The 60,948-nt window shown below is 37.7% G+C and overlaps 5 protein-coding genes and 1 pseudogene across 6 annotated transcripts; 4 read left to right on the forward strand and 2 right to left on the reverse strand.

The window, feature by feature from the left end:
* Nucleotides 1–3,671: 3,671 nt before the first annotated feature.
* On the forward strand, nt 3,672–5,852 carry LOC143553351 (FBD-associated F-box protein At5g60610-like). The gene is made up of 2 exons (XM_077043374.1): nt 3,672–4,613; nt 5,630–5,852. Exons 1-2 carry the CDS (start codon nt 3,672–3,674, stop codon nt 5,834–5,836), a joined length of 1,149 nt encoding a protein of 382 aa, XP_076899489.1. The 3' UTR covers nt 5,837–5,852.
* A 521-nt stretch (nt 5,853–6,373) lies between these two features.
* Nucleotides 6,374–8,740, reverse strand: LOC143553352 (UDP-glycosyltransferase 92A1-like). Its single transcript, XM_077043375.1, has 2 exons — nt 8,186–8,740; nt 6,374–7,556 (listed from the first exon to the last, which is right to left on the reverse strand). Exons 1-2 carry the CDS (start codon nt 8,540–8,542, stop codon nt 6,405–6,407), a joined length of 1,509 nt encoding a protein of 502 aa, XP_076899490.1. The 5' UTR covers nt 8,543–8,740; the 3' UTR covers nt 6,374–6,404.
* A 24,507-nt stretch (nt 8,741–33,247) lies between these two features.
* LOC143553373 (zinc finger protein ZAT5-like) lies at nt 33,248–34,428 on the forward strand. The gene is made up of 2 exons (XM_077043386.1): nt 33,248–33,666; nt 33,733–34,428. The coding sequence occupies exons 1-2, from the start codon at nt 33,403–33,405 to the stop codon at nt 34,426–34,428; spliced, it is 960 nt and encodes a 319-aa protein (XP_076899501.1). The 5' UTR covers nt 33,248–33,402.
* Nucleotides 34,429–36,296: 1,868 nt separating this feature from the next.
* On the reverse strand, nt 36,297–39,266 carry LOC143553374 (monocopper oxidase-like protein SKS1; annotated as a pseudogene). The gene is made up of 8 exons (XR_013138826.1): nt 38,844–39,266; nt 38,648–38,757; nt 38,136–38,406; nt 37,953–38,064; nt 37,492–37,852; nt 37,054–37,422; nt 36,487–36,743; nt 36,297–36,385 (listed from the first exon to the last, which is right to left on the reverse strand). The product of XR_013138826.1 is annotated as a monocopper oxidase-like protein SKS1 (transcript).
* Nucleotides 39,267–42,389: 3,123 nt separating this feature from the next.
* Nucleotides 42,390–44,252, forward strand: LOC143553353 (uncharacterized). Its single transcript, XM_077043376.1, has one exon. It carries the CDS (start codon nt 42,394–42,396, stop codon nt 44,233–44,235), a length of 1,842 nt encoding a protein of 613 aa, XP_076899491.1. The 5' UTR covers nt 42,390–42,393; the 3' UTR covers nt 44,236–44,252.
* Nucleotides 44,253–55,788: 11,536 nt separating this feature from the next.
* LOC143553355 (NAC domain containing protein 50-like) lies at nt 55,789–58,863 on the forward strand. Its single transcript, XM_077043377.1, has 4 exons — nt 55,789–55,968; nt 57,332–57,609; nt 57,778–57,966; nt 58,319–58,863. Exons 1-4 carry the CDS (start codon nt 55,800–55,802, stop codon nt 58,823–58,825), a joined length of 1,143 nt encoding a protein of 380 aa, XP_076899492.1. The 5' UTR covers nt 55,789–55,799; the 3' UTR covers nt 58,826–58,863.
* The last annotated feature ends 2,085 nt before the right edge of the window (nt 58,864–60,948 follow it).

A 60,948-nucleotide genomic window follows, 5' to 3' on the forward strand; every position in this document is an offset into this window, starting at 1 on the left:
TGAGAAGTATGAGAAGGATTTGTAGACATAAAAAAAACCTCCAAAAAATAATAAAAAATTAATAAAAAAAATCATAACTTAAATTTTAATACAAAAACGAAAAATGTAAAAACACAAAAATGTTTTTTGCACCGTCTTCCTCGTTCTAAAAAAAAGTTAAGTTAAAAAATTGTGTCTTTTTGTTTATCATTGTGCTTTGTGTTTATTTTCGTCATTGATTGTGTTTTTTTTTTCTGGACATTGTGTCTTTTTTTTTATATTGTGTTATATTACTCAACATTGTGACATATTTTGTCTAGCATTGTGTTGTATTTTGCGATTTATTGTGTTTTTTTATCATTGTGTTGTTTGTTCATTTTCGGCATTGTGTCTTTTCGTCGTTTTCTTTGGGGGGGGGAGACGGGAATGAAGGGGGAAACATTTTGGTTTTTTTTTTCGTTTTTTATTTATATATTGAGTTATGATTTTTTATTATTTTTTAAAAAAATTTGAAGAGTTTTCTATATAACTATAAATCATTCTCATACTTTTCATTTTTGCTTCCCTCTACATTTTAACTTTACCCTATTATTTTTAACTAAAATTTTAACTTTTAGAATTCACTATAGAGTATAGAGTGAAGCCCTTGTTGACCAAAATTTGTCTTATACCAAAACTTGATTTTGTTTTTTCAACGGAGAAATGATACAATATGTTATGGTTAATATATATGATAAATGATTGTTAAATATGAGTTGGATAACGCCTTAAAACGAAAATTTGAGAGTAAATTGCATTTTTAATCATTTAGGTACTAGAGTAAATTACACTCGCACGAACCATTTTTTATGTTTAGAGTTTGTCACATTTTTCATGCTTTCCACTCTAATATTTTGATCCAACCAAATTAACCACGCACTGCAAAACACATTTTTATAGCAAGGTTTCTAGTTAGGGAGAGGGTGCATGCGGGTACCCTCAATCGAGTATGGTACCCTAACGGGGGTACACCACCGTCGTTAATTTAAGGGTACATAGAGAGAGAATGAAATGCGTTACTACTATGAGAGAGACTTTAGGAAGTTGAGAGGGGCGTTGTTCATTGTTTAAGTGCATCTAGGGGTAGTGAATGATGATGTTGACTTGGCATCATGTGATTGGTGGGTATTGTGGTAGTTTAATGAAGCGTCCCTCTCACCCTTGGTAATAGTAGGAAATAACTCATACTTATTCATACTTGGTTATGAAATTGTTTAAGCTATGTGTTGTGGGATAACTAGCAAGAGCTGGTTATTGTGTCACGTCAATGCCACGTAGGCAGTGGAATTTTAACTTAACTAATGTGTTGCGGGTTAAATTGGTTTAACTAACATTTAAAATAATTGAAAAAAAAAACTAAAAAGTAAATAAATGTCTGTGTGTTTGGATATGATTGGTGAGTTTGTAGTGAACCCCGTCCATCAAGAGGGGGTGACATCATATTGGCATAGCGTTCGAGGGGACAAAAGGGCTAAGCGCCATCATGATTACTATGTTGTGGTGTGGCGGCATTATCACTTGATGACTAGACCTCACAACACTTTTTATTTTCTTCCACAACGAAGAGCCTTATGTTTAAGCTAAACATACCCCTATCTCTTACCTGTCATACTTCATTCATTGAAAAAATTACATTAAATAATAAAAAAATGTGGTGATTTTTCATTATCGCAATTTAAGCACTCCTCCGTCAACTTGATGCGAGCCATGGTAGCTACAAATTACTGTCGCTTTTCGCATTTTTATGACCTTTTGTATGATAATTCAACTCATGTTACAATTCAAAAATATTTATTTAAATAAATAATAATGTTTTTAAAGAGATCAGTTTAAAAAAAAGAATAAAAAAGCATTTTCTATTTTTTTAGTGTGTAAAAAGTGACCTAAATATAAAACTGAAAAGCAATAATTACATAGAAGTAGAAGGCAAACATGCAACAAGATGCGTCGCTACCTCCTTTATGAATTGCAAAACTCGTTCTTTCAAAAACTACGTTGGTTGATCATTGAATCATGGCATTACTATGCATGACCCGCTGAACTCGGCTAGGTATCTCCAAAGCTTCAGGCGTGAGGAAACCAAAAGTGACAAAAGCAAAAGGTAAAAATACATGTTGGTTGTCAAGACACGCATCCTCATATTTAGTAACCTTGCATGAAACAATTTTTGAAACAGCTTAACTACTTATTAAACACTTAAACCACTATTTACTAAGGCCACTTGAGGGGAAACCCCTAATATTCTGTTAGATCCATACACGCATGTTTTCCTCTTATCCATAATAGCAAAATGCCATCCGATCTAAAAAACTCTTTAGTTAATAAATAAAAACATTTTTTATGTTAATAAATTGTCTTATTTACAAAATAAATTAAAACGTATATATAAAAAAAATAAAAACTTTTTTATTTAACATAGAAAGATAATACATTAAGCAAAACAAAGTTAAGAGGTTGTGTGGCATGTAAAAGAAAGAGATTAAAATTAAAGAAAAGAATATTTGAAAGTTCTTGGAAAAATCTTAGAAATACTCTTTCTCCATGATCAAAACAAACTTTGACCACCCAATGGAAAAACCAATTTATTCTTTCCATAATATGTGATAGCTAAACTATCATGAATACTTCGTTAATAGCTAGTAACTAACTTATTCTTTCCATGCTTAATATGTGATAGCTAAACTATCATGAATACTTCGTTAATAGTCAGTAGTGATGAGTTTGGTATCATACCGATACAGATACCGAATTTCTCAATCTCGTTTCCTAAAAACGTGATATCGGTAAAAAAATGTCCGGTTCTATACCGGAATTGTTGGAAAAAGTTCAGTAAATACCGATATCGAATCAAATCGTACCTATCACAAAACATCAATAGTTGGTATGTATCACGGTACCATTTTCTTATCACTACTCATTTAGGACAAAAATAACGTACTTTCGGCAACTATTTTGAGCATGAAACAAACTTTTGTATTTATATTTGTTTGAAACTTTAAATAATTACATATTGTTTTAGAAAAACTAATTATATGCTAAATGAAAACTAAAAAGATTAATAAATATTTTTAAACAAATGTTAATGTGGACATTGCCTGAAGTGAGCGTCCGGGTGGAATCGGACCAAATCTGATTTGAAGTTGTAAAAAACCTGGTGGTAATTTCTCGTACTCCGCGGTGGGTTCAAGACATAGATATCAAGGAGGCCGTTTTTTAAAACTTTTCGCATCAACATTGACCCCATGAAAAAAAATCATATCGAAACATTTATTAAAATAAACTTGTAGTAGCACGTCGATTTTGAATAAAGTTTATATGAAATTGTAAATAAAATAGTCTTAACAATTATAAAAAAACTAAACTTGACCAAAAAATTATAAAACACTTATAAAAATTATAAGCAAAAAACATTAAGAAAGAAAGCTGACTTAAAAATACTAAGGCTTAAATGACTTGTACATTAACGCTTAACCGAGTTGTAAACTACCATTAATGTCTTGTAGATCACTATTAACTAACAACCACACTTATTTACTATTTTTTAAAATAGATTTTTGTAAAAAAATAGAAATATATAACACCGACCGATATATATTACCAGCGGTCTGTATATATCACAATTCTTTAACCCTTATTATTATTATTATTATTATATGAAGCGAATTGCTAGAAGAAGCTATGGTTATGGCTACAGCTACGGCTATGGCGGTCATCAGCAAGAAGACAGACTCACTCCATTGTCAGATGATCTATTAATCAGCATACTGTCACGTGTTGATACTAAGCTAGCAGTTCAGTCTTCTGTCTTGTCCAAACGATGGGTTAATATATGGAGATTGCTGCCTGTTATTAACATCAATTGTGATGATGAAGAGTCACATAACAATCTTAATCATAATATTGATGGTTTCGGTTCGGATGATTTTTTCATCCGTAAGGTTTTTACTCTGCGTGACCGATCAATTAAGATTGATCGGTTGAATATTGCTGTGAAAGATTACAAGATAATGAGTAAGGTGTTCCGCGAGGCGGTATCGCTCGGTGTGGGCGAATTGAGTATTGATACTTCGGAGAATGTTGGGAGATATTATTCTATTTCGGGTGTTAATGTTAATTCGAGTGATTTCGTTGCGTGTTTGTCGTTGAAAGGGATGATGGAATTCGGTTATTTTCCGAGGTTTGACGGGTTGGTGAGTTTGCGCCTTGATCGGGTTAAGCTCGTTGAGAGCGAGCCGTTTTCGTGTTTTCCGAATTTGGGGGAATTGGTTTTGGTGAATTGTAAAATGGGGAGTGGTTTGGATGGTCTTGAAATGGCAGCTCCGGGGCTGTGGAGACTGACGATTTCGTCGTGTTTTCATACGCCGGTTGCGTATGAGAGATTTGTGCTTTTGACTCCGAACCTTAAGGTGCTTGAGCTTGAGGGGCTAACTCCGATGGTGTTCGAGCCGTTTGATGATCTGGCTGTTCTGCACACGGTGCATATCGATACTTTGTATTCGAGTATTGACTTTGAGCAGCAGAAGCTTAATTTGATCAGTGTTTTTGCGGGTCTAAAACGCGCTCAGCATGTTCATTTGTCCCCGTCAACTGTTGAGGTACTTCTTCAATCATAGTTTGTGTTTTCTTGAATTTTATAAATTGTTGCACATTAACGACCCGACATGAGTTGTTCTTACCGGTATGTTTTAGTCGGTAAAACTAAAACTACATTTGGGTAGGGGAGTTCACAATCCGGATTTTTGGATCTAAACTGTTAGCAACGGTCTTTTCACTGTAAACCAAACTGTTGAAACTTAAAACCAAACCAAACCGTTTTGTTTCACAGTTTGGACTTATTGGGTTGTTATAATAATAAAAAAAAAGCATAAAATAAGATCAAATAAAGAAGTGATACAGTTCTGACACTTCAAACTTAAAATACTGACAATTTCTATTGTTTTGTTAAGCAAAATCCAATCATGTAACAGTCGAATTTAAAAATTTAAATATGTGAGCTCGAAATCCTGGAGTCCGGTTCAGTGTTCTCTGGCTGGTTACGAGTATAAATAGTAAACCGAACTTTTCAAGATGGTTTTGAAAACTCATAAACTGACCACAAAACCAAAATGATGGCCAGTTTAAGTGGTTTCACGATTTAAAACTGAACTATGGGAATACTGAAACCCTGGGCCGGTGATCATGCATGGGATTACCTTTGAAGCTTGTCACGAGTATGGGATTTGGTGGTATACCCGCTTACCCAATAACATATACCGGACATGATTTTATTTTTCTTTATTTGTTTATTTTATCTCAAGTATATAAGGTACATAATATACCCAATTATGTTCCTATGGTCCTACCAACCCAATTAATTTAAGTGTGTGTGTATAAGCTCGATTTATTTGAAGTATATAATATACCCAATAGCATACCGAAAACCTGTGGATTATGCTCGATGCCCATTGGGTTTTGGGCGGGGTATGCGACAAGCTTTTTAACCGGGTAAACATCATGTGACATTGATGTGTAAAGGTAAATATTTGGGTGATTTGATCAGATTATTCTATTTTTAATTTAATCTCTTTTTATTTTCTTATGTTCCTTTTTATCCTTGTAATTTGGCTCAAAGCTTCTCGCCGAATGTGAAAGTATGCTTGTTGAAGAACAATGCCCATTCGAAGATCTGAAGGTTCTGAACCTCATTCCACCACCCAACAAGCCTACACCCCAACTCGATTCCTTTGTAGCGGCCTATTTGCTCAAGGATTATCCCAAAGCCATTGTGAAGTCATTTCCTAGGTTCGTTGGTACGGCCTGTAGGCCGACCGACCCATGATTTGAAGGACTCTATAATGTTTTCAGTTGATAATTGATAGGAGTATAAGACTCGTTTAAAGACGTTTTCGTTGATGTCACTTTCTTTTATCATATATTTTCTTCTGACTTTCATCATATATGTTTGTTTGAGAAAGTTACAATTTTAACGGTAGGCTGCTAAAAAGGTTCATTTTTCCTATGATTTGCTGCAATTGTTTTTACTTGGCTCGTTTTGCGTTGTTTTCTCTTTCTTGATTATGATTTTTAAGGATTTTAGGTTCTTGATTAGTTTTGGCGCCGTTAGAACTTATGAGGATGTGACAGATGCTAGCCTGATAAGTCGTTACAAAAGATTAAATGTCGATATTTATGTGTATACCGAGTAAGTGATAAGTTTCAACTTTCAAGCAACGAGAACTACAAATATCATTAAGAAGATAATAATATATACTTATCATTTCAACTTATATGTTAATACCAGTACTTGTAATAAGTTTATGTTACCAGCTTTGTTCATATGATAAAATTACTTTTTTTTTTTGCAATCTTTCTTCATTTCATAATTTATCATAAAACAATCATTAAAATCAAGAATTAACCATGTTCAAAAAACCATCCATTGCTCTATAAGAAGAACCCTTGTAATCTTCAACACTCGCCCTAATCAGTTCTCCGAATTTGCTTGCTTTTTTCCTCATATCTTTGCCTATTCCTCCTTCGGTTTTATCCAACACCACATTGATCACCTTACTCACTTCCTCTTCCGTGATCCTACTATGCACCCCTCTCGCCAATACCACACAAACACCCATCTCCTCCACCAACATCTTCGCATTATACCCTTGCTCTGCCGCTATCGGCCACCCAATAATAGGAACACCTTGGCTCAAACTTTCCATCACAGAATTCCACCCACAATGACTCAAAAACGCACCAATTGACCGATGACATAGTATCTCTAGCTGAGGCGCCCAGTTATGAATCACCAATCCTTGTTTTCGAGTTCTATCCCTGAAACCAGTAGGTAACCATTCGGGTCGAAAATCACCTTTCACGTCAAACCCCACCGGTGGCCTAATCACCCAAATAAAAGGCTTTTTGCTCTCTTCCAACCCTTTCGCCAATTCCATCATTTGACTTTCGCTAATTGTGTTCATAGACCCAAATGAAATATAAAGCACCGAGCCTATAGACTGTGAGTCTAGCCATTCAATACATTCTTCTGGTTGGATACCGGGTTGTTTTCCAGATCTTTGACCAATAATACGCGACCCCGCATCCAAATCCAAACCCGAATCCTTCTTCAACATTTTAGACGGGATAAGTGGCCCAATACACCACACGGGGAGTTTCACATAATTTCGCAAAACCTCCAACCCAAACGACTCTATCTCCTCAACCGTGTTACACAACCAACCGTTAGAACAAAGAGACAACGATATTTGCACTTGAAAGAATCTTGACCACTCGTCCGTACCATCAGCAGCTCGAAGAAACTGATGAAGCTGTTTGATCGAAAATCGACAAGATTCAGGAAACGCTGGTACCGAAAACTCATCGTGGGTCCCACCACTAACTAAATCCCTATGAGGAAGATTCATCCAAATGGAACAATATGCGGCAGTACCATACGCGCCGCCAGTGCTAAATGTGTAATTCCCAATGCCATAATCTTTCGCCACGCCATTAGCCCACCCCATAAACACATCCGATATTATACATGCCCATGTGCCTTTGTCCTAACAGTATCAAAGTATTAAAAACGCCGTTAAAAAAATAAAATATTCAGTCAAATCCCGTGGGTATGGGTGGCAAATGTGACCCATTGGGTTGAATGAGTTGCAATAAAATGTATATAAATGAGTCAAACTAAAAAAAGAAAGAGGATTGAAACGCGTCAAAACGGGTTGGCATTTCTTGAGGTTTTTTTATTTTATGTAACGAAACGTAAGAAACTTTTTAGTTTTTTTTTTACTTTTTTTTAGTTTTTTATTTATATTTCAAGTTATGATTTTTTAATTATTTTTTTTGAGTTTTTTAATGAGCGTTTTTTGAAATCTTAGCCCATCTCAAAAACCCCTCATTAAAAAAAATCAAAAAAAAAATTAATTAAAAAATCATAACTCGAAATATAAATAAAAAACTAAAAAGGTAAAAAAACTAAAAAGTTTCCGCAGTTTTTCTCGTTTCAATTAAAAAAAACTCGAGAAATGTCAACCCATTTTGACACGTTCCATTTTTTTTTCTAGTTTAACCCATTCTGACTAATTATATACATTTTATTATAAACATTCAACCCAATGGGTCATATTTGCCACCCCAACCCGTAAGCGACAAAAAATAAAAAAATGCCGTTAAAAGAACGTACCAACGGGTTTCCTTTAAAAACGACGACGTCTAGGAACCGACGAAATGGGGTTTCAAGGGCAGCAGAGGCGTGAAACAGTTTAATAATTTGTGTAAAGGGTAAGTTATCGGTGTTTTCGGAGTCGGGAGGCAGGCCATGGTCAGAGCTATTGAAGTAGAGTGGTTGAAGGTGGATTTGAGGGTGGTTATTAGTTGAACTAAGGTACTTAATGTTTAAAGGACTGTTAGCTATGGTTATAGTGAAGTTGGGATTGTGGTTAAGGATCTTGTGGGCTAATTCTAGGAAGGGTATTAGATGACCTTGACCCATGAATGGGAGCATGATTATGTGTTTAGTTAGAGGAGATTGTTGTTCCATGGTGATTGGTGGACTAAGGTTTTTTTTCGTTGGTTGATTACAAGGTTTGAACTTTGAAGTGGAGTTTATGGAGGATGTGGTGGAATATTTTGAAAGATGTAACAGGTATTATTGGTAACGGTGGAGAAAGATGCACCATACACTCAAAAACAAATACATTATTGATGTAGTGATGACCAGTGACCCACTTGTATAGCTGTTTGTGCACAAGCACAATTTTAAACGACATTTAAAGATTACACTAAAATCACTAGCAATTAATTTAGTTACTGAATAACAATGTACGCAAGTTTAAAACTTTTTCTTTATAATCCATTAAAGTACTAGCTACATTATGATTCAATTTTTTTAACAGAAAATGTTACATCTACATCTACACATTTCTAAACTATACATCAAATTTACTAATTGCTTATCATTCTCAACCCATCTATCGCATCTTCACCATCTTTAAATTTTAGAAAAATCTATTAAAAACTAACTCAATCTTATCCATCATTTACCTACTCCATCTCTAAATTATAAAAATTATTATATCAACTTTTTTTATATAAAAAGTTACTATTTAACATTCTTTAAATTATTGTGAGTGTATAAAACGAGAAATATAATAAAATAATTGTTTGTGAGTAAGATAAAAATAAAAATGTTGGATGAACGAAAGATTTTGAAAAATATGAGTTTTAGTTAAATTTTAGTTAAACTATTCAAATATTTTGAAGGATTATTTTTACGGAAAAATTAGACCGGAACCCGACAAATTTTATTGAAAAATAATTAAAGAATACAAACGAAGGCGACCAAGTTAGTCAGAAAAAAAAAAACAAAACTATCCAAACTAAAATACCTATACTGGACCCTACAATGTAAAATCCAGTTCATTACCTATACGCATCAAATTTTAAACTATCAAACAAAATAATAACCGGTGCATAATTTCCGCTTTGATGGGGCGGTAAGGTGATTAAGTTGTAAAATTGGAGGTTATGAGTTCAAACTTAATAGAGTGCAAAAAATAAAATAATAATAACTAGGGCCGTAAGCGAACCGAACGAACACATTCAAGACCTTGTTCATGTTCATTTGTTAAGGAAATAATGTGTTCACGAACACTTACCGAACGAGATTTTATGCTCGTGTTCATTCATTAAGAAAATGAATGTGTTCGCAAACACAAACGAAATCGGCAAAGCTTAGAGATTGAGACTGATGTATTCATCAAAGTGAATAATTAAGCTTGCAAACGAATCGAACGAATATAAACAAGGGCATGTTCGTTTTCGTTTATGTTTGTTTTATAAAATATAAACGAGCATAACTGAACAAAGATAAACGAGCATATATGAACAAAAGTAAATGAACACAAATAAACATAAACGAATATATATGAAAACACTTAAATAAACACAAATTAACAAACATAAAACCTTTAAGTAGATGACTTATCCAAATAATATTTAATTATTTTATATATTTACATAAAGGAACATAAATAAAGAGACACAAACGAACGCTCATAAACATAAATGAACGAACGGAACATGTGTTTAAATTCATTTGTTTATTAAATATCCGAACACAAACGAACGAAACATGTGCTCATGTTCGTTGTTTATTAAATAAACGAACTTACCGTCGAATTAATGTGAAAAGTCTAGCATTAAGGGGGTGTTGGGGATTGCTTATTTTCACCCACTTATAACTTATTAACTTTTGGAAAAGTAATAAGGTGTTTGGAATTGCTTATATTGTGAGAGGAAAAGTTCCATAAGTTACACTTTTGTAACTTATTAACTCGATGAAAAGTTACAAGGAGGCAAAATAAGGAATCCCAAACACCCTCTAATAGGCCTGTAAATGAACCGAACGTTCGGTGAACTTTCGTGAACAGTTTGGCGGGAAGTTCGCTTATGTTCGTTTATTTAATAAACGAACGAACATGAACAGAACATGTAACGAACATGAACACATAGTCTGTTCGTTCATTTATGTTCATGAACGTTTGTTTATGTCTGTTTATTTATGTTCGTTTATGTATTAATATAAAATAATTAAATATTATTTGAATAGGTCATCAGCTTAAAGGTTTTATATTTGTTAGTTTGTGTTCATTTAAGTGTTTTAATTTAAGTTCGTTTATATTTGTGTTCATTTACATTTGTGCATACATGTTCGTTTATCTTTGTTCAGTTATGTTCATTTAGATTTTAAACAAACGAACACAAGTGTCCATCTTTAAATCAACGAACATGAACATAAATATTTGTTCGATTAAGTGTCTGTGTTCTTCTAAAGTTAAATGAACGAACTTGTTCGTGTTCATTAGATTTGTTTATAGGTTTTTATTATTCACATTGATAAATACATCGGTCTCAATCTCTAGGCTTTGCTGATTTTATTTGCGATCGTTTGTGTTCGTGAACACATTAATTTCCTTAATGAACGAACACGAACATAAAATCTCGTTCGTTAAGTGTTCGTGAACACATTATTTTCTTAACGAATGAACATGAACAAGGCCTTGTTCGTGTTCGTTCGGTTCGTTTACAGCCCAACCCCTAAGGTTGGCATTAATCTGATTGGTTCCTGGTTCCAGATCTGGGTCGGGTTGAACCTAATAGTCGACTGCTTTAAAATGTATGCGATCGATCAAAGCCCTATTCATTCATTATCATCATCAGTAAGTCAAAATCGTGTTTAACGAGTGAGTGCTCTGTGTTTACGTAGTCTTGAATTTGTGTTCTTATAATAATAACAATAACAATAATAATAATTGAAACGCATCTCGATGTTCTATTGTGTTGTATTGAACGTATGATGTTGTTATGCATAGTTTGATTATTATTTATTTGGCTTCAATTTTTCACTACACTTTCTTTATAACCTCCAAGTTGAACTTAAATCAGGGCTGCAATTCTAATGATCATGTCTCGTGTTGTTTGTTGCTTATCTAGTTTATTATGTATTTCTTTAGAACGTTACTGAAAATGTGTTTATGGTTACACATTAAGGAAATGAATGTTTTAAATTAAATAAATCATTTGTCAGAGATGGGACGCTCGCGCACCTCGTGGCGTAACGAACGCTGAGCAGGCTGATGCGTGTAGAACCCCAGTTGGGGAAAACACATAAAATTGCAGCTTCAATGTTGGAGACTACATACTGCGTAAACAACGAGATCCCGAACCAGGTGCATATCGGCTCGATGGCACTCCCATCCCAACAACATGGAAGGGAGCTCAATTACACAGTTTGCATGTAGATCAATTCCAAACTTGTAAAGAAAAGGCCCAGAGCCACTTCTAATGGAAATGATTCTCCTTAGAACATTGATGCTGATGATCTTACATTTATACTTATGAACTTTCCACACTGATATGCCGGTCTTCACCGCATACATAAGTGTGGAAGTCGTTGCTTGTGGAAGGCGGCAAAACCCGCATAAACACAAAAAACGGCAAACCTTCACGCAGGTCAGTCATAGGTAAAGTTTGGTCATCCCACTAAATGAAAGTGCCGGTCCTAACCGCACAAATCATGATAGAGGAAACCGAACTAACCTATTGACAACCGCGCGTCGAACGGTTAATTTATTCAAAACACTGATGCCGGTTTTCACCGCATAAATAAGTGTAAAGAAATCGTTGCGTGTGGACGGCGGCAAAACCCGCATAAACACAAAAAACGGCAAACCTTCACGCAGGTCAGTCATAGGTAAAGTTTGGTGATCCCACTAAATGAAAGTGCCGGTCCTAACCGCACAAATCATGATAGAGGAAACCGAACTAACCTATTGACAACCACGCGTCGAACGGTTAACCTATTCAAAATACTTAGAAAATTTCTAACGAAAAGATGAGGAAAACCTCCACGCAGGTCAGATATAGGTGAAGTTTAGCCATCCTACCAAGTGCAAGCGACTGTTTTACCCGCACAATCACGAAGGAGGAAGCAAAACTTCAACCTATTATCTACCACGTTCAAAGGTTAACTTATTCTAAACACTAATTAACGAAAAGATGAGGAAAACCTCCACGCAGGTCAGATATAGGTAAAGTTTAGCCATCCTACTAAGTGCAAGTGACGGTCTTACCCGCACAATCACGAAGGAGGAAGCAAAACTTCAACCTATTATCTACCACATTCAAAGGTTAACTTATTCTAAACACTTGGAAAGTTGCTAATTTAAACTAAAGTATGCATGAGCAAGTCATATAACGTTTATAAAGCAAGTCATCCAGTGAAAGTAGCGGTCTTACCCGCACAAAGATTTATATTTCATAATAATTCATTACAAGAATGGCCGGGTAACTACCCGCCTACAAGAATATAAATCTATACAATGTAAACCTATCCTAACAGTGGGAAGGGATCTTAAGGTTCAAGCTTCAGGACCACTCCCTCCAAACCCACTTGTACCCGCACCATCAGTTGGCTGTGGCGGTTCAAGGAAGGTCTTTAGAATGGCTAGCCCATCATCAGCAGCAGCAACTTCGTTCACCTTCTCCACCACCGGATGCGGGAAGGCGGCATACTGGTTCACTGCTTGGTCATATACAGCTTCAGTATCCACATCATATAAAGGGAAGTTGGATGGCGGGATGCCTTTCTCAACGAACCCTAGACCAAGCAGGAAGCCGGCCTTTTCCCCATCCTCATGAGAAGCGTTGAGGGCTGCGCTCATGGCATCGTCGTATGATGTGTCCGTGAAGACTCGATGCACAACCTACAAGAAAAAATACAAGTATCAAAACCTTTTCTATTTACAAAGAAAAGCGTAAAGATATTATGAAATTACGCATACCTGAGACAACGCTTCTCGAAGAAGCCATTCCTTGGCAACCAGAGCCTCCTGGAGGGCGGCTTGAGCTTGGTTACGGGCGCGTTCGGCTTCACTTTTGTTAAGGTTGGCGAGCAACACTTCCTTAGCAGCAGCCTCTTCAACGCCCTTTAGCTTCCGCTCAGTGTGGTCAAGCACGCCCCTCTGGTCCAAGATCTCTTGGAGCTTCTTGGCGTCTTCCATAGCCAAGGCATCATGAGCCTGCTGAAGCCTCTCTAGCTTGGCTTTAAGCTCCTCATTCTCAATGCGTAGAGGCTCAGCAACAGCTTCAGCCTTGGTGGCCCTCTCAGTTGCGTTCCGGGCAGTTTCCTTAGCCAGCCGAAGCTGTTCATTAACAGCTTGGGCAGCCTTGAAACGGGCCTCGAGACGTGCCTGAACTTCAACTTCAAGGGCCTGGAAGGCCTTCTCCTTTTCCGCAGCCACTGCGGCAAGCCTCTTGTTCTCCTCCCGGATGGCCCGCGCCTGAGCCACTTCCAGGCTACGCGCCGTCTTTAACTTGTCGTTTTCACGGCAAAGTAACTCGACGATCGGCTGCATCCGGGCAAGGAGAATGCGCAATTCATTCGACAGCCTACCCTCCTGGTAGCTGGACATGGCTTCCCCCAGCGCACCGGCGGGGGCGGCGTGGCGCGCCCATTCGACGCATTCTACAGGCGTCCGAAAGGTTGTTCCTCGGCGGATGTTCCATCGTGGAACATACACTTCATTGGAATCCGACACTGCAAAAGCAAAAAGCAGTTAGGAAAAGATGATAAAAAAAATATATATATATATAAAATAAATGCCAAAATAACCCTACGCACCTGTAGGGTCGACGACAGGCCTGTAGCCGCCAAACCCATCACCCGAACCTAACGGATATCCATCCAAGAGGTCAGGCAGATGGGAAGGAGGCAGAGATTGGATTGACGCCCCAACCCCGGACATACCTGAAGGACCGGCCGTAGTCGCCGGCGCCGGAAGAGGCATAGCGGAGGCTGCCTTGGTTAAAACCAGCGGAGGTGAACTCACAACCGCGGCCGCGGCTGCGGAAGAATCCACAGAAACACTCACCGCCGGCTCAGTGAATGAATCAGTAAATATGGCACTGACAGCCGGCGGAGATGTCATCACAGTTGGAACAGTTGGCTCAACCGGGTGAGCAACTGAACCAACTGAAGCAGGCGCAGACGCCTGGGTCATCGCCTCAGGTAGGTTGACCAAACCTACCGTCATGGGTCCGGAAGTGCTCCTCCCCGCTCCACCCTGGAATGCGGTAGCATCCACGCCTGCACAAAGAAGATATAAGTATAAAGCTATGCAGTAAAAGGAAGATTATACTTACGGGTTTTCTTGAGCCTGAAGGTTCTGACAGGCGGGGACGAACCCGATGGAGCCGGCCTCTTCACGCCGCTCACCGTCGTCACACTGGGCTCCCCGGAGGTGACAGCCGTCTCAACCTCCGGAACAGTGGTCTCACTACCACCAGGGTTCCCCGCCGCCTCCTCGCTCTGGGTTTCCGAGTCAGACCGGATAACCGGATCGGCGGTGGAGGCAACCTTCGCCTTGCCCTTCGCGCCAGTGGCCTTCTTTTTCCGCACCAACGGAGGACCATCTGCGGATTCCTCATCAGAAGATGACAAGATTAGAGGAATTCCAGCAGAGGTTTCAGCATTGAGAGGTCGAGGGTTGAATAACTCCTTACCTGGCAGCGTGGTGCTCAAAATGGGATGGCCTGGCGGGTAGACCTCCACAAACCGATCCCTCGTTTGCTCCAAGATGGGCAACTCGTTCTCATCGAGAGCACGAGTACCCATCCGAGAGGGACCATCAGCCTCCCGCGGATGCAGGAGCGACTGCAAGTCGTTTCCCTCTGAAATAAAAAAAAAAAGAAACAGTTAGAAGAAAAACCTATATCAACAAAGAAAACAGAGCATACCGTAAGGGACAGAGTTCAAACCGTATTCGAGGACGATGGGAATCTGTGACGCCTCCTTCCACACCCGGCTCATCCCGAGCATCGCCATCCCAGACTCCGCAAAGCGGTACACCGGAGTCTGGATCCGATAGATCTTGGCGAACCAATCGGCCTCCTGGTAATTGGAGGCGTGAAGGGCGGGGAGTGCTCTCCCATTCTTAAACGTCATCGCAAGGGGGACGACGCGAGCGGAAATATAGAAAAATTCCCGCTTCCACGACCGAAGACTGCGCTCGGTAGCGCAGATCTTCAAACCCTTGATCCGATTGACCAAGGTGTACCACCCCTGGATGCACCTCCAGGAGTAGAAAGTCATCAACCGATCAACGTGGGGCTCCACGCCCAGAATGAGGCACACCCACTCAAAGTGGCGGATCTTGGCGATCGCCATCGGGTGTACCTCCGTCAGATGCACACCGTGCCTCTCCAAGACACGGTATACAAACTTCGTCAATGGGAACCTGAGATTCCCATAAACGAAGAATGCAGCGTACACCCCTATTTTGCCCTTGGGGGCATCGTACACCGTCTGGTGTGGCTCCGGAAACTCAGGCTCGAACGGCTCGAGCATGAATGTCACACCCGGCCCTGAGCGGCGGAAACAGCCGGGCGCGCGCGAGTGGGGATTGATAATTAAGCACGGGCCATTGCAAACATTCAAAGATTTTCATTGCGCATGAAAAGTTTAATACAAATACATTACATTGTTTAAAAATTACATAAAAACATCCAAGTATAAAAACTGTTGAAGATTTCCACGCCATATCCCCTTGCGCGGCGGGAACAACCACGCGCATCGAAGGGATAGAACTAAGATCTTCCAAAAAGCTAGTTTTAGATGTTCAGCGTGAGGTGCTCTAAGTGTGACTCCATGCGCTACCTAGTTATCTCCTGAAAGACACGTAAAAACATTTGAATCAGTATAAACTGAGTGAGTTCACAAGTTTTAGTAACTTGATAAATCGTATCGCGTCATAAACATAATTCTGATAGCATCATTGAAACACATGCTTAGTAAAACATAGTTCTGAACATAATCTGATAAAAATCGTTCCGCGGTTTACGCGCGAACATTTCTGGGAACTGTGCTCGTCTGTGTAAGTGGTGCTGCCACTACGAGCTAAATAAGTAATACTGTCCCGCGGTTTACGCGTGGACATATCTGAAAAACCGTGCTCGTCTGTGTAAGTGGCGCTGCCACTACGAGCGAATAATACTGTAATACCGTCCCGCGGGTTACGCGCGGACGTTGTGCCGGAAAACAAGGCGCTCGTCTGCGTAAGAGGAGCGACCTCTACGAGCGGGCTCAAACCCATAGTACTGCCCCATGACCATACTAGGCACTCGTCTGTGTAAGAGGTGCGACCCCTACGAGTGGGCGGATCAAACCAGCAGTCCCTACCCTTAGAGTTCCAATGGTAAAGTGATCACTTACTCGAATCTGGTGCACTAACATCGAAAAATCATAGATAACCGTTTGCATTGCTCATCATGAAACATAACTTAAACAAATAATCGCTTGCATAGCTTGTAAGTATACCATGATAAAACATTATTTAAGTACGTGTCCCTCGCCCCGAAAACAGTTTAAAATAGTGAAAACGGTGAAAATAGGGGCTTTGAGACTCACCTGTGGTTCTTGTTAAGGGATTAAATCGAGATTCGGGTTTTCTTGGTGTTGGCCTCGGAATTGAAGGTCTAGAATACGATTAAATAACAAGAAGTATATATATTAAGATCAAGAAATAGGAGAATATAAGGGTTGGAAAGTAGATTTCAAGGTTATATTCTCGGCTTACCTAGTAACAGGATCGGAAATGAAAACAACGGATGCTTGGGAGAGGATTAGTGCAAGTTTGCAGTTCTTTGAAGTGTGTTTTGGGTGATAATTTAGGTTACATATTTATAGGCAAACTCAAGGGAACACAATCCCTTGCTTTAGGGGATTGTAATCTTTTCATATCTAGGGGTAATGATGATAAAGTATGGAAATTATTATTATTTATTTAAGAGTGGAGTAGTGGATAAAAGATTTTGATTTGATTTGGTCAGGACATGCAGGTCTGGGGTTGGTGAGAATAGGGTGGCTGACAGTTGACTTTTCGTGTTACAGTGTGCTTTTTCAGGTACTTTTGTTAGTGTACAGTAAAAAGTGGAAAATCTCTGAAACACGCTACTGTTTCCTTTTGGGCGGGAGTAATCTCCTTACGTCTGGAGAATATACTAAGTGTTCTGCGTGTATCACTTGGTGCGCATAGCTTTCTGCGTGAAGGACATTTCTTTGCTGCGGGTAGGCACGTAACCTTCTCGCAGTTAGGGACATTGAGTTTCATTTGTAGATTCTCCAGGTGGTCTTGGTATTTCAACATAGTGATCAGTTATGTTGAAGTCAATTCCATCTTGGAGCTTCAGACAAACTAGCTCTCAATGTTCCCGCCATGCGGGGAGGTTAGTTCCCTTCCGCACGCGCATAAACGATTTAGGATGCACCCGCCTTAGCATCATGCGGGATGGTCAGCCCTTTAGACAACATAACGTTAAGGTACATAAAACCAATACACTCGCGCATGGCGCATATAACATATGCCCACGCAGGTTCTTAACATGGCGCGCTCGCGCAGGGCGCACATAATATAATTACCTAATATTTAGGTTGATTACTTGGTTTAAGGGATTGGGAATTTACCGGGTGTCACATTCTCCCCCTGTTAAGCGAATTTCGTCCCGAAATTTAGGAGACGTTGCTGGCAGGAGCCATGTTCTGAAAAAGGTGTGGGTATTTCTGGCGCATCTGATCTTCTCTTTCCCAAGTGAATTCAGGCCCACGCCTCGAGTTCCATTGAACCTTTACTAACTTGATTCTGCTTCTGCGTAACTTTTGTTCTTTCCAATCGGTTACTGCTATCGGTTCTTCTACGAAGTGCAGCTGTTTGTCGATGTGAATCTCTTCCAACGGCAAAATCAACGTTTCGTCAGATAAACACTTTTTGAGGTTGGACACATGAAACGTATCATGAACTCCACTGAGTTCGGCGGGTAAACGGAGTTTATAAGCAACCGGACCGATCCTTTCCAGGATCTCAAATGGCCCAATGTAGCGTGGATTCAACTTTCCTCGCTTGCCGAAACGGGGGACTCCTTTCCATGGAGAGACTTTCACCAGTACTCTATCCCCTACTTGAAACTCCAATGGTTTTCTTCGCACATCTGCGTAGCTCTTCTGTCTGTCGCGCGCTGTCTTAAGGCGATCCCTTATCTGAAAAATCTTGTCTGTTGTTTCTTGGATCAATTCTGGACCAGTCATTTGCTTGTCGCCCACTTCAGCCCAGCACAGTGGGGATCTACACTTGCGCCCATACAAAGCTTCGAATGGCGCAGCCTTGATGCTTGTGTGATAGCTGTTGTTGTAAGAAAATTCAACCAATGGGAGATGAGTATCCCAGCTACCACCGAAATCGATTGCGCACGCGCGTAGCATGTCTTCCAATGTCTGGATTGTTCGCTCGCTTTGCCCATCCGTTTGGGGATGATATGCCGTACTCATGTCAAGACGAGTACCTAAAGCCCCTTGTAACGATCTCCAAAACCTTGATGTGAACCGACTATCTCTATCAGAAATGATGGACACTGGGACTCCATGTTTTGAAACTACTTCTCGAATATACAATCGGGCTAACTTTTCCATCTTATCGGTTTCCTTGATCGGCAGGAAGTGTGCTGACTTAGTTAGCCGATCCACAATAACCCAGATCGTGTCGTAACCCCCAGGTGTCCTTGGCAGTTTGGTGATGAAGTCCATAGAGATTTGTTCCCACTTCCACATGGGAATTTCTGGCTGTTGAAGCAACCCTGATGGTTTCTGGTATTCAGCCTTTACCTTCGAACACGTCAGGCATTTACTGACATACGTCGCGATGGCGCCTTTAAGATTGGGCCACCAATACAGCGTTTTAACATCTTGGTACATCTTGTCTGCGCCAGGATGTACGGAGTACCTTGTCTTGTGAGCTTCGTTTAATACTTGCTCGCGCAGTCCTCCCTTGAGAGGGACCCATATGCGGTTAGCAAAATATAGATTGCCGTTCTCTTTAAGTTCCAAACTCTTAATCATACCCCCAAGGCATTCGTTTTTAACAAACTCTGGTTTCAAGGCTTCTTGCTGAGCGTCTCGGATGCGGGTAGAGAGATCTGCGTGAATGGTCAACCTTAGAGCCTTGACTCGTAGCGTTTTTATTCGCTCCTTCCTACTTAGCGCGTCTGCTACCACATTCGCCTTTCCAGGGTGGTACTTAATTTCACAATCATAATCATTCAACAACTCCACCCATCTTCGTTGCCTCATGTTTAAATCCTTTTGATCAAATATATGTTGAAGGCTCTTGTGATCCGTAAAGATTATACACTTTGTACCATAGAGGTAATGGCGCCAAATCTTTAGCGCGAAGACAACCGCTCCAAGTTCCAGATCATGTGTTGTGTAGTTCTTTTCATTGGTCTTGAGTTGGCGCGAGGCATACGCTATGACTTTGTCTCGCTGCATAAGGACACATCCAAGTCCCTGATGTGAAGCGTCGCAGTAAACGACGATGTCATCCGTCCCCTCGGGCAGAGACAAAATTGGCGCACTACATAACTTCTGTTTCAACATGTGAAACGCTGTTTCCTGATTTTCGCCCCAAACAAACTTCTTGTCTTTCTGAGTTAGCGCGGTCAGAGGTAGAGCTATCTTGGAGAAATTCTCAATGAAGCGTCGATAGTAGCCAGCTAGTCCTAGGAATTGCCTCACCTCAGTTGGGGTTTTTGGCGCTTCCCAGTTTTCGATGGCCTTGACTTTGGAAGGATCAACGTGTATTCCTTTCTCGTTTACAACGTGACCGAGAAAGTGAACTTCTCTAAGCCAAAACTCGCACTTGGAAAACTTCGCATACAACTTTTCTTTCCTCAACAATTCCAAAATCAATCTTAGGTGTTGCTCATGCTCGGCCTTGGTCCGAGAGTAAATCAGAATATCATCTATAAACACAATCACAAACTTGTCCAAGTATGGTTTGCACACGCGGTTCATCAGATCCATGAACACAGCCGGCGCATTAGTTAGCCCGAAAGGCATCACTAAGAACTCATAATGGCCGTATCTAGTTCGGAAGGCTGTTTTCGGCACATCTTCCTCATGGACCCTAAGTTGGTGGTATCCTGACCGTAGATCTATCTTCGAATAATAACTGGATCCCTGCAACTGGTCAAATAAGTCGTCAATCCTCGGTAAGGGGTACCGATTTTTGACTGTCAGCTTATTCAGCTCCCTGTAGTCAATACACATTCTGAACGAACCATCCTTCTTCTTAACAAACAGTACTGGAGCTCCCCAAGGTGAAAAGCTTGGGCGTATGAAACCCTTATCCAATAGTTCCTGTAACTGATTGGATAGCTCTTGCATCTCAGATGGAGCTAGTCGATAAGGTGCTCGAGCTACTGGCGCAGCTCCTGGGACCAAATCAATACGAAACTCGACTTGTCGCGGCGGCGGTAATCTGGGCAAATCTTCAGGAAAAACTTCTGGAAATTCGCGCACTACTGGTAAGTCTTTAATTCTTCGCTCATCTCCTTTCTTCTCTACTACATGCGCCAGGAAGGCGTAGCACCCTTTCCTTAGGCACTTGCGCGCTTTTAGGCACGAAATTAGTTTCGTCGCAACTCCCCTTCTTTCTCCTTGAATCACCAAGGTTTCTCCGTTCAACAGTGGGACCCGAACCTGCTTCTCATGGCAAATAACTTCCGCGTGGTTCTCGACTAACCAATCCATACCTATCACAATGTCAAAACTTCCCAAGTCTATTGGCAACAAGTTAATATTGAACCCGTGACCTCCCATGACTATTACACATTGTTCAGTTCTTTCGCTTGCGCATAACTGCCTACCATTGGCTAGTTCTATAGTATAAGGCGTGTCTAGCCTACTAGTTGCTAGGCCTAGGGAGTCTTTAAACTCAGCGGATATAAAACTTAGGTCAGCGCCAGTATCAAATAAGACAGATGCAAAATGTCCGTTAAGCAAAAACGTACCGGTTACCACATTCGGCTCTTCTTTAGCTTCACCCGCGCCGATCACAAAAGCTCTCCCGCGAGCTTGGTTTCCCCTTTGCGGGCAATCCCGACTGAAATGCCCTGGCTTTCCGCATGCGTAGCAGTTGTCATTGGCTCCAGCCTCTTTAGCACGGCAATTCACCGTCTTGTGCCCTGGCCTGTTACATTTGGCGCACGTGACGCTCGCGCATTCACCCTCGTGGTGAAACTTGCATTTGTTGCACCATGGGCGAGGCCCGCTGTATCCTTTTCGTGGTGGCTCCGCGGCCTGAATCGCGTAAGTCCTTGCGCTCTCCTGCTTCTTGAACGGTGGCTGCTTGGAGTCGGACCCTCGGTGGTGAGAGTTCCATTTCCTCTTGGGATCAGAGGTTCGCTGCTCGATTCCGCGCGTAGTTAACATACCCGCACGGACCGTATCCCTTGTAAGGGTGATGGCCCGCGCTACCGCCTCATCAAAGGTTGGAGGCGCTGCGGCGTTGAGCGGAACCCTAACAACAGGAGGTAACCCAAAGATATACCTCTCGATCTTCTTTTCCTCCGTGTTTGCCATGTCTGGCACCAACTGGCAAAGCTCGTTGAACCGGTTGTTGTAGGCGTCGATATCCGTTCCTACCATTGTGTGGTTCCAGAATTCCTGTTGTAGACTCTGGATTTCTGCGCGAGAGCAGAACTTTCTCATCATCATTTCCTTCAGTTCTTCCCAGGTCTTGTGAAGAGCAACTTCTCGCCCCAATGTTTTCGTTTGAAGCTTCCACCAAGACGAAGCTGCTTCTTGGAACATGCAGGTCGCGTAAAGGACCTTCTGGTTCTCACTACATCCGCTAATGGAGAGAACTGTCTCCATCTTGTCAATCCAGTTGTAGAGCCCAATGGCCCCTTCGGTACCCTTGAATGGCCAAGGCTTACAGGCCATGAATGTCTTGTAGGAGCATCCTTTGTCCAAGGCTCCTGATTCGGGTTCTGGGGTCTCATTCTGACGACCCTGACTTGATTCGGCCTTGCTGGCCTCATGTGTTGCGATTGCTTGCGCGATTATTTCCGCGAGTTCCTCGGGTGTCATGGTAATTCCTTTGGCTTTAGTTGGAGGCATTCTCGCTTTAAAAGAGTGAAAATATATCAAACTTAGCGCATGTACTCTGAGCACATAATGTTATCATTATTTACTAGACACTGTGTGACCCGTGTTCCTAAGTGTGTGTATAGTTTCTTTTGAAAATATTTTCTTTGAAAAATATTTCATGTGATTCCCCAACGGTTATAGTCTAGGTTAAAACTTCTTTTCCTAGTTCGCTATAACCAGTGCTCTGATACCAATCTGTCACACCCGGCCCTGAGCGGCGGAAACAGCCGGGCGCGCGCGAGTGGGGATTGATAATTAAGCACGGGCCATTGCAAACATTCAAAGATTTTCATTGCGCATGAAAAGTTTAATACAAATACATTACATTGTTTAAAAATTACATAAAAACATCCAAGTATAAAAACTGTTGAAGATTTCCACGCCATATCCCCTTGCGCGGCGGAAACAACCACGCGCATCGAAGGGATAGAACTAAGATCTTCCAAAAAGCTAGTTTTAGATGTTCAGCGTGAGGTGCTCTAAGTGTGACTCCATGCGCTACCTAGTTATCTCCTGAAAGACACGTAAAAACATTTGAATCAGTATAAACTGAGTGAGTTCACAAGTTTTAGTAACTTGATAAATCGTATCGCGTCATAAACATAATTCTGATAGCATCATTGAAACACATGCTTAGTAAAACATAGTTCTGAACATAATCTGATAAAAATCGTTCCGCGGTTTACGCGCGAACATTTCTGGGAACTGTGCTCGTCTGTGTAAGTGGTGCTGCCACTACGAGCTAAATAAGTAATACTGTCCCGCGGTTTACGCGTGGACATATCTGAAAAACCGTGCTCGTCTGTGTAAGTGGCGCTGCCACTACGAGCGAATAATACTGTAATACCGTCCCGCGGGTTACGCGCGGACGTTGTGCCGGAAAACAAGGCGCTCGTCTGCGTAAGAGGAGCGACCTCTACGAGCGGGCTCAAACCCATAGTACTGCCCCATGACCATACTAGGCACTCGTCTGTGTAAGAGGTGCGACCCCTACGAGTGGGCGGATCAAACCAGCAGTCCCTACCCTTAGAGTTCCAATGGTAAAGTGATCACTTACTCGAATCTGGTGCACTAACATCGAAAAATCATAGATAACCGTTTGCATTGCTCATCATGAAACATAACTTAAACACATAATCGCTTGCATAGCTTGTAAGTATACAATAATAAAACATTATTTAAGTACGTGTCCCTCGCCCCGAAAACAGTTTAAAATAGTGAAAACGGTGAAAATAGGGGCTTTGAGACTCACCTGTGGTTCTTGTTAAGGGATTAAATCAAGATTCGGGTTTTCTTGGTGTTGGCCTCGGAATTGAAGGTCTAGAATACGATTAAATAACAAGAAGTATATATATTAAGATCAAGAAATAGGAGAATATAAGGGTTGGAAAGTAGATTTCAAGGTTATATTCTCGGCTTACCTAGTAACAGGATCGGAAATGAAAACAACGGATGCTTGGGAGAGGATTAGTGCAAGTTTGCAGTTCTTTGAAGTGTGTTTTGGGTGATAATTTAGGTTACATATTTATAGGCAAACTCAAGGGAACACAATCCCTTGCTTTAGGGGATTGTAATCTTTTCATATCTAGGGGTAATGATGATAAAGTATGGAAATTATTATTATTTATTTAAGAGTGGAGTAGTGGATAAAAGATTTTGATTTGATTTGGTCAGGACATGCAGGTCTGGGGTTGGTGAGAATAGGGTGGCTGACAGTTGACTTTTCGTGTTACAGTGTGCTTTTTCAGGTACTTTTGTTAGTGTACAGTAAAAAGTGGAAAATCTCTGAAACACGCTACTGTTTCCTTTTGGGCGGGAGTAATCTCCTTACGTCTGGAGAATAGACTAAGTGTTCTGCGTGTATCACTTGGTGCGCATAGCTTTCTGCGTGAAGGACATTTCTTTGCTGCGGGTAGGCACGTAACCTTCTCGCAGTTAGGGACATTGAGTTTCATTTGTAGATTCTCCAGGTGGTCTTGGTATTTCAACATAGTGATCAGTTATGTTGAAGTCAATTCCATCTTGGAGCTTCAGACAAACTAGCTCTCAATGTTCCCGCCATGCGGGGAGGTTAGTTCCCTTCCGCACGCGCATAAACGATTTAGGATGCACCCGCCTTAGCATCATGCGGGATGGTCAGCCCTTTAGACAACATAACGTTAAGGTACATAAAACCAATACACTCGCGCATGGCGCATATAACATATGCCCACGCAGGTTCTTAACATGGCGCGCTCGCGCAGGGCGCACATAATATAATTACCTAATATTTAGGTTGATTACTTGGTTTAAGGGATTGGGAATTTACCGGGTGTCACAATGAACTTCCGGACGACGTGCTGATAGAGGTAGGCCGGAAGAGCACACTGGCACTCGCCAGCAGTACTCTTGTCATCCTTATCGGAAGTGGACGACGGATTTTCGACGAACAGGTCAGACTCCTCGGCAAAAGAAGACATTCTGGAAGGATGAAAGGCAACGATTTCAGAGAATATTCGCCGGAAATCGCTTAGAAGGAGAAGATAGAAGTGAAAGTGTGGATTACAAAGGACCCTCTCCCCCTTTATATACTCATCGCAATAAATGCGATGAATTTAATGCGGAAGAGAGAGAAATCGCAGGTGCAATGAAACTATGACACGTGGCAAAGAGCAAGCTGGCAACAGCTGTTGAAAGGACGCGTGCCATTAATTTCGCGGCCACGCGCCCGAAAAATCGCGCCCACGCGCCTGAAAAAGCGCCTGGAATGACCATATACTGTCACGTCGCCATAACTTCCTGCACGTCCTGACACTGTCAGAAGAAACCGTCGGACGACGTTTCAACAGTTTGGACTGTTCTTATCATTTCACCAACTCTTCGAATTTCAAAAAGATTCAAAAGTAAGCGGGAAAATACCCCTTACCTTGGCAACCAAGAAACTATAAGACAGGTGCGAGTACAGTGTTAAGGCAAAACCCTTCACATACTTAGCACCTGCAGGGAATTGAAGCCAAGAATACCTCGGCAACCAAGTAACCATAAGACGGCTGCGAGTACAATGTCAGGGCAAAACCCTTCACATACTTAACACCCGCAGGGAATTGAAGTCAGGAATACCTTGGAAATAAAGTAACTATAAGACGAGTGCGGGTACAGTGTCAAGGCGAAACCCTTCACATACCTAGCACTCCGCAGGGAATTGAAACCAAGAAGGATCTTCTGGGCAGTGCTTGCGGAAACGGGAATAACATCCCCGCATAGCGGGAACGTCGAGAACTAGATTGTTTGAACCTCCAAGATGGAATTGGTTGTTTAAACATAATTGATCACTATGTTCAAAACTACCAAAACCTCATGGAGAATCTACACAAGTGGAACTCAACGCTCCTGACTTGCGAGGAGGTTACAGACCTACCCGCATCACACCCAAAGATCAAGCAGAAAAGTCGGGAATTTCTGCAGTGACATTAGGACTTCCGCGGGAAGAATCTCAGTGGAAAACCTTAAAACTAAACCCTTTTCAAAACCCCTCGCTTAAGTCCAAAAGTTCACCTCACTTATTAACAATTCATGAGAAGAACATTGGACTGAGGGGACTTGAAGAGGTAGGTCCCAGCAGAGCCCAGTTGGACCCACAAGACTCACCTCAGAGGGACGTCTGCGCAGTTGAACCCGCAAGACTCACTTTCAACAGAGACGTCTGCGCAAAGGCTAAACTCGCAACCCCTTGAAGAGGGACGTCTGTGTAGAAACCAACTGGACCCGCAGGACCCACCATGCTCAGACGTGACGTCCTTACGCGCAGTACGCAAGCTGTTCCCGCAGGAAAAGCCTCCCAATGGTGAAGTACTCTGCCTGTTCCCGCAGCTGCGGATACAAGCCATCAGGAAAGGCTACCTGCGCAGCAAAGCTACACGCACAAGGCACTTAACTCAAATAATTCAGTAATGTCACCTGAATAAGGAGTGAGCAAGCCGGGAACACTCCCGCACAAAGCCGGGAGAACTCCCGCCCAAATGAGTTAGTCCGTACGATACTGGAGGATCTTTTGTACTGTACCTGACGAGGTATGAACAAAAGATCTGACCAAGGATACGACAGCTCACTGACAACAGTATGACGAGCAGCACGCTCTTGTACTGTATGTCACTATTAGCCGCTGCCTACTCACCAACCTGTCGGAGAACGTGCATGGCATGGCCTGCAGTTGGTGGAACAGGAATAGTACACAGCCGGCCTGGTCACTATCAGTCGCTGCCTATCCACCAACCACCAGCATGGCATGTGCGTAGCCCACAGTTGGCAGAACAGGAACACTATTCAGCCGGCTGTACCTGCTTGGAAACCTACCTTCGGCTATAAATACTCCAACACCTTGGAATGGTATTATCTCATCTTATATCTTATATCGTATCTCATATCTTGATATATTACCTGATATCTGCTCTAGTCATTCTCTTAATATACACTTATATTCAAGAGCAATCTAGTCTGATTATCACGCCGGAGGGTGGTCACAAGGAGGTACCCCCCCCTTCTCAGTGACGAGCTCACGGTGTCTGTTTTGCAGGTTATCAGAAGAACCATCTTCGCCGGATCTAACCCCTCGTGGGAAACATCTATTTAACCCCCAGATTATCCGTAATCTGCCCGGGGTCGATTAGTGTTTCTTCATTATGTATTTCTTTAGAACGTTACTGAAAATGTGTTTATGGTTACACATTAAGGAAATGAATGTTTTAAATTAAATAAATCAAGTTTCTGAAATGGATTTTTGTTTTTCTGAAATGGTTCGGTTTAGGACTTAAAAACCGGACCGTGAACAAGGTTCACATTCTCTATCTTTTTCTTTCCCCATCTTATTAATTATAACAGCCTTATTCTTGGTTAGTTTTGCAGTGCTTAATTGAATTTAAACCTTATATTATGACTAACTGCTTTAAACTCTTTTCATGATGCTGCTTTTACCTTTAATCTCTTGCTTTTCTCACACTCACCCGACCTGAAAGCTTTTATGCCAACCTCAATCACCCAATATTTTACCGCACTGTTTAACTTTCATCTCAATTTATGAATTAGGAAGGAAACTTGCATTGTTAGAATTTGACAATTAATCACATCTTTTTAATATAACGTTACTTGCAACTCCTTCCTTATTCAGTTGTTTTGTTGTTCTACTGCATATGTATTTTCAGTCAACTGTGTTTTGCAATATGATAAAATGTTGTTAAGCTTATTCCTGGTAAATTTATCCCATGTACTCATTGTAACTTGCATGCAATCAAATTGCAGCTTCACATGATCCTGATGGTTTGGGCTAAAACTGAACAAATTTCGAGATTCTAAAAACCATTTGGTGTGAATGTGTCTAGAAATTTGCATGGTTACATAGACAAACACCGTCACATACAAATATCATTCATGTAATGTGTCATCTTCTTACATATTGCTTTTTATATATAAGGGTTTAGTTGTCGGTTTGCGAGATTTTAAAACCCGTTTGGTGTGAATTTGTCTAGAAATTTGCATGGTTGCATAGACACAAACACCGTCGCATACAAATATCATTTGTGTACACGTGTCATCTTCTTACATATTTTAGTGCATTTTATATATAAGGGTTTAGTTAATGGCTAGGAGGGGAAATGTATGAAAATACATCATGTTGACCTTTTATTTAATCTCGTCAATTTGTTAAACTCGGATAACTTTTATATACTTCATTGTTTAAAAAAATATATACCATAAAGTCGTTGATTTTTTTTTTCTATAACTTGAATATAATGTTGCTATATTTAAATAGACATTTTGAAAGCGCAAATACATTGTGCGTAAAATGGTGTGTGCGTCTAAACCTTTAAAAAAAACGTGTCTTACTCAAACACGTCTTTGATACGTCGCATCTAATGACTAATGTATAAAATGATGCATCTAACCTATGTGTTTTGCTAGTTTGCTACCAAAGTTTTGCGTCTTTGGTCACATGCATTTGCCCCGTTCTATGATAACTCATCGAGTTCTAATGATTTATCACGTCTCTTAGAATGTTTATCGTTACTCGAATACGTTCCTCCTCATATATGTATACTAGGTGATTTAAATAGGGTTGTAAAACTCAAGTACTTATAGGTGATATATATATTTCAATTATAATCCTTTACAAAGTGGTGGGAAGGTGATGGAGAGAGGCATGCTATAAAGTGATTCTTTGCTTGACCTAAAACTTACATACACGCCCCATTGGGTGCTTTTTGGTCTTTTACGTGCCCCTCTCACACACACATAACCGACCAATATCTCAATAATTTATGTTGGCACACTCACTTGCTCTTGTGGGATGCATGTAGCATGCCCATTATTAGCTTACAATAGATTTGGTACGACTTAAAAGAGATTGTGCAATCAATGATAAGGTGCATTTTACATAGTTCTATTCTCACCACTTATAAAAAAAATGACACTTACCAAGTACAAGCTTAAAAATAGGGATGATATCAGCACAGTACCCATACCGCAAACCAATAGAAACGAGTACCAATACCCGTACCGAATTTACTGGTACAATACGGGCATTTCGGTATACTGTCCACTTTTGTACCGTTTTGTTTTTTTTGTTTTTGTTTTTTTTTTTTGAAATCTCCAACGATATTGATACCGGTAAACAAAATAAGTTGAATTGGTCAAGGTACCATCACGGGTACATGACAAGTACCAAATTGGTTAAATTGACATGAGTACCATCATTACTTACCACATCCAAAACATAAAAGCCAAAACAAAATTAAAAAGTTGTAAACCACAATACCAAAGTAAACCATAGTTAATATAATAGTAGGTTTGATACTTCGTAAGTCGTAATACGTTAAGTGATGATACAATTAGATGATTTATTTTAGATAATAAAAAAGAAGAATCATAATAAATCTCTACATATTCAAACTGGTATAAAACACGTATCTATACCAAAAATCAATAAAAATGAGTATTGATACACACCCCGAATAAGCTAAATTGGTGCACATTCGAGACAAAAATCTCATTTATAAAATTATAACAAGTCTCTTTTTTTTGTAATTGATTAATCGAGAAAATGACCAATAATGACAGGCACCGCATAGTTGAATAAATGAAGTCAAGCTACATTATAATATCGAAAGCACGTCTTAATGATGATATTTAGTGAAGTAGAAGACTAGAAGCAAATTATTGGTCGAGCTGGAGGGTACTGCTTCTGTTTAAAAAGTTGTAATGCTTATATAGTATTTATATTAATTTATTAAAGTATCATAGATTTAAATACAGAATTTCAGTTAACTTTTTAATTAATAAATGATGTTTATAGTTATCAGATGCTTGTTTCGTCTACTACTCTACTCTGTGTGACAATTTCCATGTTGCACTCAAGGATACACATCTTTAAGATATCTTTATTGTGTGCCCAAAAATAGTATTAATATTTGATTATGATTTGTACGGCTTCTTTTGTTTTACCTTAACAATTAAGGGACTTTCTGATAGAGGCTACCTCTTAATAGCAGATAGGGCTAAGATGTAATCTTAAGTCTGAATAGTTAAGAGGTAACCATTAAGAGGTAGCCTCTTAACAATTCAGACTTAAGACTACCTCTTAAGCATTAAGAGGTTCTGAGTCATTAAGAGGTAGCTTCTTGGTGACTGTTAAGAGGATAACAAACAACCCCTAAGAGCCGTTACAGCAACAACTTACATGTGTAAGTTAAGAATAAAAAATCTTGCATATCCATTTAATATATGGTATTAACTTTGTTATTAGAATATTTTAGAACCCCAATTAATCAACTATCGAACCAGTGAATCCGAATATTGGTAGGTTAATAAGTTGGCGTGATCCCAAAAACCGGTCGACAAGCAAAAGAAAGAGGCAAACATATGTGGTTTTTCATCGGTTTATCTAGCCCATTAGCTCGTAACTAAAATTACAAAACCAATGGTTTCTGGTTTAACCGGGTAGATCAAGTTCTTTAGAACATTGATTAATATTATTCAAAAAAAAAATTGCATAATAATAGGTTATAATTTCTTATGAAACATTTTTTAAGAATATACAAATTATAAAGATTTATGTACATCAGAATATGAATATTTAGAAATTAATTAAGATAGTGAAAAGAGGAAGCGAAGCGGAAAATCCGTGTAAACAGGCTAGCAACACAGAGAGTGGTGGTGAAGTAATGGTTTGCCTTGCTTTTCTTCCAACCCAACCTGGAATCTATCTTTCTTGTACTCACTCTTAGACTACTTTTATTCACAACCTAACCTAACCTAACCTAACCTAACCTAACTCAACTTTTTAATAAAAAATTAATTTATCTCTCTTTCATCTACACAACCTAACCCAACCCAGCTTTTCACTTTTATTCACAACCCAACCCAAATCAATTATTTTAATACATATATCTTTTTAGCTTTTAATTTATTCTATACAATTTAGTAAAATTAATAAAAATATTTATTTTTTAAACAATATTATTTTTAAGTATATAAATCATTTAAAAAGATAATATCAAAATTCTATTAAAAAAACCTTGAATTTTTACAACTATTATCAAAAACAAAATTTTATATATAATAATATTAAAAAATACATATTTTTAAAAGTGCTCCGTTTCTAATAAAAATGATATCGAAATATTCATAAAAATAAACTGAACAAGACTATGTTTTTAGATTTTTGAAATAAGTCAAATAATATAAATTATTAAATAAAACTCAAATTATATAAAAAACAAATTGTTGGAAAGAAAAAAACAAAAGAATATTTAATTAAAATATGGGTTGTGACCTAGGTTGGGATTGCAACCCGGGTTGTTGTGTGAACATAATTTAATCTTTTTATTTATTCCTCAAATAGTGTCATGACCTCCTAAGAGGTCACCAACAAAAGTAGTCTTATGGTTCTTTGTTTTACTCTCTAAGTATACATATACACGTTAAGTGCAACTTTAAAAAACCAATATTATTTCAGATACCACGAGAAACGTATAAGACTATACATTATGGTTCACTCTCTATCATTCTGGATCAGTCGCCACATTAGCATTATTTCACAGTTTTTCCTTTACCTTTCAACCCCACCACTCACTTCATATGGATCCATTATTCTCCATCATTTCATTTATTTATCACGAGAATCAGTTTGGTGCACACATACATATGGATATATACATATACATTTATATAAACAGATATAGGTGTGCATTATTTCAAAACACTACATTATTGCAAAAAAAACTAAATAATAGTAAAAATAACATTGCATGTTATGTTGCCAACACATGTGTAGATCGACTATGAAAAGCAATGTTTTCATAACCGGATCGGATACTGAATCGGTCGGGTTACCGGTTCACCGGTTCAACCGGTCGAATTGGTCGGACCGGCCGAACTCAAAAGCTATGAAAAAAATGTTAAATGAAAAAATATATAAAAATCCACAATAAACCGGCTGAACCGGTCCGACCGGTTGAACCGGTCTGGTTTTGCAGTTGGACCGGTGAACCGGTTCGGACCGGCCGATTTTTGAGAAACGAGTGAACTGTATCGAACCGGACCGGTCAGGTGACCGAATCCCGGTCCGACCGGTCAGTTTTAAAAACATTGATGAAAATTCTTCCATAATTATATCTACAAAACATAAATAATGACCATTATACCATTCATAACTATAACTTTTCATAACTTTTTCAGTTTATTATTGCAATTGCCGGTATAAACCATTGATTAGACCAAATGAACGACACATATCTGTTCTCGCATTTTTCACGACAAATTAATTTCTAATATTACCCCACCCCACCCCACCCCACCCATATGTATCATGTTTCACAAAAATTTAAAATTATAAATTTACATAAAAACTTATGGGTGCATTTAAGTTATTATTATAATCAATAAACAATAAGCGAGTCGAACAAAGGCAAACTCGGTTTGGTAAAACTACTTACAAATAAAAGTTCCGACTTTAACCATACAACTTAAGGCTACGGTAGTTTTAAAGTTTGATTTAAGCTGTTGATCGTCATCGTGGTGCTTACTTCTAATCAAACTAGTTGAGAAAAAAAAATGTAATCATCGTTGTTCTTACGTACTAATCATTGTTTGACATATTTTGAATGAATTAAAAAACTAACTTCGTTTGTATTAGTAATGCGTTGACCTGGTATAATATATTCCTGTTTTATATATACTAAATCTCAACTATGTGATATTAATCAATATATATATTACGCATCAGGAATGTATCGGATAATACTAACACGCAACATTGCGAATGTAAGGTGTATTGGTTTTCATTAATCACAACTATTATTTTTTGGTCGTTGTCGGTCTCAACTAACGAACTGGTTCATTAATCACAACTATCATCGTCTGAATCGGTTGGTGGTGCTAAAGTGGCAGTGGTGAGTCAAATAGTGTTGGTGGTTTTCAGGCTGGGTTTTCCGGCCAAAAAATGTGACTTTTTCCTGTCAAAAACGTTTTTCTGGCGACCAGCAAGTAACGACGTTAGGATTCTGTTAGTCGTGAACCGTTGAAAACAAATACGTTAAAAGATGAGACCGTCAGCTGCCAACTCGTTAGTTGAAAACGACAACAAACAAAAAATAATAGTCATGTCATCCACATTCTCATTACAAACTTATAAACCTCCAATCTCTCTCCACCGTTATATCTCTCATCCATCCATCCATCCATCCACCCACCCAAGCAACCATATATAAATATTCACCACCACCTATTAATTATACTCTTTTTCTACCTTCAATCCCACATTCCATTCCATTCCATTCCATTCCTTCCCTCTTTTCTGGTGTGGGGCTGGAGTGGAATTCAAGCCACCCATGGAACCTCTCATTCCACACCAAACCACCACCACCACATTCATTTCCTCAGCCATCAATCACGATCCAAAGGATCCCACCACCACCACCATCATCAAAGGCAAACGTACAAAACGTCAAAGACCCAACATTAACATTCTCACTCATTCCTCCACCTCCTACAATGCCTTAACTTCTTCTCCATCATCTTATTCTAACATTCCGACCACCGCCGAAGACGAAGACACCGCAAATTGCCTCATTCTTCTTTCCAAAGGTCATAATATTAATATACCTCCATGTAATAATAATAATAATAATAATAATAATAATAATAATAATAATAATAACAATAACACTAACAGTAACAATAACAATATCAGTAACACGGAGGAATTCTCCAGCTACAAGTTTAACAGCAAACGTTTCATACAAACATTCACGGACGCCACAAACGGACGCATGGGCGTGTACGTGTACGAATGCAAAACATGCAGCCGTACGTTCCCATCGTTCCAAGCTCTGGGAGGCCACAGAGCGAGTCATAAGAAACCCAGAATTAACGAATTAGATCAGTCGAAACCCACGTGTAACGATGAAGATGAGGCATCACCAGCACCACCAAACCACAGGGTTTCCTCACCTGGAAACATCAAAAGATTATCAGCATCTTCGTCCAAGCTTCACGAATGCTCAATATGTGGTGCGGAGTTTAACTCCGGACAGGCATTGGGTGGTCACATGCGTAGGCACCGTGCAGTTAACACGCCTGTTACGGAAACCAATACCACCTTGTCTTTGATTCCATACGGTCATCTTACGTCCGTGGTGGCGGATGATCATGATCATGATCATAATAATAATAATAATCAAAAGACAAGGGATATTGATGGGTTGTGTTCGGATTTGGATCTTAACCTTCCGGCACCACCCGAAACCACCACCGGGGCTGGTTCTAATCATGATCACCAACACCTGGAATCGAATTTCAAGTTCAAGCAGCAACCGTCCGTTCATTTCTCAGCATTGGTGGATTGTCATTACTAATTAAACAAAGGTGCAAGATCTTGTTTTCTTAATGTTTGTTTATACTTTATATTTAATTAATTACACATTTAAGCTTGTGAAATTGGTTACCATACCCACAAGTTTCTAATTTTTTTATTAATTGGTATACATTCTTTGGATTAAATTTATCACATTAATTGTTGATAGTTTGAAGTTGTTGTTGTTAAGGGATGTCAATTATAGTTTTATGACTAATTATTTAGATTATTTTTAACCATTATTTGAACTTTGATTTATTGAAAGTGAATTCGAATTTGAAAATCAAATTTCAGTTTTCAGTAGTATTGAATTTGTCATTCAAAAAGGGGTGACGGCCTAACTATTTGTCCGCTTACTTGTCTCTCTATTGTAATTAAAACCTGTGTATTGTGCGAATTTATGTTATGTCAATTAAAGATTCCAGTTTATTCGAATAAACTGAATTATAATTGTAAAAAACGAAAACAAATTGTATCATTCGTAGACGAATTTTATGTTCGTTGGCACGAAATTCATTTTTCCAAATACGAAAACTAAATTTGGTATTCGGTTTAAAATAAAATCGGACTTGAAAGTTACCAAATTCGAATTCGGTAATTTAAATTACTGGATATGAATGTCAGTTATATGCTTTCAGTTTAACTTAAAATTTAGTTTTTAATCATGGCTTTTGAGTTTGTGAAAAGTGGAATTCTTTTCTTGTTTGTGGCTATTGGTTTCCTTGTATTTCAAATAAGTGAAGGAGAGGTTGGCAAGGTATTGCATTACAATCATAATCAAAAAGTCAAAAGGGATTTTCCTCCTAAATTATGCCTTTAACATCGGTGTCACTTAATCCTGTAAGTAATTAAATGCATTCATTATATCTTAAACAATTAGTTAATCATTTAATAAGTTTAAAATTCCCTATGATTTACATCTAACATCTTCTAGTTGTTTTAAAATATAATCGTATTTTTATTTTAAATTGTGTGATTTATTTTAAAGCATTATTTTAATAGATGACAACGTAAACTTCTTGACCGTTGAGTTTAGATATCTTATAGTTAACTAAAAGTGTCGTCACGTTACTGTCATGTTTGCAAATAAGGATTAACCAGCTAAGCTTTCAAATGTGTGCAATTGTTTAACCAAAAAACAATTATTTTTAAATATTATCTTTTTAATAAAATTGTAAGTAAGGTATTTGATTGGTTGGATTTGTCCTTGGTCGCACACTCGCACCATTTGAGCCACTCATCTCCTAGCAATGGTGCCTAGAGGTGCATATTCAGATATTCTACTTTGGCACCTTCATACGTGGTGTTTGGCCACCAAGAGATGTGGCAATTGGTTAACGCTCGTAACATTTAGTCTTTTTACATTACATGATAAAACACTCAGTCAAAGGCATTTAAACAAAATCAATGAATTAAACCACTCCAGAGTCAATATATTTTTAATTATTCTTGAATTTAAACTATAATATATATATATATATATATATATATATATATATATATATATATATATATATGTATATGTATATGTGTGTGTGTGTGGAAAAATCATGATGTAAATGATCAAATTATTTCTTCACAAGTCGTCTTACAAACCAACTCATCAAGACCATAAACAAAAATAAATCAAAATTATTGCTCAAATTTAATATTTGTCAAAAGAATGATTCAACAGATTCTAACACCATACATGTGTTTTAACCATAAAACCCCATTGGCCATTGATAATCGTACGTACTCACAGAAGTACACATGCTAAGACGAAGAAGATAATATAAAACCTACAACCACATAACAAAAACAAAAACATGCATGTGTTAGAAAACAAAAAAAAACAATGTTATGAAACGGTAACAAGACGAATTAAGATCACCCGTTCATTGATTGTGTTGCGTGAGACGTCGGTGATGGTGGAACCGGTGTCGGCTTTGGTGGTCCTGGTGGAGGAATGACCGATCCTGAAAGCACAAATTTAATTGATTATTATTTTCATTAATAAAAAAAAAATTAAAGAAAAGAAATGAAAAAATGGAATATATAATTATATTTATATTCAAACCACAATATAAAAGGTTGGATGGGGGTTGACGTTCTTTAGCAGGATTCGGGTCGGGGTCATAGACCCGGATATAAAGCTCTTGGCCTAAGTACCAATGTTTCAACACTTGTGAACGTAAGTTCCACATTCCCGGGTTGTCTAGACACACGTAGACTGCGGTCCAACCCGTCAGGTAAACTTGAACCGTTGATCGAACCACGGGATCATATAGATTATATATCGATCGCATATCCGGAGTCCACTCTCCATAACCAAACCTATAATCCATATAAGAGTTAGATACGCGCTTAAGCTTGACAAAATGTGCAAGTCAGGTAACAGGTTTACAGGTTATGACCAAAATGAGCTTAGATTATTATTAGTTTGTTACATTAATGTTAATAATATATTGATAGATAGATAAATAGACAGGTACAACCACTGGTCTAGTGGCAAATGTGTATACATGCCTTAGAACCACATGGTCGTGGGTTCTATCTGACTTGAGACATGTGCTGAAGGATGGAAAAAAAATAGTTGTTCAAAAAACAAAAAAGATAAACAGACGGGTAGGGTAGATATTCTTACCCTACAACGTAGAATCCAAAACCGTCCAAATGCCAAGTATCGATAACTCGTAAGTTGTTCACAAACACAATCTCAAGCCATCCATCATGAGGCCCGGAGACAACAAAAGTACCATCAATAGCAATGGGATTAGATGTATTAGCGGAGTATGCATCGAGTTGATAAGTTCCCGTGCCATTATTATAGTAATCAGCTAGTTTCAAAGCGGTGTTGGGAACACGATACGACACATTGTTAACAGTGTAACGAACGGAGCGATTGATTTCAGCTAACGACCCTTGGAGGATAAATGTTTGAGATAATGTAACATTCGACACGTTGAATGTTCCTTGTGGGTTTGGTCTTGCTGCCCCCGCGGTCAAGTTCCACCTAGTGTACATTAAATTTGTAAGTGTGCTCGAAAGGGTATTATGGACATTTACATCGAATGCGTTTTACCTGATTGACCTAGCTTGAGTAAGCGAAAAGACAATGTCAAATGGGTCGGGACCGGCTGGTAATGGGCCTTGGACAGGTGTGGTTGAGGCTTCATAATGTAACACCCCAACACCAACTAGGTTGCTAGATTCGGATGCGTTAACCATTTTTGGGCTCGCCACGATATAATAGTCAGCCTCGGGTTGGTTTGCTGTTACCAAAACCTAGTAGGATTGGCCGACATGTATGTCAAGCGAATCTAACGTTATTTGGTTTGTATATGACCCCTCTGTCTCAACTAGTAGCATTTGATGATTTTGAATCCTGAAATTGATACTCCATTGTGTTCCAATGTTTGATATCCTTATTAAATATGTTTCATCTATAAAACAATTTAATAACAAATAATTGTTTCTAATATCATCGTTAAATATAGTACCAGGTTTAAGTAGAGAACTGCGAGAACAACATAAATACATTACCTTCTTCAACAACAATTGTCTGATTTGTTTGTGGGTAACGGCTCCGTCCGTTCAAAAGGATTGACTTTGGAAGTAGGCCAAGATTTGACTTTTTTAAAGATGAACGAACGTCCTGAGAATTTTATAAAATAAATAAATAAATATGATGAAGAGAACATAAGGTGCGCGTGTTTGTGATTTTACCTTAAAACTCTCATTGTACCAATCGCCAATAAGAAGATCGAACTCGCCACATGGTTTAGGAAATGGAATTGGAATCACGACCCGATTGTTGACGCGAATCGGGCCAAAGGCTCCACCAGCCTTGTGGAAGTTGATGGAGGGGAAATAAGAGAAAGTGCCAATTTGATCTTTTAGAGTGAACACATAAGTCCAATTCAAACCGGGTTGGATCGGGCAGTTAGTACCCGACACTCCATCTTGCCATGAGTTTAGCCTTTGTTGTATGCCATTCCTGAAATATTGATCCGTTTCATTAGATGGGCTGACCCAAAATGTCTTCATCGGGCCTATGTAATCATAATAAGGGCCTATAGACTCCCTTTCTACAAGCCCATTTAAGGTAGGCCCACTCATTATAGGGCCTTGGGCTAATTATGCTTAATATTTCATTTAAAAAATCATAACATTTGAAACACAGTTGTCGAAACCAACGAAAATAAATGAACTTAACGTTGTATATCGAGAAAGCCTACCATGTGATCAAAAGAGGCTCGTCCATGTTATTGAAGACGTTAACATGTATAATGTCGTTGGTAGTTGCATTAATCAACGGGCCAGGAAACATCCCATTGATCGTTATGACCTATCAATAGTAATTACACAAATAAATAGATACATAAATCAACATTGTCGTTAACAACCATAAATGAAATTAAAAATTCATCATACCGGTTGATCAACTAAAACCGGTTTAATCGTCGTGTCGATATTTACTTGCCACTCAAGAAAAATATCATGGGCATCTACCAACACGTGCAATGGTATTGTAACACTAACAAAAAATATTGGCCAGAAATGATGGCCGAAGAGAGCCATATCATAGGCGATCTATGCTTTGATTTTTGAACTAAGAAAGGTGTATGATCGACAGTCATATATTCGATTGCTCGTGCGATAATAGGACAAGAAAAGGGAGATATGGTGAGAAATTTCATTGTGTAACATGAAAACAAACATTGGCTTCGGAGGAAACAAAGTAAAAAAACAAGAAGAATTTGTCTTATAGGTGGTGTATTTTATACTTTTGTTTATTTAAATTTAGTTTGGGCCTAGTGCAATCTTTTCTATAAAATAGGGTCTCCGCCGGTCGGGTGAAATTAGTTTGCAAAAAGCAGTGCCTAAATTGGTTTTAAGTTGTGAATTGTGGGCTTGTGGCCTACAGTTTTAAATATAGGCCTAAACCCATATTTTTAAGTAATTGCCATAAAATTAATCAATTAATATCTTAAAAGAAAAAACCTTACCTTACAGACAATTGTTGGAACTTTAAACATGGGTTTGGCTGCTTGTTTGACAAAGAAAAGAATGTGTTTATGTTTTCTCAAAGAAGATATCCTTCACTTTTGGTTTTTTTAATTTCTCTTTTAGATTACACCAACTGTTATCTTACTTAAAACAATCGAAATAAAACTTTGCACGTTATTAAAATGTGCTCGAAGTAACACAACTCAATTTTTTTTAGTGACACTTGGCATTTTTCTTTAATGTAATGGACCTACATAGTTTTCGTTAGGTTCCCGGGACACCAATTTTTTTAAAATATCTTTAGAAGCGATATAGAAAATTTTTCGGGTTTCGAGTCGGGTCGGGTTTTGACCGGGTATTGGCGGAACCGGTTCCACCGGGTCCGGGTCGGTTCCGGGTACAGTTCGCGGGGAAACCCAGAGCCCGGTCCATACCCACAGGAAGGGTACGGTCGGGTCCGGTTCCGGGTAAGAACCGCCGAGTTGGGTCCAGAACTGGTTTTTTTCTTCACCTCTAGCGGCGGCAATTTACGGCGTAGTGGTCATAAATATGCATTCAACCAATCAACATCATCATCATCATCATCATACTCAGTATATCCCACCAATAGCAAAGCTATGGTAGGGTTTGAGGAGGGTAAGATGCAGACAACCTTACCTCTATGCTCTATCCCATAGGGATAGACATAGGATTTAGAGGCTGCTTCCAGTGAGACCCCCAGCTCGATAGTAGTTTTGCATCAAGCATTGGACATAAGACACATAACACTCAACCATCGGCATACCGACCGATTGGTGCATGTACCATTGTCTTTCGGCTATCAACGCCACCACATGATGCCTGATTAACCTTCCGCCACTTTTAACGTGATTTTCACGAGATTAGTAAAATAACGTCAAAATTAGTGCAATTTCACTTTCGCCCGCCCGAGGATTCACACATATATACATTATATGCGCGCACTGCAATCAACGAATAGCATAAATCATATCTAGCGTATACGTATCCGAATAAACTCGTAATACGAGCTGAGATGTCCAAAAGTACAGCACCAAAATAACATTTCTTCAAAATTTAAACAATTAGGCTACTATAGATAAAGTGTGTGGGACGACACATATATGTATGAAGAACCAAAACAAGCTAACATCAACTGAGAATTCGCCGAGTGAGCTTAAAGTTTCATGTGAAAATGGGAACCTGTCAGGAGTTGTCTTTTGCTCATACATGCTCTTAGGTGCTCTCTTGGAACTTTTAGTTTGGCTACAACATGTCATTATTATTCATATAAAAAAATTCATTTTAAGGTTGCTAATTAACATAAGTTTAACTGATGTATTTCATTTTGATTCATTTAAAAATAAAATTTCATTGTTATATGCCATAGATTAGAAAACAGAAGGAATACGTGGCGTTGGCAATAATCAAACTGAAGTCGTTTAACCAATAATAATTTGCATAACAATAAGATCATCTGCATACAACAAAAGTAAGAATTAGGTATTTTAAAAACTTTAAACAAATATTAAAAACCATGCAGAATGTAAGCCACATATATGTAAACTAATCAATTTTCATTTATATATATTACAGCTAATAAACTAATCTTTTAACTGTCATTCCTTCAATTTAATACATTTTTATGCTAAATGATATAACAATTAATGCATTTATTACTATTTAATATTTATTAGTTACCTCAATTAAACCAATTATGATTTCTTAAAATTATACTATTAACAATTTCTAAGTACATCAATATGGATGACATTTTGAAGGCTATGTGAAAAATATGTTTATTAGGATTGCAATTATAAGTACAGAAACCCCACCTCAGCGCGCGATATGACAACCGGACGGTTGCACACGCGTGATGCTTTTGAGGTTAAGGAAATTATATGATGACTTCACATGTAGGTGTCATTTGCATCATTTGGCTAATTTAGTTTTTTTTAACGGGTCAAAATTATCTTTGTTTTGTCTATAAAACAATGTATAGTCAAAACTGACTCATTTGCTTAAATGGGTCAAATTGCATATGAGTCATACCTGCCTTTCTTCATTAATAACCCATGAAACGTGTTTTAAGTTTTATTTTATTTTTCTTTTTTTGAAACACCTAGACTTTTTTTAGGAGTCTCACTGTCAGGTTTTTCCATGGTCTGTTTTTATGGTTCACATAGCACTTTTTTTTTCAAGTTTATATTTTTGCGTAGAAGCTACACAAAATATGATTTTAAATGGTTTGGTTAAAAATGGTCTGCTGGCATAAAAATGGTTCCACTAATAATGGTTGGATTAAAACCGATTCATTCATTATTTGATAAGAATCTGGTAAGAATCTGATTTAGTGTTTTTACGGTCACAGGAACGTAATGATTGGACTAATGAAGATACTTTAAATGATAATCTTTAACATGCAACAACGATTGATTGCAGATTTGCTGGTGAAGATGCGGAATGCCATAGGTTTGCTACCGACACTAAGATTTATATTTTCAATGTGTTTACAGATACGCCGGTAATCATATTCACATATTGTACAGTTTTATTAGTTATTAACCTTAATATGTAAAATAATAGGTGTTTAATTGTTTAAAGAATAAGTTTTTGTTCAACTTATTCCAGTTGACTCGAGTAGTTTGCTCATATACTGAAGGTAATCTGTTTCAACCTTACTTGAACCAATAAAGTCAGCAAGTTTTACAAAGTTATGGATTTGTGAGAGATGAAGAGGTCCTAACTTTGAAGTGTTTAGAAAACTCCGCTGAATAATAGTTTGGTTATGTGAATATATTTATAGCTTTTGTTCATTAATGAATTTGTAATCGTCTGAGACATAGTGTAAAAAAGGTTTAGGCCAAGAAAGAATGGGCCATAGGTCGACCTGTTCTTGTGTTCCATTCATGCCTTTTTGAAATTGTATTCGTTACCGTTTATATAATAATATTCCAAAGTCAAAACCAAACACTCCATGGAGATCCAAATCCACACACTCTCTCTCATCCTCCTCTTTCTCATACTAACATCACAATCACAATCTTGCCATCATGTTGACCATCAAGCATTACTTGACTTCAAACACCAAATCACCTTTGACCCATCAAACCTCTTACAATCATGGACACCCCAAACCGACTGCTGCCAATCATGGGCCGGCATCAGCTGCAACTCAGCCGGCAGAGTCGTCAATGTCTCCCGCTCCGGCCTCGTCTCCGGCGACGATTTCATCCTCGACACCTCAATCTCCGGCATCCTCTCTCCTTCTCTCTCTAACCTCACCTTTCTACAACTTCTTGACCTCAGCAACCTTAAAGATCTATCGGGTCGGATCCCGCCGGACTTCGGTAAACTTTCACGTCTCACCCATTTGTTTCTCGACTCCAACAAACTTTCCGGCGAACTTCCGGCGACGTTCCGGCAGCTTACTAAACTACAAAAGCTTTATCTTAGTAATAATCGGATTAGTGGGCAACTCCCGAAGGTGATTTTTAAATCGTTATCGGAGATTGGTCTTTCCGGAAACCTGTTTTCCGGCGTTATTCCGGCGACGATTGGCGAGATGGGTTTGATAGCAAAACTTGATTTTCATGAGAATCGTTTGACCGGAAACATACCGGAAACTATTGGGAAGCTGAAAAATCTTAAATTTCTTGACCTGTCGGAAAATCAACTCGCCGGAACTCTACCGGAATCTTTGGGATGGCTGCCGGAGTTGCAGCTCTTGTACCTTAACCAAAACCAACTTTCCGGCAACATTCCGTCTTCAATTTCCGGCCTGGGTTCTCTTCAATTTGTTCGGTTATCGGAAAATAAATTAACCGGCAGCATTCCGACGACCATCGGAAACCTTCCAAAGATCCAACGGTTGATATTCGAAAACAATATGCTCACCGGAGACCTTCCAGATACCATTGGTCGTTTGATTACTCTCACCGATTTATACTTCTCCGGCAACAGACTCACCGGAAGTATCCCTTCAAGTTTTGCTAATTTAAACAATCTTCAAACACTTGATTTATCAAGAAACCAACTTTCCGGCGAGCTTCCGTCTAATCTCGCTAAATTGCAAAACTTACAAACCATTGATTTGTCATATAATCCTTTAAACATGATCACATTACCAAATTGGTTCTCAAAGTTGAAGCTTTTCCGTTTAAAGATGGCGGGAACCGGAATCCGGGGCCCACTTCCGATATTCCTTGCGTCGTCGTCAGTATCAGTATCAGTATCGGAGTTGGATTTGTCGAGCAATTCAATGACGGGTGAGTTACCGCATTGGATCGGGAACATGACGAATCTATCATTTTTAAACTTATCGAACAACCAGTTCGAGGGCCCGGTTCCACGGGAGTTCAAGAACCTATCATTGCTGATGGATCTTGATCTACATTCGAACAACTTTTCGGGTGATATAAACATTATTTTCAAGAAAAATGTAGAGGGGCCACTTGGTCATTTCAACTCGATTGATGTGTCGTATAACTCGTTCTCGGGGCCTATAGATTTTGCCAAAGAGGCCGCGATGGATTCGATTGTGTCTTTGGTTTTATCGCATAATCCGATTGGCGGGATCATACCTGAAAGTTTGAGTGGTGGTGATGAATTGGTGAGGATCTTGATTTCTAGTAACAATTTGATGGGCAAGATACCAAAGGGGGTGTTGAATTTGAAGAATTTGAAGGAATTTGATGTGTCTAATAATAAATTGATTGGTGAAATTCCTAAACATAATATTAGTATTCCTGTCACTTCATTTTTGGGTAATACGGGATTGTGTGGGACCCCACTTTCGCCATGTAAGCATTCTTTTTGACAGCATGGCATTTTTGTTGTACTATGAAAAAGACCATAGTGTCTTAATACCAAATGAGAAACCATCTTGTTAAAAATTAAAATACATAGATTATTATATTGATTTACTAGGTCAGTAACCCGTGTATTACAAGTTATAAAAAATGTTTGCATACTCGATACAAGTTATAAGTGAAATCAAGCATGATGCATATATGTCATAGCATATGAAACAATTATAAATATATATTTAAAGCAAAACATATTTTTTACATAGCCTTCAAATATGTCATACATATTGATGTACTTAGAAATTGTTAATATTATAATTTAGGAAGTCATAATTGGTTTAATTGAGGTAACTAATAAATATTAAATGGCAATAAATGCATTAATTGTTATATCATTTAACATAAAAATGTATTAAATTGAAGGAATGACAATTAAAAAATTAGTTTATTAGGTGTAATATGTAGAAATGGAAATTGATTAGTTGACATCCCATGTGGATAACATATTTGAAAGCCATGTGAAAAACTTGTTATATATAATTATTTTTTTTATTATTATATTTTTCACCCGCCTCCACCATAGGCCTTTATGCCCCTTTAAAGTCCCCATCCGTTTTTAATTTTTCTAACCATGTTTATTTCTTTACAGATTTGTTTAAATATTGACTTCACTCTTTAACTTATTAAAAAAAACTAGTAAGTTTTATTAAACTGTGACCCAATAATATGGGCCATGAAACTAATGGGCTTTTATGTTGTGCCACAAACAAATTTGCGTTGATCTTGAATCCCTGAGTCGTCATTTAGAGTATCTGTGGGGTCGATTGATTTGCGTTCTTGTAATCCAATAGTTCATTTGCAGCCATCTCATTTTGATACCCCTCTCGTTATTATTGGGTTATATAAAACTATAAATATATTTTCAAAAGTGATGAATTATTAAACTTTATCTGATTAAAATGCCTCAAAAAATAATACAGCTTATCCTCTTGATCAAGATAATTTGATATTTGAGTATTGATTCTATGTCGTTTATATGTTGAGTTTTTTTAGCAAGTATGAAAAGATTGGAAGATTTATGCTTTCATTTATCTTCCAATTAATTTTTATAAGTCTTATTTGTTTAAGATAATACCAATAGTTCTATCCAAATCAAGTTACCTTTTTAAGTTTTCAGCCCTTTCTTTCACCTTGCTTATGTTATAAGACTTTAAGATGATAAACAACAAATTAAGTTTGAGTCAACTCAATTTAAATACTTGAGATAATGATGATGTGCTCACAAGCTCCACAATTATGTTAAAGCCCTTTTGACGTTTTTATTGGTAATAAATAACGTTGGTTGTAGCTAGACTAAAGGCAACATCCAAAAATTTTTTGTGTTTCTTTTTAAGTGTGCATTTCAAATTCTCTAATTCTCGATCATTTAGGTATAAATGATAAATAGGTTGAAATCAATCCTAACTTCTTATGTTGTTGCTACTGATATTAATGTTGTTGGTTTGATTAATGATGACCCACCTTGACACATTACCATGCCTAACCCGACCCACCCGTTACTACATATTCTAATATGTCGGTATCTTTTCACTTTTGTTATCTATGAATTTTTCTTTATTTAGCTCCTTGCCATACGTCTGTTGTAATTGATTTGTTAGAGGAATAACTTTAACCATGCTTATTTTCAATAATTTTGCTCATCTTGGGACTAACATGTCAAACCCTTAGAGCGCGTTCGTTTCACAGAATTCGTGGGAATTCAAAGAAATTAAAATTAAAATCCTATGATATTACGTGTTCGTTTCGTTGGAATTGGAATCTTAATTCCATTTTGGTGAGTTCGGTTGTCAAGGAATTAGAACTAGAATTGGAATTGGAATTCAAATCCTTCAAATTCCTTTAAATAAATGGATTCTAAATCCTTTCAAAATATGGAAGATTTTAAGTGAATTCGTTACAATCTTTTCTTGAGGTTTTTTTTTACGAGAAGATTAAAACATAATTTTTTTACTTTTTTTATTTTCGATTTATATTTTGAGTTATGAATTTTTTATCATTATTTTTGAATTTTTTTTTTAGGGGTTTTTTTTATCTTAATAGAAAACCCCTAAAAAATAAAAAAATAATAATTAAAAAATCATAACGTAAAATATAAATAAAAAACAAAAATCTAAAAAAACTAAAATGTTTCCGCCGTTATCTTCGTAAAAAAAAACCCAATTCCAATTCCTTTGTCAAACGAACACATCAAGAATGAAATTGGATTTTAATTCCTTCAAATTCCAATTCCTATCGGAATGTTCAGATTCCAAATCCAATTCCTTCAAATTCCAGATCCTATGCAAATTCCAATTCCAATTGTTGGGTTCGTAGGCCTTGTTCGGGCCGGTTTGTTATTTGAAGTTAAAGAGGAGACGGGTGCGGGCGGCCGGGCTCCAGTTGAGATTTCTTGTTCAATAATTTACAAACACTAATTCATTCTCTATATAAACAATGATATGTACTTGTAATCTCTTGTAACTCAATAAAGAATACCTAGTTGCCACCCGTTGACGTAGACATTTTAGACCGAACCACATTAAATCCTCGTGTTCGTTTATTGCTTTCGCGTGTGTGTTCAGTTCGTGTGTGCGTTTAATCCTAACAAGTGGTATCTAGAGCTTAGGTTCGAGATCACACGAAGAACACGGGAACCAGCCGAGTCGCCGCCAAACCTTCCGTCGCTGCCACCCTACCGTGCTAGGGTTCCGCTGTTGTCGCCATCTGATTTTCGCCGCCACAGAAACCGGCTGTCGCGGTCGATCACCGCCAACAATCTGGTTTACTGGTTCGGTTCCGAAAGTCGAGCAACGCATCACCACCATTTGACCGCTAATCAAGCCGCCACTAAGTTCAGCCGTTTGTTTGTTTTTTCGGGCAGATTGTAGCTGATAAAATCAAAGATAAAAACCACCGTTAGACTCATTGCCGTTCATCGAAGATTATTGTGATTTGTGTTCTTTCGATTATCCGGCAGAAGGGAGTCAACAGTTTGGTTACTTTATTCATGGACCACACCTTTACTTTCTTATTTTATTTTAGTTGTTGACATAAACAAAAGGGCAGTAATAGCATTCTCATCTCATCTCTTATCTTTAAACCAAAAATTACACTAAAACTCATAACATTTCTCTCTCTATTTCAATTAAATAATAGTTTTTATACATTTTATCATTACCTTTTCTCTTTCATTCACTCACAACTACTTTCAAAATATATTAAAAAATTATAAGGGATGAACAGTAACTTTTCATATATACAGAAAAATCACTATTTTTCTAAAATATAAAAACTCTTCATTCACAACACTTGAATCACTCTCCAAATTATAAAAACACCCCCTCACATAAAATAAGGGGTTAAATGAGAATGCTCTAAGCCATTATAATTGTGTGGTTCCTCTCTTGTGCTAATTTAGTGGGGCCCAATAATAATTTAGTTGGGTTAACCAGTTTGTTTAAGCAAGGGTCAAGATTATATTTTTGCAAAGAACGAGCCAAGAACGTTTGAATCAAGATTTTATTTTGTTGAAGGAACTGTTGTTAAGTCAGAAGAAGCGTTAAAGAAACAGTGAACCAGTGCCAACCACGTTTGTTAGATTTTATCGTTTCAGTTTGAGTTTCAGGTTCTGATTTCAGTTCGTTATTCCAAAATAGGTTGATTGTTTAACAGAGTTCAGTAGAACAGCCGTTAAGTTTAGGCCCGTGCCATTGCTGTGTCTTTTTCTGTGTGTTTATCCTGGTTTTTCATTTTAGTCATTGTCATGGCAGAAGACGGAAAGGTTTCAATACAAAAGTTTGACGGACAGAAGTTTGGTTGGTGGAAGATGCAGATTGAGGCGCTACTTTGTCAGAAAGATTTAGATGTAGTGCTTGAGGATGAAAAACAAGAAAAGTTGTCAGATGAAGATCGGAAAAAGTTAAACAAGAAAGCTAGGGCTTGTATTACTTTGTCGTTGTCGGAAGATGTGACGTTTAACATCATGAAGGAAACCACAGCGTGTGGTATGATGGAGGCACTGTCCAACATGTATGAGAAGCCTTTGGCAGCAAATAAGGTCTATTTTATCCGAAAGCTAGTGACAACAAGAATGAAAGAGGGTGGGTTAGTTACAACGCATATCAATAATCTTAATTCGATCTTGTCCCGCATTGTGTCAGTTGACAATAAGTTTGATGATGAAGTTCAAGGCCTATTTTTATTATCCTCTTTGCCCGATAGTTGGTCGCAAACAGTGACTGCGGTTTGTAGTTCGTCTACAAAAATTACTTTTGATGGGATTCGGGACCTTATTCTGGGAGAAGATTCAAGACGTAGAAGTTTAGGTGAATCATTAGGAAATATGTTAGTCACAGAAGGTAGAGGTAGAGGAAAACAGCGAGGCAGTGGGAGCAGGAAGAGGAGTCAGTCTAAGACTCGTAAAGGTATAGAATGTTGGGGTTGTAAAGAGAAATGACACTTCAGGAATCAGTGTCCGAATGGTAAGAAAGAGGTGAACGTTACAGAAGACGACACAGATGACGGGGTCAATAATGATGAGGCTTTGGTTTGCAGTGTTGAGAGTAACGTTGATGCTTGGGTGATGGATTCTGGTGCATCGTTTCATGCCACTCACCGTAGTGAAACGGTGAAGAATCTAAAGTTTGGAGATTTTGGAAAGGTTCGACTTGCGAACGATGATATTTTAGAGGTTACGGGTATGGGAGATGTCGATTTGATAACTTCAGCCGGTACTTCTTGGACTTTGAAAGACGTGAGGGTTATTCCAAGTTTAAAGAAACGTTTGATTTCAGTTGGGCAATTAGATGACCAGGGTTACGATGTTATGGTCGGGAATGGGCAGTGGAAAGTAGTCAAAGAGAATCTTGTGGTTGCTCGTGGCAAGAAAAGGGTATCGTTATATATGGTCGACGCATCATCGGAAGGAGTTGATCCAGTTCCAATGAAAGACAAAGTTTGGTTCACAGAATCTCGTGGGCAGAAGAAAGTTCGTTTTGCAAGTAACAAACCCAGACTCAAAGTGAAGATTCAGGATGAACGAGCTAGGAAGGTTAAATCAGTTGGGGGACATCGTGACAGTAGGAGCATAGGTCGTGTTTCAGTTACAGTTCCAGGTCAACAGTGGATTAAGAAAACCAGTATTTAACTGCAAAAGTATCTCCAGTGAATTACTTGCTGAATATGGAGAGTGTTTGTTCTCAGGTTATCTCAGGATCCGGTAGTTCATTACAGTGGTAGCCGGTAGGGACAGAGAACGGGTCAGGGGCAGTTTTAGTCGTGACTGAATTATTGGAGCTTCGGGGAGCTTCAACGGGCCTTTAGGTTCATTAATGAGAAGGCGGTGGCAACTAGAAGATGTTTAATGTTCATACTACAGGAGTACAATCAGGAGTGCAGACGAGAGTACTCAAGGCCTCCGAGTGGGAGATTGTTGGGTTCGTAGGCCTTGTTTGGGCCGGTTTGTTATTTGAAGTCAAAGAGGAGATGGGTGTGGGCGGCCGGGCCCAAGCCCAGCCCAGTTGAGATTTCTTGTTCAATAATTTACAAACCCTAGTTCATTCTCTATATAAACAACGATATGTACTTGTAATCTCTTGTCACTCAATAAAGAATACCTAGTTGCCACCCGTGGACGTAGGTCAGTTTTGACCGAACCACGTTAAATCCTTGTGTTCGTTTATTGCTTTCGTGTTTGTGTTCAGTTTCGTGTGTGCGCTTAATCCTAACACCAATTTCATTCCATTCTGTTAAACGAACACGCCCTTAGTTTTAAATGGAAATTCTTTGATTTGAGCATAATACTTTTTTTGATGTTTTCAGATAAGTATAGTTTTTGACATATGTTCAATTGTTAGTTTTAGCTGCCACTATGAGATCAAACTTGAAACCTTGATATACATGGTTTTTTTATTGAAAAAAATTTATTAGATAAACATTTAAAGATAATAATATTACTTTTTTTAGTGTTTAAAGTTTCTTTTTCCATTTAGTTCTAGGTGCTCTGTGATAATGAATGAATGATAATAATATTATTACTGATAATTTGTAGCTAATGATGGTCAAAAGCTTCGGACGTCTTGGCATATTCAAGCTCATAATGGAGGTGGGAAAGCTCCTTTATAAGTTCAGCTTTTGTTGTTGCCATTTCGATATCCTTTTAACCGTGTTAGATTTTTTACTTGTAGCTCCATCCCCTATAGCTCCACAACATCAACACGACCTCCCTTAGTGACTTATGAAAACGGGTCGGGTCAAACGGGCCTGGCCAACCCGGGCCGTGCTGGGTCAAATTGGGTAGGTCTGATTGTTTTTGAGCATGTATAGTTTTATAAATGATCTGTTTGTTTCATAAATTTATTTAGGTGGTTAGACACGCTTCATGTATAGCTTTGACCTGTGACTGATTATGTGGTACTGATTATTTATAGTTATATAAATTTATTATGTGGTACCAATTATTTGGATTTGGTGTATCAGGTATCTCTTACGCACACAAGCATGAACTAGAAGTCAAAGAAAACAGATTTTATTTAAGACTTCTCCAGAAGTCAAACTTCGCGTTTGGTTTTGACAGATATAGGCTTACAACATGAAAGGAATGCTATAGTGGGAGGGACGACTAACCGAGACAGTATTTGATAGCGAGTCAAAAATGACAACTTTTTATGTGGGCCATAGTTGGGTTGACCTGAAACGTGAACATCTTTGTATTTTGATTCATGCAAAACAATACTTATGTAAATTACTTTTGTTTACTTATAAAACACTACTTAAATTCGCAATTGTGTTTAGTTTGGTATTTTTTGCTAATGTTATATAATTTTCTTACATTTTGCATCGTAAACTATAACAAATACCAATTTTCCTATAGCAAATGCTGGTCCCATAACTAGTCGAATCCCGTAACGTACCCGTCGCTACGCACGGGCTCTTCCACTAGTATTAATAATGTTAGATTATCTGCATTTTATAATTCATTAAAATGTATAACATACACACACACACACATATATATATATGAAGTTTTATATATTTTCATATGTGTGTAACACATGATCTAACCTAGTGCATTATTATGTTGGCGTAGAGGGGCCAAAGTTAATACGAGTCTTGAAAGATATCAAAATCAATGCATTTATTTATCACTTAATTTATTTACTTTATTTGAAGTATAATTAACATATTTATTTTATCTGAAGTATAATTAATATATTTATTTTATTTGAAGTATATCAATTTAAAACAAAATACAAAAAACTAGCTAAAGTCAAATTTTATTGGCATTTAGAAGTATAAGTCCAAAAACAAATGCAATTATAATTGTATTTGGTTTATAACAAAATGTTTGATATATAGAAATTAGGTAAATTTAAACGAAATTAATTCGTTGAAATTTCATATAAGTTAATGACGTTTTAAATCATATGACTTGTAGAATTTTGTAAAATTAAAATATTAATTCAAAAGATAACATACGATGAAATAGATTATCAGGAACTCATTTAAATTTCTGAAATAATTATACATTTCTTACAAAAAGTACATTTCCATCAAGTGAAGTGAAATAGCCAACTCTCTCACCATTATTTGCGTCATGATTATCATGGCCGCTGTTGATTACTTGTTGCCGTCACCACCTCGCTCACCATTGTAACAATAACCATCACCATTGTTAACATTTAAGATTCACTAAAAAACTAAAATACATCCCTGGGAGAAAAGTCTCAACAATCGCCATTCATTTGTCTATCATTATAGACAATCCCATCTATATTATCTATGGAATTAGAACCTGAACTCTATTTACGATTCAGTATTTCTATATCATCGGCTCTTCTTATTTCTATTGATTTACGTCTAGCCTGTTGTTCTATTTTTTTGATCTTTTCATAGAAATATTCCACATATTTTCAAATCTAGTATTTACATATACAACATATATCACTTACAATATATATCACTGTTAAGGGGGGATTTCTTAGTATTTGGGTGATTTTTAGGTATTTCAATAAAAAAACATAATCACAACCCTTGTCATCAGTGACACAATCACCCTTACAACAACTTTCATCTTTGTCGTCATTAACACCACCACCACACCCGTCAGTAGCTGGCACCGCCACCACCATAGGCCTTTATGCCACTTTAAAGTTCCCATCCGTTTTTAATTTTTCTAACCATGTTTATTTCTTTACAGATTCGTTTAAATATTGACTTCTCTCTTTAACTTATTAAAAAAAACTAGTAAGTATTATTAAACGGTGGCCCGATAACATGGGCCATGAAACTAATGGGCTTTTATGTGGTGTCACAAACAAATTTGCGTTGATCTTGAATCCCTGAGTCGTCGTTTTAGAGTATCTATGGGATCGATTGATTTGCATTCTCGTAATCCAATTGTTCATTTGCACCCATCTAATTTTGGTACGCTTCTCGTTATTATTGGGTTATATAACACTATAAACATATTTTCGAAAGTGATGAATTGTTAAACTATATTTGATTAATATGCCTCAAATAATTTCTTTAAAAATGTATAAAAAGTTAAATGCCTTGAAACTAGGGTAAAAAAAAGACTAAATAATATTGATTTTGATAACTTGAGTTAGCTTGAGCTTTGGCTCGATAATTCAATAACTTTCATAAGGCATGCTAGAAAGTTATAAAATTTAAATTATCATATAATAATGATAAAAAAAATTAGTAGCGTTATTAATACCAAAAAATTTAAGAAACTTCAGCAATGTATTTAAAAGTGTTACGATACTAATTTTTATTATTAAATGTGTTTATAATAAATAATACAACATATAGCTTTTTATATTTTTATAATAAATAAATATAATTAGTTGAACTACATCTAGATATTGAAACTTGAATAAGTTATGATGATGGGCCTTGGTATTAACATCAAGAGGTTACTTGAACGATGGGCAATTGGTTTGCTTTACTTGTACTCCAAAATGCTACTATTTTTAATCAATTCTTTAAACAAGCTTAAGCAAGCTCTAATACACGTTGTTTCCTTAATAATCATAATATTAAATTAAAATAAACATTATTCTATTATTCAACTGCAATAATCCATTAATTTCATTTTGGTTAACAGCCAATTATGGTACACTAAGTTTTCAAAAACAAATGGCGTATCATAATCTTTTTAAGCGATCATCCAATTTGAATAAAAAAAACTTCCGATACACCACTTGATAAATAGTATTTTCAGTAAATATACGAATACCAAAACATAGTGACCCCATGAAAAAATGATGAAAAAAATCTCAAACTCAATAGTAAAAAGACCCAAACTTAACAACAAAAACCTAAAATACTTACAATTGATGATGAGTTAGGTATACCAACTAGGGGTGTTCTTCGGGTTATTTATTCGGGTTTCGGGTTGTTTGGGTCAGGTTGTTCGGGTTTGAGCTCAAAACAAATTAACCCAAGAACCGACCCAAATAAGTTCGGTTTGTTCGAAGTTTCGGGTTATACGGTTCGGGTAAATTCGGGTTGGGTTTCGGGTTTAACAAATTAAAAAAAAATCCATCTTTAACAATATCATAAATTAAAAAACCATATTCCAAACCGTTATAAAACCATAATATACAGCCATATTCAACAATAGCATATATTATTTAGCAAAACATGAAATTTATCATACAAGAATGCATTAGATGAGATGAAGGAGTGTTGTAGCCTGTGGATTAGAAAACTCCAAAACTAGGGTTCCAAACCTTTCTCTAATAATCAGGTAAGCTTTCAAGCCCCTTGACTTTCTATTAGATTAGTTTAGTCAAGGGCGCTGTGAACTGTAATTGTGAAAAGGTTGGAAGATCTGGCCAAAGAAGGTGATAGCCCTGTAGATTCGTTCCCATGGTTCCTACCTGTATAGATTGAAGAAACATGCTCAATAAATATTGGTTTAAATATTATACTATTTAAGTTTTTGAATTGAAGATACATTCTCCGCATGTTTTATGGTTATTAATACATTGGGATGTGATAGATCCAATATTAATTGGAGTATTGAGAACAACCGAACAAGAATACATAAGGTCACTGTGCTACTTCACCGCTAAACTACCCTATAAAATTAGGGATACATGCATCGATGTATTATACTTCGGGTTATTCGGGTCAACCAAAATCTGGCTATTTCAACCCAAACACCGACCCGAATATTTTATCTCGGGTTCGGGTTGGAGTTTAATCGGTTCGGGTGAATTCGGTTTGGGTTATTTGGGTCTTGGGTCGCTTTAATTCAGGTTTGTTATTCGGGTATGGTTAAAAAGCACACCCCTAATACCAACATAAACCATACTATCAGATTATTTGAAAAACTGAGTTGAAACATTTGAAACTGACAAACTTGACATGTAATAATAAGTAATTAAAGAGATAACATTATTATTATATATAACATTTAACAAGTTTGGTGCCGCTAAGTGCCGATTGGGCCACTTGCGGCACCAAATTGGTTTTTGGCATTATGGTTTTGTTTTATTCCGATAACTTAACAAAACAACATAAACCGGCCATATATGCGTAGACTCACAACCTCAACGTCCGCGACCGACAACACTCGAGTTTTATCAACGCCCGGTTCTACCAACCGACACTACCCCATTGGTCCACCTCAAAATGTGTATGTAAATTTTTTCCGTCTTTTAGATCCGGAACTGTAATGAAAGTAGCCGAAAACGACGTCCAAACTTGTGTTGAGTTACCATCTCAGTGTCCGGGACCGACAACACTTGGCTTTTACCATCACGCTGGTTTACGGACTAAATAAACGTCGAATAATTTAATTTTTTTATATGTTAGTTTGACGAATTTAGTTTTTGGGTTTTAACGTTCAGACTTTACCAATAGTGTCTATACTGTAACGAGCGTAACCGATAATGTCCGAATTCACGTCGAAATCAAGTAACCGAAACCTATGACATTGCGTCGATTTACCGCCTCAACGCCCGTTACTGATAACGTTAGTTTATCATCATCGGGTTTCTATTGACCGTCGGATAAAACACTCGTTTTATATATATTTTTGATTTAATTAGAGAGCATATATCTTTACAATTTGGTACATCATACATGATTATTATCAATATTAAATATAACTAAATCATTTTCGTTGTTCACTCAAAAACAAATACAACTTAATTTTCCAACAATCTAGAATAAAAAACACAACATGACCCAAAATGTCTACAAACCTCCATTTCCAAACTACAGATCATATTACAAGCTTCAATGCACAACGTACCACCAAACCCAAAAGCACATAACCATCATATCAAAACTAAACTAAATAAACTAAACTCAAAACCCCCAAAGCAAGCAGCCACTTTGTGTGTTCGATTTCCGTGTGAAACAAGCATCCATTCATCAATGGTTGTATCACTTACTTACAATATCTTCATTATTATTATTATTTCGTCAATAATCATTTTGTTTTCTCTTAACAGAAAAAAAAAAGAGTGTGACTGAGAGACATACATTAATTTGATGCTGCAAAATGAGTTATGAATTAATGACTGTGGCACCACCTGTGACGTCATTAGCACCTGGGTTCAGGTTTCACCCGACGGATGAGGAGCTTGTGAGGTATTACTTGAGGCGGAAGGTGTGTCGGAAGCCGTTTCGATTCGAAGCTGTTTCGGAACTTGATGTTTATAAATCTGAACCCTGGGAGCTTGCGGGTAATATTAGGATCAAATACATTTTATTCTTAACATAAAAACAGTGAGAGTCCAATTTCTTATTATTACTAGGCTTGTTTTTATAATTGTTTGCTCTTATTTTTTGTTCGTGTTTGCTGATTTTCAATTATGAGATGTTATAAGTATTTGTTAATTTACATTTTGTTCTTATTATTAGGTTTTTTTCTTATGATGTTATAAGTATTTGCTGTTATTATTTTGTTGCTAATTTTGATTATTTTGTTGTTATCATTAGGTTTTTTTCTTTGTTATTATAAAACATTGCTTATGTAGATTGGTATTGTAGTTGATATTGTTTTCTATGTTCTCATTTTTGGTAAATTGGTATTGTTTCCTACATTATGTTAAGATTATTTTGTATAATTTATAGGCTTCAAGATAAGCATTATTGACTTCATCATTTAACCATTGCAAGGTATGGGACTTGTCTCATATCGGTTGTATGGGCATTGATGTGGGGTTTATAAGCCAAATGGGTTCCTCACCCATCGTACTAGTCTTTTGGGTTGAGTTCTTTTGTTTGATTTGTAACATAATCGAAGAGTAGTGTATAAACAAAGTTTTTTAAGATAGATCTAGGGGTCATATAGGAAACCAGAAGTATCCAATGCAATTGGTATAAGCATGTGCTAAGTCACGTTTTCTCGTGTTTGGTTACTTTGCGTGAGGCCGCTTTTAACACACTCTGAACCTTGTTAGATCCACACATACGCGTGCTTCAATTCTGGTTGCTTATGTGATACATATTCTGCAGCATTTTCGCTTGCGATTTGCTTAAAGCATCAAAGTTTTCTCAATCCCTAGTTGTTAATTTGGATTTTAAGTGTGAATTGATACGTTAATAGTTTATGTTTCTCGAAAGGAATTGCAATTGGGAACAACCATATGTTTACCTTGTTCTTATTGAAATTTCCCCAAATAGGTGTGTGCACGGTTTGGTTTGGGTCGGTTTTGGGCTTTTTACGGTTTTGCCATTTGAGCTCGAAATTTTGGGCTAAAAAAAGTTGACCCAAAATAATGAATTTTGACTTAAATCATTTTGTTAATTAGTAACTCACTGATTATTGTACATTTGAGCTAAAATATTAAAATAACTTCATATGGAAAAATAAGAATCTATAAATTTGGTTTTGCTTTATGGTTTTTATTACACGCAACCCCAAAACTGAATAAGTTTGGTTTTTACAAAACATAAAACCAAACCTTCGGTTTTTCTTTAGGATAATAATCTCACACATGAATGTCCCTTATGTCAACCAAAGTTTATCATATGCTTTTATATAAGGGTGAGTTCAACAGTTAGGATAAGGTTTCTTACATGTTACCATTCATGGATTGTTAGATTATTCAAGCCTGAAAACAAGAGACCTTGAATGGTACTTCTTTAGCCCTGTAGATAGGAAGTATTGCAACGGTTCTCGCTTGAACCGTGCTACTGGTAGTGGTTACTGGAAAGCAACCGGAAAAGACCGATGCGTTCGCCATAAGTCTGAAACAATAGGGATGAAGAAAACATTGGTGTTCCACAGCGGGCGGGCACCAGATGGCAAGCGAACCAATTGGGTGATGCATGAATATAGACTCGCGGATCAGGAGTTGGTGAGAGCTGGCATTTCTCAGGTTGGAACATTAAAATTTGGATCACTCGCCATTCAAAAAAAAAAAAAAAATTGGATCACTAATTATTATTATTGTAGTTAGATACATGTGTTGATATTATTATTATTATTTGCTTGGAAAGAGAATCATGAATTGAAAGTTATTTGTGTTGTTTTGTGCACGAAAAAGGATACATTTGTGCTATGCCGGATATTTCAGAAGAGCGGTTTAGGGCCGCCTAATGGTGACCGTTATGCGCCGTTTCTAGAGGAAGAATGGGAAGATGATGCGGCCCTTTTGGTTCCTGGTGGGGAGACAGAAGATGATATGACTCCTGGTGATGAGTTGACTCAGGCTCAAGGAAATGACATTGTGCAGGTATTATTTTGTACTCGTTTTTGTCGTTATAGTATGTACGTATCGTATATATGTTATTATTCTTTGCAAAACCAAAAGAAAGTGTAGTTAGCAAGATCACATATATGTATACATCATATTACATATGTGTAAATGTAATATATGAGATACATATATTGTTGACCTTCACCGTGAAAGAATTGCAAAGTTTGACTCAACACACATATTATTAAATTCATTGACTATTAGGCAAATGACCAAAATACCCTTGCACATTATTATTATTAGTGTTATTATTATTATTATTATTATATGTTTGCAAATTACAATAATGGCCTTGTGTGTGCTTGTGTTACTGAATTCATGTTCACAGGAAGCTGCTGCCGACGTGATCCCTTTAAGAAGCGAGCCTATGGTGGAATTTGAAACGATCCCGTTTGTCTGTAAACGAGAAAGGTCTGAAGATTGCGTCGTAGATCATGGGCCCGAGCTAGAAACCATCTCGCTGTTCGACAATAAAAAGTCAAAACAGGATGTTGACCCGAACACCAATGGCAGCAACAGAAACGGTTCAGAAGACTCGACCACGAGTCAAGATCCAAGTGTACTCATGGAGTTCCCTCTGCTGCAGTGTTTTGACGCTAATAAAAGTCAACCATCAGCAAGTCAACCCTCCTTCCATGCCTCGACACTTGAAAAATCCGTGCCACCAGGATATTTAAAGTTTATAAACAATTTGGAAAGTGAGATCCTTAATGTTTCAATGGAGAAAGAGACTTTGAAGATTGACGTGATGCGTGCAAAGGCGATGATCAACATTCTTCAGTCGCAAATCGATGCGTTGACCAAGGAGAACGTTGACTTGAAAAGGGGCGTGTAGGTAATTTCATGTTGGATAATGCAAGCCTAGATGCTGTAGTTTTTTTGGCCCTTGGACACATTGGCTGCTAGTTTGTGTTTGTGCACATGTACTTTGTTTTTAGACAAATGTTAAAAAGACTATCTTTCAGTTTTTCATTAAATAAAAGCTTTGTTCTACAATGTTTATAGGGTAAAAATGTAAGTTAGGTTCGTTTTTGTGTAGAGATAGTAAAATAGGTTATTTGGGCCGTATGAATACAGGCGAGAACTCATACCAGGTGTTTTTGTAAGACACGAAGCAAGTCTGGTTGGTTTGATCTGAAACTCATTTTTTAAAACGTTTCGAACTTTTTATGATATCTAGTGCATCATAAAGATTATCTTTTTACCAATGATCTTATTTTTCCAAAACCGTGATTTCAAGAGGTTTTATGCATTAGCAATATGTTATACGATTTTCTTTTTATTTGTAACAAGCGTACCAAAACAAGTTCGTAAAAAAGTTAGGCTAAAATACTCACGTTTGATTGTTTGTCAATTCAAATTTAGGAAAAATTAATAAGTGTAATCTTCATAGGGCTTAAGGTCATTCCAATATTAGGAATCACAAGTGTGAACAACATTTGTCATTCGTCAGTATCAAGATAATGTGCATATCTACTAATAAGTTTAATCTACTAATACTTATGTTAGGTTCCTTAAATATCAAACTTAGTTGCCACTAAGCCCTAATAAGTCATACCCCTCTAGCTCGGCCTATATCTACACATACGTACGTACATACACACATATAGAGGATAGTTTATAAGAAAGTTAGTTTTAAACAAAGACGTGTCGGAATCAGATAAAACACATGTACCTGTTATTTTAACTACACTATAACTATTGTATTATAACATAGTCTTTATTTTCTCTCTTTTATTAGCACCACGTACAACTGTACAAGTATTATGTGGTTCTAAATTGTACTTAGGGGGTGTTGGTTGAGCTTTTATAATTACAAAAGCAAAAACCACTTTTGAAAAGCTCCAATTTAAAGCCTTTGGAGAGGCTTTCCCAAACACCTTTTGCTTTTCAACAAACAAATAGCAAATAAGCAAGTTTTAAAAGCTCAACCAAACACCCTCTTAAAGTGAGTTATGTATTAAACACACCCATATATGTGTGTGTAGAGGTGCACAAACCGGTTTTTTTTCTTGATCTCACCAACCTGTTTTTTTAAAACCGGACCGGTTTTAAAACCAGTTTTTTGAAGTGAAAAAACGGACCGGTCTAACCGGTTTTGTAACCGGTTAGAACCGGTTTTTAACTTTTTTTTATGAACCGGTTTTTTTTTTTTTTAATTTTCGCGATATAAAATACGAACGTTTGTTTTTTTTTATATTTTGTAAATAATGATGACCATTAAAAATACAAATATTAAAAATTCATTTAAAATTCAACATTCAACGGTCAAAAAACGCATCCCAGCGGTCAAAAAACGGTAATATTACCGTTATACAACGTTAAAAAAAAACCGGTTTTAAAACCAGTTAACCGGTTTGTTTAAAAAAAACCGGTTTTTACCCTAACCGGTTCGGTTTTTTTTCTAACCGGTTTTTCTAGCTTGATGATGTAACCGGTACCCTAACCGTCGGGTTTATAACCGGTTTTAAAAAAAACCGGTTTCCGGTTTTAACCGGAAAACCGGTTCACTAACCGGTTTTTTTGGGCATCTCTATGTGTGTGTATATACAAATACTCTAGTCAAAGACAAAAATCCTTTTTGTGAAGTGAAAAATAATAATTGATTAGGCAAAAGAAATATATACAACTACCGGTTTCTTAACGCAAAGGGAAGAGCCAACTACCACGTGGTCAATAAGTTGCTTTTCAATCCACATTAAGGACTACACCAATAATGCAAATGGACCGTGCTATCAATATATACAAAATGAGTTGCCAAAAATTCAATATATGTAACATATAGGCATAATAAATGAACTTAATTTATTTGGTACATGATGCAATGATGCATAATTATCTATTTTTATAGTATAATAAGAACCCCGTAACACAAAGAAACGATGGGGAAGGAGGATGTCGATCAAACAAGATCTGGGCGCGGTAACCACATAGAGAGATAGGAGGGAAAAAAAGAAT

This window comes from Bidens hawaiensis, unplaced genomic scaffold (genome assembly GCF_021521415.1).
Source record: "Bidens hawaiensis isolate Kalapana, Puna unplaced genomic scaffold, B.hawaiensis_p1.1 tig00017168_1, whole genome shotgun sequence".
In the NCBI taxonomy this organism is placed as follows: domain Eukaryota; kingdom Viridiplantae; phylum Streptophyta; class Magnoliopsida; order Asterales; family Asteraceae; genus Bidens; species Bidens hawaiensis.

What these genes read in the sequence shown, in the direction of transcription:
- LOC143553351 (XM_077043374.1), top strand. Translation starts at nt 3,672, where the DNA reads ATGAAGCGAATTGCTAGAAGAAGCTATGGTTATGGCTACAGCTACGGC. An exon ending in TGTCCCCGTCAACTGTTGAG is followed by an intron (nt 4,614 to 5,629) that starts GTACTTCTTCAA and finishes TTTGGCTCAAAG; the next exon opens with CTTCTCGCCGAATGTGAAAG.
- LOC143553373 (XM_077043386.1), top strand. Translation starts at nt 33,403, where the DNA reads ATGGAACCTCTCATTCCACACCAAACCACCACCACCACATTCATTTCC. An exon ending in TTCTTTCCAAAGGTCATAAT is followed by an intron (nt 33,667 to 33,732) that starts ATTAATATACCT and finishes AATAATAATAAC; the next exon opens with AATAACACTAACAGTAACAA.
- LOC143553355 (XM_077043377.1), top strand. Translation starts at nt 55,800, where the DNA reads ATGACTGTGGCACCACCTGTGACGTCATTAGCACCTGGGTTCAGGTTT. An exon ending in TGAACCCTGGGAGCTTGCGG is followed by an intron (nt 55,969 to 57,331) that starts GTAATATTAGGA and finishes ATGGATTGTTAG; the next exon opens with ATTATTCAAGCCTGAAAACA. An exon ending in AAGGAAATGACATTGTGCAG is followed by an intron (nt 57,967 to 58,318) that starts GTATTATTTTGT and finishes TCATGTTCACAG; the next exon opens with GAAGCTGCTGCCGACGTGAT.
- LOC143553353 (XM_077043376.1), top strand. Translation starts at nt 42,394, where the DNA reads ATGGAGATCCAAATCCACACACTCTCTCTCATCCTCCTCTTTCTCATA.
- LOC143553352 (XM_077043375.1), bottom strand. Translation starts at nt 8,542, where the DNA reads ATGGAACAACAATCTCCTCTAACTAAACACATAATCATGCTCCCATTC. An exon ending in TTTTTAAAGGAAACCCGTTG is followed by an intron (nt 7,557 to 8,185) that starts GTACGTTCTTTT and finishes TGATACTGTTAG; the next exon opens with GACAAAGGCACATGGGCATG.